Source organism: Cannabis sativa, chromosome 1 (genome assembly GCF_029168945.1).
Source record: "Cannabis sativa cultivar Pink pepper isolate KNU-18-1 chromosome 1, ASM2916894v1, whole genome shotgun sequence".
Taxonomy (NCBI): domain Eukaryota; kingdom Viridiplantae; phylum Streptophyta; class Magnoliopsida; order Rosales; family Cannabaceae; genus Cannabis; species Cannabis sativa.
In genome coordinates this window covers 74273866-74345954 of record NC_083601.1, presented here as the reverse complement: position 1 = coordinate 74345954, position 72089 = coordinate 74273866, and the positions used below count along the sequence as shown (strand labels likewise).

The following is a 72089-nucleotide window of genomic DNA, read 5'->3' as shown; positions in this document are numbered from 1 at the left end:
GACGACATCCTCGTGTACTCTCAATCAGAAGAGGAGCATGAGTTACATCTTCAGATGGTACTGCAACGACTTCGAGAACAGAAGCTCTACGCCAAGTTCAAGAAATGTGAGTTCTGGTTGTCCCAGGTGTCCTTCCTAGGGCACATTGTGAGTAAAGACGGGATCAAGGTGGATCCCGGGAAGATCGAATCCGTCAGGGATTGGCCGAGACCGAAGACAGTGACAGAGATCAGAAGCTTCTTGGGATTAGCTGGGTACTACCGTAGGTTCGTGGAAGGGTTCTCCAAAATTTCAATGCCCCTAACCGAGCTTACAAAGAAGAATCAGCGATTTATCTGGTCAGATAAATGCGAAGCTAGTTTTCAGGAGCTGAAACAGAGGTTGATTACTGCACCGGTACTAGCTTTGCCTTCGGATAAGGAGAAGTTCGTAGTCTACTGTGACGCATCCAAACAGGGTTTGGGGTGCGTATTAATGCAGGCCGATCGGGTTATCGCTTATGCCTCTCGTCAGTTAAAGGATTATGAACAGCGATACCCGACTCATGATTTAGAATTGGCCGCAGTGGTTTTTGCACTGAAGATTTGGCGGCATTACCTTTATGGGGAGAAGTGCGAGATCTATACCGACCATAAAAGTCTCAAGTATTTCTTTACTCAGAAAGATTTGAACATGAGACAAAGGCGTTGGTTGGAATTAGTGAAGGATTATGATTGCGAGATCCTCTATCATCCCGGAAAAGCCAATGTAGTGGCCGATGCCCTGAGCAGAAAGGGTCCCGGGCAAGTAGCTAGCATGGGTCAGATCTCACCCCAGCTAGCAGAGGACATGGTTAGATCCAGCATTGAGTTTGTGGTAGGTCAGCTTCACAACCTAACGCTGCAATCTGATTTGTTAGAAAGAATAAAGGTTGCTCAGACGACAGATCCGGAGTTAGTGAAGATCCGAGATGAGGTATTGGCTGGTCAAGCCAAAGACTTTTCAGTGTCAGATAGTGGGATGCTTTTGTATAAAGCCAGGGTTTGTGTCCCGAACAGTGTGGACTTGAGAAACGAGAGCTTTGAGGAGGCTCATTCTACTCCCTATTCTCTACATCCCGGCACCACCAAGATGTACCAAGATTTGGAACCGTACTTCTGGTGGAGCGGTATGAAGAAGAATTTGGTAGAATTCGTTTCGAGATGCCTCACATGTCAGCAGATCAAGGCTGAACATCAGAGACCAGCAGGGTTGTTGCAGCCTCTAACCCTACCAGAATGGAAATGGGAGGATATTACGATGGATTGTGTGGTCGGGTTACCTAGGACCACGAGTTTGCATGATTCCATCTGGGTAGTGGTGGACCGATTTACGAAATCTGCTCATTTTTCTGCCGGTTAGATCAACATTGCAGTGGATCAGTTGGCAGAGTTAGATGTCAGGGAGATAGTGAGACTTCACGGGGTACCGAAGTCTATAGTTTCGGACATGGATCCGAAATTCACCTCCAAATTTTGGCAGAGTTTGCAACGGGCAATGGGTACGAAGCTAAAATTCAGTACAGCATTTCATCCTCAGACAGATGGTCAGTCCGAAAGGACAATTCAGATATTGGAGGATATGCTGAGAGCCTGTGTTATGGACTTTGAGGGTTCATGGAGTAATTACCTACCGTTAATAGAATTTTCATACAACAACAGTTATCAGAGTACGATAGGGATGGCACCCTATGAATTGTTGTACGGTAGGAAATGTAGATCCCCTATCCACTGGGATGTGACAGGGGAGAGGAAATACCTAGGTCCAGAATCAGTTCAGCGGACCAACGAGGCGATAGAGAAGATAAAAGCTAGAATGCTTGCCTCACAGAGCCGACAGAAGTGTTACGCAGATCCGAAACGTAGGGATGTTGAGTTCCGAGTAGGGGACCATGTGTTTTTGCGGGTATCTCCGATGAAGGGGATTAAACGTTTCGGGAAAAGAGGCAAGTTATGCCCTAGATTTACAGGACCTTTCGAGATTCTCGAGAAGATAGGTCAAGTGGCATATCGGTTAGCATTGCCTCCAGCTTTATCAGCAGTGCTCAACGTATTTCATGTCTCAATGTTGAGAAAATACGTTTCAGACCCCTCTCATATACTCAGTTATGAGAGTCTTCAGCTTCAGTCAGATATGTCTTATGAGGAACAGCCAGTGCAGATCCGGGATAGAAAGGATAAAGTCCTTCGGAATAAGACCATAGCGTTGGTCAAGGTTCTCTGGAGAAACAGTAAGGTGGAAGAAGCCACAGGAGCTTCGAGTCGGTATATGCGAGCTCAATATCCAGAGTTATTCAGGTTAGATTTCGGGGACGAAATCCTTTTAAGGGGGGGAATAGTTGTAAAGCCCGCTTAGTTAATTTGGAAATTAGCAGTTGTTTATGTTTAATCATGGAATTATTTATAGCTATTTAAATAATTTATTACAGTTATTTATGGGATTCAGATATGCATGAGTATGTTATCAGTAGTTTTTATATTTCGCATTTCCGGTGTCCGGTATTTTGGAACTCGGCGTTTGGCTCAGTAGAAATCACAACTTAGTACGTTAGTATTTTGGGGACGGGTTTTAGATATTGGGAATGTCGGGATTGGCCGGGAATTTAGAATTTCCCAAAAATACCCCCTTTAGTTTGATTTTCATGATTTTATGGTGGGGGGGCAAAATGGTCTTTTTGCCCCATTAGTGTTTTGTATTATATGAGTTTATTAAATGAAATAAATGTTTAATTTATGCATGTTATTTGGCTGAAAGAAAATAATGTTAAAGATTCCTTTTTACTCATTTTCTCATTCAACTTAGAAAAATAGAAAATTTCAAAAAAAAGGCTCTCTTTTCCTCTCTTCCTCTCTCGGCTGTTAGGGTAATTCTAGGGCTGGAATTTCTGAATTTTCAAGCTATTTCTATTGCATTCTAAGTGTTCTTCATCCTAGGTAAAGTCTCTAAACTTTTCCTTTTGTAATTCTTGAAAATGTGTGAAAATGTGATGATGCATGTTGGATTTTTATGTGATTCTTGCTGCTGTGATTTGAGGTTAGTTGCAGAGGTTGAAGCTTGTTAGATTAGGGTGCTTTAATGTTGTTTTGATGCATGATTATTAGGTAGAGCAAGCCATAACTCTTTTTATGCAAATATGTGATTTTGAAGATGAATTGTGTAATCTGTTGCTGGGTTATTGTTAATGTTTTTGATTGTTTTCAGAGGCTTAGTTAAGCTTGTTTAAGTAAGTTTAGATGGATTTGATTGCATGCTAGCTAGGTTTGCTCAAGTTTGAGTTTAGAACTCAAAGCTTGAGCTCTAATGGTGATTTTTGAATTCGTGCAATGCAGGTGGTTTTGTTGCCTTAGAAATGTTCTAGGGGAGGTATAGAATGTGTCCGGAAGGTTTCATGTGATTTGGGGTTGAATTGTGCAAGTTATGAATTTTTGAGGTTGCTGCCTGCGAGGAACCGGAATTCGGCTGAGCATCCGGAATTCGGATGGGGGTCCCGATTTTCCGGTAACCGAATTCCGGTTGGGCAACCGGTCTTCCTGGGATGGGGGATTTTTCAGAACCCTAGTTTTCCTCGTTTTTGGGTTTTTAGGGGTATTGCCATGCTTTTTATCGATAGGGAAACTTTTAGTTTCGAGTTTTAGTCCCCGGGAAGTGATTTAGCGTGTCACTTATAGCGTTGTGATTTTTTTTGGTTTAGGAGCCAGTAATCCGCCGCTCAGCTTCGGCCCGAGTTGACCAAGCACACCCGAAATCGAATCCGTGTAAGATTAGTATAACGGTATGCATATGTAGATTACATGTTTAGCGAGCAAGTAGGAAGCCTATTAGATTACATTAGTTGTATGTTGGCTTCGAACCATCCAACCCCGTCACGTCGGTACATGTGCCGGAGTATGACCAAGAAATGAGTATGACCGGTTTGACCGATCAGCCGACACTTGGTTGGTGGTTCCGTGCTATTGACGTATCCCGTCGGTACAGCCGGAGTATGACCAGCAGCGGAGTATGACCGGTTCGACCGATCGGAGGATATAGTAACACGTCGGTACAGCCGGAGTATGACCAAGAATGGAGTATGACCGGCTCGACCGATCGGTTGTTACGTGTCAATAGTACCGTCCCTATGAACGTTCGTAACTCGGCACCATGTTGGACATGGCAGTAGTGGCTCAGTACCATGTTGGACATGGCAGTAGCGGGACTCAGTATCGTGTTGGACACGGCAGTTAGTATCATGTATGAGTATTATTATGCTTTTCTTACTGAGTCTGTCGACTCACAGTTTATGTTCATGTGTAGGTAAAGGCAGGGCAGTTGCTGATGGACCGTGAGCGAGCTTATGAGATTGTACATGTCGAGGCGGTTAGGCCTGGAGCGTACGATCCTCGGGACAGCACGGCTGAGATTTTTGTAACTGGTCGTTAGACGACTTTTATTTTTGTAACAATTAATCAGTTGAACCTTTTTGTAAATGATTTTTATAATCGGGATCCCGAGTCTTTTGTAATATTGTTTATAAGTTTAATTAAAAAGCAAAATTTTAATTAATCACGTTTTTCCATAAACCTCGTTGATTAGCAACGAGCTGCACAGTATGTTTAAAACTCACGTAATACGCCTATGGTAGTTAGGGTGTTACACACACTCAACCCAACTATTCACTTATAAAATAAGTGATAAGAGCTATGCTCAACCCAACTATTCACTTATAAAGTAAGTGATATGAGCTACGCTCAACCCAACTATTCACTTACAAAAGTAAGTAATAGGAGCTACGCTCAACCCAACTATTCACTTATAAAATAAGTGATAGGAGCTACGCTCAACCCAAATATTTACTTATAGAGTAAGTTATATGAGCCACGTTCAACCCAACTATTTACTTATAAAATAAATGATAGGAGCTACGCTAGTAAAAACACAATTAGTAACACATTTTTTTTAACTATAGAAAATTAAAAGACAACACTTTTAAAAGTGTTGCCTCCTAATGTGTTACTAAAAGTGTTAATATAAGACAACACTTATAAAAGTGTTACCATATATTGCTAATTAAAAAAAATACACAACAACATTTTTATTAAAGTGTTGCGAATTTAATTTTATTAATCAACCTTTAATATAACAATATTAATTAATTTTTTTGAAAAAAATATTAATTATATATTTTCTATAATTACAAATTTTTTCAAATAATTATTTATTATTTAAATATATCCATATCCATAATTATTTATTTTATAAATTATAAAAAATAAAATTTCATTCAATAAAATTCATGTTTAATTACAATAAAAAATTTCAGTACATAAAATTCATACATATAAATGTTCTTTTTATAAATATTGCATTAAATACATTGCTATATAATTAGTACAAACGCAAAAATATATGTTCCAAAAAGTTTAATTCTTCTTGAAAGTTAGAAGTTGTTCATCTTTATTTTTTGACAAATATACATATATGCACTTATCCATTTCATGAACACTGCAAAAAAGAAAAAAAAATAGCATTATTATATATTTAAGAGCAGTAGAAAGTGAGTAAAAAATTATATATAACATAAAATGTATGAGTCTGTTGGTTTACCTTAATCATTATCATTCTATATAAATATAATAATGGATGAGAGCTTATAAGTGAGAAATGAGCTAATGTTAGAGCTCGATCCATTCACTTTAAGAACATAGGACAAGAAGTATATCTGCAAGAGAGAAAAAACAAAAATAAAAATATGAGTTAATGGAATAACCCAAATGATATTTATCATATTACCCAACCCAATAATATTTTCACAGAATTAAAAATAATTATATATAAATATATATTATAATAATTGTTCAAACATATCCTTTAGAACCTAAAACGTAGGAATTTGAATTAACAATCGACTACTAGAATGATTTCCTACCTATATAATATAGGATAATTTTACAATGTACCCCCTTAAAAGAGATGTACTGATGCACCTTCTACTTATTTCGGCATCTAGAAAAAAATTTAGTCTATTTTTTTTTTCATATTCATGTACGTTATAGCTATTTAAGATATCCTACAAAATTTTGAGAAATTCGGAATAATTTACAATATAGAAAACAATGTTCAAACAGTCTATTTTACACGCGTATAAAATAAAATAGTCACGCGTGCAACACACTACTTGAACGTAATTTTCAACGTGTTAAACATTTTCAAATTTCTTAAAATTTTATAGGATGTCTTAAATAAGTATAATTTACATGACCATGAGAAAAAATTTGACTAAAAAATTATTTCGCATACTAAACCAGATAGAGATGTATCGGTGTATTCTTTTTAAAGGGGGTGCATTATAGAATTTCCCTATAATAAATATATAGTATAAGCATCATAGATTTTTTTGAGAGACTATGATAGTTTGATATCTCTTTGGTGGTTTTACGAGAATGGCAGTTTTTATTTTTTTTCCTCATTAATAGAAGCTATATGAATAGAAGATATATGAATAGAAGTTACAGAGTAGTTACAATCCACTAAATATTAATTTGATTCTAATTTGAATTACTTTTTTATTTTTTTGATTAATTGTAATTATATCTAGCAACACTTATTTAAAAGGTGTTTTTTTTTTATTTACATATAGGTATTAACAACACTTATTTAGAAGTGATGCTATTGCTTATTTTTTATTTACTTAAAAAAAAAAATTTAAAAATCTGAGAGTTATTAGCAACAATTATTTATCAAGTGTGTCAAAATATAAAAATAAATAAATTAACAACATTTTTTAATTGAGTGTTCTTGAATAAGTGTTGGTAATTGCAATTTTTGTAGTAGTGGCGCTCAACTCAAAATATTCGCTTATAAAGTAAGTGATATGAGTTACGCTTAACCCAACTATTCACTTACAAAGTAAGTAATAGGAGCTACGCTCAATCCAACTATTCACTTACAAAGTAAGTAATAGGAGCTACGCTCAACCCAACAAAGTAAGTAATAGGAGCTACGCTCAACCCAACTATTCACTTACAAAGTAAGTAATAAGAGCTACGCTCAATCCAACAAAGCAGGGCCGTCTCAAGGTATTGAGAGGCCTAGGGCGAAATTTAAAATGAGGCCTTTCTTTCATAAAAATTTAAAATAAATATTATTTAAATTTTGACACAATATCAATTTTCACTTTTTTTTATCACCATATAACAAAAAATTTCTCACCACGTAAACTAACTCTATAAAGTAATATTTAATTACTAAGAGCATGCATATCTATTAAAGTGTTATATATTTTAGTACTCTTGTTAAAAAAAATCAATAGTGTATAAAAAATTATGTCTATTTTTTTTTAAAATATATACATAACTCTAAAAATTTAAGAAGATACATAATAATTAATAAATATATTTTGATTTATAATTAACAGTATTATTTTTGATGAAAAAATGGTTAATATTAAACATGCAAAATACACTTTAATATAAATTTTTGACTAATATTTTATTATCATATATTTTTTTTATTTTAATAATTTGTACCTTGAAATACTGTATATATAGGCCACTAAGAAAATTAAATAAGTTTATGTACTATTCTTGACGAAAAAATAGTTAGTATTAAACATGGAAGATAAACTTTAATATAAATTTTCAATTAATATTTTATTATCATATTTTTTTTTTTTTTCATTTTAATAGTTTGTACCTTGAAATACTATAAGGCCACTAAGAAAATTAAATATATGTAAAACTATTTAAATTGTAAAATAACCACAAATGAAGGATTTTAAAGTAACATTTCACTAATTTTTTACATTAAATATGTGTAAAACCATTTAAATTGTAAAATAACCACAAAATAAGGGAGTGAAGGATCGAACCAACCACCACAACATTGATATTCTCAACAGCTTACCATTTGTGCTATAACACTATTATGCATTTTATTCAATCAAAAATATTTATATTTTATATATTTTAATTTGCGTATATTAATTTTAATTTTTCGGGGCCTCAAAAATTGTAGGGCCTGGGGCCTATGCCCCGGCTGCCCCACTCTCTGGCCGGCCCTGCAACAAAGTAAGTAATAAGAGCTATGCTCAACCCAACTATTCACTGACAAAATAAGTAATAGGAGCTACGCTCAACCCAAAAAAGTAAATAATAGGAGCTACACTCAACTCAACTATTCACTTACAAAGTAATTAATAGGAGCTACGCTCAACCCAACTATTCACTTATGAAATAAGTGATATGGGCTACGCTCAATCAAACTATTCACTTACAAAGTAAGTAATAGGAGTTACGCTCAACACAACTATTCACTTACAAAATAAGTAATAGGAGCTACGCTAAACCCAACAAGGTAAGTAATAGGAGCCACGCTCAACCCAACTATTCACTTACAAAGTAAGTAAGAAGAGCTACGCTCAATCCAACAAAGCAGGGCCGTCTCAAGGTATTGAGAGACGTAGGCTGAAATTTAAAATGAGGCCTTTCTTTCATAAAATTTAAAATAAATATTATTTAAATTATGACACAATATCAATTTTAACTTTTTTTTATCACCATATAACAAAATTTTTCTCACCACGTAAACTAACTCTATAAAGTAATATTTAATTACTAAGAGCATGCATATCTATTAAAGTGTTATATATTTTAGTACTCTTGTTAAAAAAAATCAATAGTGTATAAAAAATTATGTCTATTTTTTTTAAAAATATATACATAACTGTAAAAATTTAAGAAGATACATAATAATTAATAAATATATTTTGATTTATAATTAACAGTATTATTTTTGATGAAAAAATGGTTAATATTAAACATGCAAAATACACTTTAATATAAATTTTTGACTAATATTTTATTAATTTTTTATTATCATATATTTTTTTTATTTTAATAATTTGTACCTTGAAATACTGTATATATAGGTCACTAAGAAAATTAAATAAGTGTACGTACTATTCTTGACGAAAAAATAGTTAGTATTAAACATGAAAGATAAAGTTTAATATAAATTTTCAATTAATATTTTATTATCATATATATTTTTTTTTTTTCATTTTAATAGTTTGTACCTTGAAATGCTATAAGGCCACTAAGAAAATTAAATATATGTAAAACTATTTAAATTGTAAAATAACCACAAATGAAGGATTTTCAAGTAATATTCACTAATTTTTTACATTAAATATGTGTAAAACCATTTAAATTGTAAAATAACCACAAAATGAGGGAGTGAAGGATCGAACCAACCACCACAACATTGATATTCTCAGCCGCTTACCATTTGTGCTGTAACACTATTATGCATTTTATTCAATCAAATATTTATATATTATATATTTTAATTTACGTATATTAATTTTAATTTTTCGGGGCCTCAAAAATTGTAGGGCCTGGGCCTATGACCCGGCTGCCCCACTCTCTGGCCGGTCCTGCAACAAAGTAAGTAATAAGAGCTATGCTCAACCCAACTATTCACTTACAAAATAAGTAATAGGAGCTACGCTCAACCCAAAAAAGTAAATAATAGGAGCTACACTCAACTCAACTATTCACTTACAAAGTAATTAATAGGAGCTACGCTCAACCCAACTATTCACTTATGAAATAAGTGATATGAGCTACGCTCAATCAAACTATTCACTTACAAAGTAAGTAATAGGAGTTACGCTCAATCCAACTATTCACTTACAAAATAAGTAATAGGAGCTACGCTAAACCCAACAAAGTAAGTAATAGGAGCTACGCTCAACCCAACTATTCACTTATAAAGTAAGTAATAAGAGCTACGCTCAATCCAACAAAGCAGGGCCGTCTCAAGGTATTGAGAGGCCTAGGGCGAAATTTAAAATGAGGCCTTTCTTTCATAAAAATTTAAAATAAATATTATTTAAATTTTGACACAATATCAATTTTAACTTTTTCTTATCACCATATAACAAAATTTTTCTCACCACGTAAACTAACTCTATAAAGTAATATTTAATTACTAAGAGCATGCATATCTATTAAAGTGTTATGTATTTTAGTACTCTAGTTAAAAAAAATCAAGTGTATAAAAAATTATGTCTATTTTTTTTAAAAATATATACATAACTGTAAAAATTTAAGAAGATACATAATAATTAATAAATATATTTTGATTTATAATTAACAGTATTATTTTTGATGAAAAAATGGTTAATATTAAACATGCAAAATACACTTTAATATAAATTTTTGACTAATATTTAATTAATTTTTTATTATCATATTTTTTTTTATTATTTTAAAAAATTTTACCTTGAAATACTGTATATATAGGCCACTAAGAAAATTAAATAAGTGTATGTACTATTCTTGACGAAAAAATAGTTAGTATTAAACATGAAAGATAAACTTTAATATAAATTTTTAATTAATATTTTATTATCATATATATATATTTTTTTTCATTTTAATAGTTTGTACCTTGAAATACTATAAGGCCACTAAGAAAATTAAATATGTGTAAAATTATTTAAATTGTAAAATAACCACAAATGAAGGATTTTCAAGTAATATTTCACTAATTTTTTACATTAAATATGTGTAAAACCATTTAAATTGTAAAATAACCACAAAATGAGGGAGTGAAGGATCGAACCAACAACCACAACATTGATATTCTCAACCGCTTACCATTTGTGCTGTAACACTATTATGCATTTTATTCAATCAAATATTTATATATTATATATTTTAATTTACGTATATTAATTTTAATTTTTCGGGGCCTCAAAAATTGTAGGGCCTGGGGCCTATGCCCCGGCTACCCCACTCTCTGGCCGGCCCTGCAACAAAGTAAGTAATAAGAGCTATGCTCAACCCAACTATTCACTTACAAAATAAGTAATAGGAGCTACGCTCAACCCAAAAAAGTAAATAATAGGAGCTACACTCAACTCAACTATTCACTTACAAAGTAATTAATAGGAGCTACGCTCAACCCAACTATTCACTTATGAAATAAGTGATATGAGCTACGCTCAATCAAACTATTCACTTACAAAGTAAGTAATAGGAGTTACGCTCAATCCAACTATTCACTTACAAAATAAGTAATAGGAGCTACGCTAAACCCAACAAAGTAAGTAATAGGAGCTACGCTCAACCCAACTATTCACTTACAAAGTAAGTAATAAGAGCTACGCTCAATCCAACAAAGCAGGGCCGTCTCAAGGTATTGAGAGGCCTAGGGCGAAATTTAAAATGAGGCCTTTCTTTCATAAAAATTTAAAATAAATATTATTTAAATTTTGACACAATATCAATTTTCACTTTTTTTTATCACCATATAACAAAAAATTTCTCACCACGTAAACTAACTCTATAAAGTAATATTTAATTACTAAGAGCATGCATATCTATTAAAGTGTTATATATTTTAGTACTCTTGTTAAAAAAAATCAATAGTGTATAAAAAATTATGTCTATTTTTTTTTAAAATATATACATAACTCTAAAAATTTAAGAAGATACATAATAATTAATAAATATATTTTGATTTATAATTAACAGTATTATTTTTGATGAAAAAATGGTTAATATTAAACATGCAAAATACACTTTAATATAAATTTTTGACTAATATTTAATTAATTTTTTATTATCATATTTTTTTTTATTATTTTAAAAAATTTTACCTTGAAATACTGTATATATAGGCCACTAAGAAAATTAAATAAGTGTATGTACTATTCTTGACGAAAAAATAGTTAGTATTAAACATGAAAGATAAACTTTAATTTAAATTTTTAATTAATATTTTATTATCATATATATATATTTTTTTTCATTTTAATAGTTTGTACCTTGAAATACTATAAGGCCACTAAGAAAATTAAATATGTGTAAAATTATTTAAATTGTAAAATAACCACAAATGAAGGATTTTCAAGTAATATTTCACTAATTTTTTACATTAAATATGTGTAAAACCATTTAAATTGTAAAATAACCACAAAATGAGGGAGTGAAGGATCGAACCAACAACCACAACATTGATATTCTCAACCGCTTACCATTTGTGCTGTAACACTATTATGCATTTTATTCAATCAAATATTTATATATTATATATTTTAATTTACGTATATTAATTATAATTTTTCGGGGCCTCAAAAATTGTAGGGCCTGGGGCCTATGCCCCGGCTACCCCACTCTCTGGCCGGCCCTGCAACAAAGTAAGTAATAAGAGCTATGCTCAACCCAACTATTCACTTACAAAATAAGTAATAGGAGCTACGCTCAACCCAAAAAAGTAAATAATAGGAGCTACACTCAACTCAACTATTCACTTACAAAGTAATTAATAGGAGCTACGCTCAACCCAACTATTCACTTATGAAATAAGTGATATGAGCTATGCTCAATCAAACTATTCACTTACAAAGTAAGTAATAGGAGTTACGCTCAACCCAACTATTCACTTACAAAATAAGTAATAGGAGCTACGCTAAACCCAACAAAGTAAGTAATTGTTGGAAATTATTTTACCAGGATCTTAGATCTACTCACAAGTATGTTTATTAACGTTCTAAATAAGAACTTTCTAAAACGATGAAATAAACACATATAAAGTTTAAGAAACCTTACATTGGGTGCAGCGGAATAATATGACTCCTTCCGTTCAGATATCTATCCCTTGATTCCTTTCTGTAGCAGAGCATTATCAATATCTGAACCTGGATCTCTTTCTCTGAATCCTTGATGCTGAATCTCCTTTGCTGATGATCTTTCTTCACGATCTTTCTCACTATGATTGAGGTATCACTTGATGTGTGTGGGCACTACTCTAATCACTAAGGATTTCGAAATTCAAAGGAAGAAGAAGAAGAAGTGGCAGCTAAAGATAGGGAGAGAGAAGGCTCAGTTTTTCTTATTCAGAAAGTGTCAGGAAAAAATCTTGTTTTTCTGAAGCCTTCACTATCTATTTATAGCATTCCACTAGGGTTAGATTTGAATTATATGGCATTAAAATAATGAAAAAATCAACTTAAAATACTACAATAGGTGGTCGGCCATACACTAATGGATTGGGCCTTGCTTTTTGCAATTTTGCAATTTTAACACCTTTTGTATCTGATTTTCTCAAAAATGCCAATTTCCTAATTCAACCATTTAAATGCCAATTCTAACTATTTAATAACTATAAATAATTATTAAATAATATTGTCATTTATCATATTTATTAATTGAACCATACAAAGTATCATAATTAACAAATATGCCCCTATAAACTCTTTCTTTACAATTTCGCCCTTACTTAGTGAAAATTTCACAAATAGACATAGTCTAATTTGTGAATTATAATTGATTAATCAAAATCAATTACATGAGTCTTACAAGCAATATTATCTCAACTAGTGGGGGGACCATGGGTCTATATAACCGAGCTTCCAATAAGTAGATCAAGAATTTAGCACTAAAATTCACTAACTTATTAATTCTTCGTTGAATCCACGCATAGAACTTAGAATTGCACTCTCAGTATATAGAATGCTCTATATGTTCCACCATATAGACACATCATTAGTTATCCATTGTTATAATCCTAATGTGATCAATTATCCTCTATATGAATGATCTACACAGTAATGGGATTAAATTACCGTAACACCCTACTATGTATTTTATCCTTAAAACACTTGACCCCGTATAAATGATATTTCAGCTTATGTGAAATGAGATCTCCACCATTTATTTTCGTTTGGTCAAGCTCGAAGGTGATCATCCTTTGCTTACTATTCGCCAGATAGAAGCTATAGATTCCATGTTTATGCTAGCGCTCCCACTCAATTGCACTACCGTGTTCCCAAAATGTACGTATGACCCTGACCTAAAAGTAGGCTTAACTAACAAATCAAAGAACACGAATAGCCTTTCAAGATTGAGCCTAATCATAACAGGATTAAGATCATTTGATCTAGGATCAACTTGGCGATATTGACTTGAATAAATTCTACGGTAAGTTTAATTAAATCTAAGTCAAAGTTCAATATCGGTCCCTTCCGATGCATACTCCATGCATCCAACCTGAGCTTTACTTTAACCAATGCTCTGGAAAGAACATAGCACTTCTCCAAATGCAAGTAAACTCTGTTGTAGATTATCATATCAGTAAAACCCTGTGTCTGATAAATCTAGGAAACTTTATTCACATACTCATGTTTACTTTCCAATGTGTTGACGACACAATAAACAGGATCAAGTATGTGAAAAGGGTTTCAGATGAATCTATACATTATGTTCATATAATCATGAAACAAATCATGTGAACCATGCAACATTAAATGTTATTTCTGATCTATATTAATAAGTAAATCTGATTATATTGAAATAAGTTTTATTTAGGGCATAAAACCCAACAAACTCCCACTTGCACTAATATAAAACAAAAAGTGCGTTTCAAATAATCTCAACACCTTGATATACAAATCAAGTGTAGTAGTAGTAAACTCCTCGTAATAGGATCTGAAAGGTTGAATTAACCACAACCTTTTGTCCACCATTACTCTTCCTTTAATCACAAAATCATTGATAATGTGAAATTCCTCTCTATATGTCTACTCTCTTGGGATACTGGATTCTATATCTTTGGCAACTACTTTTGGTTAATCAGGAAATTAACACTAGTAGTTTAAGGCAATTTGGAATGATGCCAAAAATGTATAGAACTTTCCTTAGACTGAATAAGTACCTTTCCTGCAGCTTTAACATTCAGTCTCTCTCTGGTAGACCTAGAGACTTCAGATAGGTTTTTACACTTCTCCAAAATCACTATTCCACCCCCAGAGTAACCACCATCTTATCAGAAAGATTTTCTAGCACAAAGGCAAATTTCGAAATCTGATATGGTGTAGTCTAAGAGTTTTAAACACACCCTTATAGACTAACATATAGTTCCTCTTCTTAATCTTAAAATTACCTTGATTGTCTTCCAATGTTCTTCTCCTAGATTAATCTGATACCTACTCATTACTCCCACTCGACAGCAGGTGTCTGGTCTAAGGCATACAAAAGCATATCTAAGACCTCTCACTGTTGATGTAAAAAATTCTTTCATGGCTTTATCTTTTCTGGAATAGTTAAGACTTTTCCTTAGATAAATAAAATCTATACCTAAGAAGTTGTGAAGCTTCTATAGATTGCCATTAGAAAGAAAATGCTTCAGCATCTTACTAAAGTAAGTTGCTTGCATTAGAGTAAGTAATTACCAGGTATACCACAAGCCATAGGTTTAGATAAACTCAAACCTATAATACTAGGAACAGGAAGTTTTGTTAAGTCCATTGAATAGACTTATTAACTAAAATTTCCTTTTATGTCCTTGTAATAGAAAACTTTAGGTTATTCCACGTGAATGGATTAAACAATAGTTCTATTGGCTTTCTTCTTAGTTTCTTATCTTGACAATCCATTACTTGTTTAAACTCACAATGGATTTTAATCACTAGTGTCTCCCAAGTCATAAGAAGGTGAGTTCCTAGAAACTCTCCCACTACGACAAGGTACCGTCAATTATGTCTAAGAAAACTAAATGGTATTGGTCTCTTCGGTTGTGACAAGACAACAGAGGCAGTGGGATCATCATATGTTATATAGGATGATAGAACACTTTTGGAATCAAGAATTAAATATCTCCTTTATTTGCTACTTGTTTTTCAGACTAAGTCATTTTCTTAGAAAAGTAGTATTTGTTTGAACAAACACTTTCTTATCTATTGACAATGGGATGGTCCATCCCTAATCACTTAGAATAGCTAACAAACCATGGTTAACAGTTCTAGCTTTTCTTAAGATTTTGATTAGGTCATCCATGAATCTAGTAATGATTTACATTAAGTATACAACCATTACATCATTCTGAAATTGTATTACCATAGAAGGAATTAGGCAACGACTAGTAACTAATCATCAACATGCAACTCGAAATTTCTGGGGAGGTAAGTTTGGATATAATTCAAAAATCAATTTAATGATCTTTGAACTGCATATCTACTAACTATTTCTCCACCCCTATCAGTTCGCAAGATCTTTAACCACTTACCTTAATGGTATTAACCATTGCTAGAAATTAATGAAATTTTTTTAAACATTTCAAATTTCTTTGCTAAAATGTATAATCTAGAGTTATCGTTTTAAGAATACAACGAAAAACTCATATCCACCCCTGAATGTACATCCATCTCCGAATGAGATGAACTACTTTCAGTGGATATAGGCATATTAACTCTTTGCAGAGATTGATCTTGTCAAATCCACTATGAACAAGATACAAATGCCATAGATTAAAAAAAAAATGTGGTAGTGTCTTTTGATGACTTAGGTTTAGTTACATCAAAGAGTTCTTAGAATGCTGCAAGTGGATCCTGGTCACAGAATACCTAACTCATATTCCATACAGTTTTAATCCATTAATAGAAGATAGATATTAAACACTTGAGAAAGTGAAACTGTATTGTATTCTGGAATTAGAAATATAAGAAAATTTCTATTTGGAATCTAAAATTAAAGTCAAAGACTTAAATTTATACCAAATATAATGAGTAATTCTATCTTGGACCACCACTACTATTTAAACTCTAAGTCAGATTTGCCCATACAAGTAGGAGATTTCTAAGATTGAGGATTTATATCAATTGGGAATAGAATTTCGGGATTATAATCATATGCGTCATTTAATTTCTTAAGAGAAAATATAATGACATGAAATGATTTATAGACCATTCATCCAATGATATATTATGGAGCTAATTCGAAATGAATAAGCTAAGAGGAATTAGGATAATTTCGTTTATAAATAAGAATCCAACGATGCTTCGATTAGCGAAAGACAAAGTAATCTTATTTATGTAATCTTCTTGTTTCATATTGTAAAAATACTAGTCTAAGGTGTCATCAATTGATGAACAGCTAGATGTTGCATATACAATATTTATCTTTCGAGATCTTACACTATTATGAATGTCTAATGGTGAAAATCCACTAGGGATTTATCTCATTAGATAAACAAGCCAAGTTAGACCAACAATGAAGATTCGAAATTAAACTACAACTTAATAACAGAAAATAACATGGTTCAATATAAATTCATACACAATTCAAAAATTATAAGCATATAGCAAGTAGGAATGACAAGTGAAAATACTAAAACTTATAATCCTAAATAATTTCCAAGGTTTTCAACAAACTGATATCAGTGTCCCGTTTAGGCGAGAGTCAAAGCTACCATTCATTGAATAGAGTTGTCAGCTCGTCTAAAATGTTAAACATTCTAGCAACCTTTTATTCGATCAAGATTAAAATTCAGCGTTGTCCCGTTTAGGCGAGAGTCAAGGCAATCTATCTTATGAGTTTCCACCATTGTTTCATAATTTGCAAGTCAAGTATGGTCGCCACCATTAGGGTGATCCATACCATACAAAACACTTACAAACTACTTATCATGCGAGGTTAAACGGTGCGAAATTGCTAATGAACGTTCCTCCATTAGGGAGGATTACTCACTAAAACAAACGCGGTGTAAAACCCACAATGGAGATCGAATATCTTAATAATAAAGCTCATTATTTAAAAAGAGTTGTATTTTCTTTGATTCTCTTTATTTATTCTATTTATTTTAAATATATATTTCTTTAATTAAAATTTCCAATTTAGAATGAAAAATTCTAAATATAAATTTTAATTTAATATTTATAAATTTTACTTAGATGGATATGAAATAACATGAATTATTTCCATCTTAGTAATAATTTCCAATAAATATTTAGAAAAATATTCAATTTAAGTTGTTACAAAATTAATTTAAATTAATTTACAACTCAAATTTAATTTTCTATAAATATATATTGCATTTCGAAAAATTAAAGTATATAAGAATACAATTTTCGAAAAATGCATATTAAAATAAAAAATAAATCCTGGAAAAATTATTCTAATTTAATGTTGGCCCAAAATTAATTAATAAAATTAATTTACAACAAAAAATATAATTTTCCTATTTAATTAAATATATAAGAAAATTTTCAAATATTTAAGTATGATGATGAAAATCAACTTAAATATTAATTTTCTATTTAATTAAATACACTAGAAAAATACTTCAAGCAAAAATATCATCTATCTAGATTTTCCTTTGACTAATTAATTCAATTTCTAATAATATACTTTAATTCAATTTATTTTAAATTAATCAATAAATGAAAAAATCATTGATTTAAGTTGATCCAAGAATTAATTAAAATAAATAATTAATTTACAACTTAATCAATTTTTAAAAAATACAAAATTCCAGCATTTAAGAAATGCAATTTCGAAATTTGATTAATAAAATAAAGAAAAAAATATATTTTGAAAATTATTTAAATTTAGTTGAAAAAATAAATTTCAACTAAAAATAATTTTCTATTTAATTAAGTGTCATGAAAAAGAAATATTTAAGTATCATGATGAAAATCAACTTAGATATTTAATTTTTCAAATTAATTAAATGTATTAAATTCAAGAAATAAATAATTAAGTGTAGAGAAGGCTTAATTATTAATCTCTAGTTTAATACTAGGAAAAAATATACTTAAAATAAATTGTACCAAAATTAATTATATAAATAATTAATTTCACAATGCATAGTATTTTCCTATTTAATATTAGAAATAATAAGTAGTCTAGAAATAACTATCTAGAAAATATCTTATTTGACTAAGTATCTTTTCCACAAAATTTGAAAAAATATCTAATTTAAGTTGTATTAGAAAAAAAAATCTAGAACTTAAATATTTTTCAAATTTAAATTTAATTAAATATCAAAAATTAAGTTGTAACCACTTAATTTGAAAATATTCCATTTTAAGTTAATATAGATATTAACTTAAAAAATATCTAAAGAATCTTAATAACCAATGCCTAAAAAATATCAAAAATTAAGTTGTAACCACTTAATTTGAAAATATTCCATTTTAAGTTAATATAGATATTAACTTAAAAAATATCTAAAGAATCTTAATAACCAATGCCTAAAATTCCTCAACTTAATTTTGAAATTTGAAATTCAAAAGATATTCAGTTTTAAGTTGGTTAGTTGTAGATAACTAAATATCAACTTAAATAAGAATATTTAATGAAAAATTTAAATTAAGTTCCAGAAAGAATCTAGATGGTTATAATTCTATATTTAATTATATACAAGAAAATACATATAGTTTAGCTTAGAATAAAGAATTCTTTAAACTATAATTTTCTTAAATTAATTTCAAAATAAATGAAATTAATTATGTTGCTAATCAATTTTATTAGGTTAAACTAGTGTAATTAACCTAGTACAGTTATTCAAATCAGGCAAATGGGCCTTCACAATTAGGGTGGTTCATGTGAGGGAGTGCTGGGTTCAGTATGTCGTACCCACTTCTATGGCTCCCAACTCTCACACAAGGCCCAAAAGAGAGGAATTTAACCTTAATAAGAACAACTGTTATTAATTAAATAGGCCCAAAAACTAAATGAGCCTAAATAAATTCTATCAAGAACTATGATAATTTATTTTAGCAACAACAACCTATATGCATGTATAATAAAATTAAACACATAGGCTCACACAGGCACACTTTGGATGGGTCCTATCATGTTGCTAGGTCATACACAGATGAAAGAAGATTGTAAATATACCTGTTACAAATTATTATCTTGACCAAGGGAGCCATTAGATCATTAGATCTGGCAAAAAGTAACCATGGCTATTTGCAATCAAGTAATAATTGGTTTTGAAAACTTACATACAAGTTAAAACACATACTCCTGCAACAAGGTTAGTTGGATAGTTGGATGTAGGATTTATTTAATTTTAAATTAAATATTTAATTTCAAAAAAAAATTAATTAAATAATAAAAAAAAATTCGAAAAATTTAAAAAAAAAAATTGAAAAATTCGAAATTTCTTTTTTTTTTTTAAAAAAAAAAAATTAAATTTAAAATTAAACCTACAATTTTTGAAAAATTAGGTTTCAACCAACCTAAATATCATTTCAAAAATTTGCTAACTACTTTTAAATTTTAAATGTTATTTTATAAATAAAAATTAAATAAAAAATTAGAAAAAATAAATAAATATCTTTTTCAAATTTTAAATGTAATTTCAATAAATAAAATAACAAAATTTAAAAAATTAGCAAAATATCTTATATCATTTAAAAATTACATGATTATAAATATCTTATTTTTAAATTTAAAATAAGATAAAATATAATCAAATTTTAAAATAAAATAGATTTTTAAGCAAGAAGATAGATACTAATTCTATTCAAATTCAAATTACACTAATATCTTGAATTAAATTTAAAAAATATTAAATTAATTCAAAATGATAATTAGAATTGAATTAGGAATAGTAATAGTATAAATACAAAACTATACAAAAAATTGGAAGTTAATTCCATGAAAAAGCATTAAAAATCGAAGAAAAACGAAAAAATTGTGAACTGTACGGACAGATTTGCGATCGCAGGAAAATATCCGCACAGCCCCGATTTTTTCAAATCTTCAAAAAATCATAACTAATTCAAATAAAATCCAAATTAAGTTCTGTAAAAGGCTAACTTGCTTAATTTTTTCCATACTATCCAATAAAAATAATTCCAGAGATAAAATCGCAATTATTTTCACGAAAATTTTACGAAAATCAATCAATCATCAAATAACACTCAATACAACATGATACCATCCAAAGAACATACAAACAATCGTTTTAAAGTCCAAATTTCTTGCAAGTAAATCAATTACCATGGCTCTGAGGCCAGTTGTTGGAAATTATTTTACCAGGATCTTAGATCTACTCACAAGTATGTTTATTAACATCCTAAATAAGAAGTTTATAAAACGATGAAATAAACACATATAAAGTTTAAGAAACCTTACATTGGGTGCAGCGGAATAATATGACTCCTTCTGTTCAGATATCTAGCCCTTGATTCCTTTCTGTAGCAGAGCATTATCAATATCTGAACCTGGATCTCTTTCTCCGAATCCTTTATGCTGAATCTCCTTTGCTGATGATCTTTCTTCACGATCTTCCTCACTATGATTGAGGTATCACTTGATGTGTGTGGGCACTACTCTAATCACTAAGGATTTCGAAATTCAAAGGAACAAAAAGAAGAAGTGGCAGCTAAAGATAGGGAGAGAGAAGGCTCAGTTTTTCTTATTCAGAAAGTGTCAGGAAAAAATCTTGTTTTTCTGAAGCCTTCACTATCTATTTATAGCATTCCACTAGGGTTAGATTTGAATTATATGGCATTAAAATAATGAAAAAATCAACTTAAAATACTACAATAGGTGGCCGGCCATACACTAATGGATTGGGCCTTGCTTTTTGCAATTTTGCAATTTTAACACCTTTTGTATCTGATTTTCTCAAAAATGCCAATTTCCTAATTCAACCATTTAAATGCCAATTCTAACTATTTAATAACTATAAATAATTATTAAATAATATTGTCATTTATCATATTTATTAATTGAACCATACAAAGTATCATAATTAACAAATATGCCCCTATAAACTCTTTCTTTACAATTTCGCCCTTACTTAGTGAAAATTTCACAAATAGACATAGTCTAATTTGTGAATTATAATTGATTAATCAAAATCAATTACATGAGTCTTACAAGCAATATTATCTCAACTAGTGGGGGGACCATGGGTCTCTATAACCGAGCTTCCAATAAGTAGATCAAGAATTTAGCACTAAAATTCACTAACTTATTAATTCTTCGTTGAATCCACGCATAGAACTTAGAATTGCACTCTCAGTATATAGAATGCTCTATATGTTCCACCATATAGACACATCATTATTTATCCATTGTTATAATCCTAATGTGATCAATTATCCTCTATATGAATGGTCTACACAGTAATGGGATTAAATTACCGTAACACCCTACTATGTATTTTATCCTTAAAACACTTGACCCCGTATAAATGATATTTCAGCTTATGTGAAATGAGATCTCCACCATTTATTTTCGTTTGGTCAAGCTCGAAGGTGATCATCCTTTGCTTACTATTCGCCAGATAGAAGCTATAGATTCCATGTTTATGTTAGCGCTCCCACTCAATTGCACTACCGTGTTCCCAAAATGTACGTATGACCCTGACCTAAAAGTAGGCTTCACTAACAAATCAAAGAACACGAATAGCCTTTCAAGATTGAGCCTAATCATAACAGGATTAAGATCATTTGATCTAGGATCAACTTGGCGATATTGACTTGAATAGATTCTACGGTAAGTTTAATTAAATCTAAGTCAAAGTTCAATATCGGTCCCTTCCGATGCATACTCCATGCATCCAACCTGAGCTTTACTTTAACCAATGCTCTGGAAAGAACATAGCACTTCTCCAAATGCAAGTAAACTCTGTTGTAGATTATCATATCAGTAAAACCCTGTGTCTGATAAATCTAGGAAACTTTATTCACATAGTCATGTTTACTTTCCAATGTGTTGACGACACAATAAACAGGATCAAGTATGTGAAAAGGGTTTCAGATGAATCTATACATTATGTACATATAATCATGAAACAAATCATGTGAACCATGCAACATTAAATGTTATTTCTGATCTATATTAATAAGTAAATCTGATTATATTAAAATGAGTTTTATTTAGGGCATAAAACCTAACAGTAATAGGAGCTACGCTCAACCCAACTATTCACTTACAAAGTAAGTAATAGGAGCTACGCTCAACCCAACTATTCACTTATGAAATAAGTGATATGAGCCACGCTCAATCCAACGATTCACTTACAAAGTAAGTAATAGGATTACGTTCAATCGTAACTAAATATAAAATTAACTCAACAATGTTACAGTCAGCCAAACTCGATGTACTCAGTCAAGCCGTTCCAAAGTCTAAGTTTTAGTGACACTCACTAAGACTTGGACTAGGGGATATAGTACATGGATCAATGCTAAATTTACATCAACCGAATAACATAAAACATCAACAAAATGCAAAATGAAGAATATTAATACCAAATTAAGATAATAAGTCATACCACCGCAAAGGCAACGTTCATACATCAAAGCGTCATAAAATTCAAAAGGGAAATTGCTAAGAGGATGTCCGCACATCAAAAGGATCGTTAAGCATACATACTCAATACCACTATGGCGATGTTCATGCTTTAAACAAAAAAGACTTAAGAGTTTAAATCAATTGTCACTTGTAAACCAAAGGGATAAACTTAAAAAGACGCACTATGGAGCAATGGTACCATATTTAGCAATGGAGAACATCACATCGTCAATGCCACACCCGCCAGAAATAGAAGTATGAGCATCGACACCCATACCAGGGACAGAGGTATGAGCATCGACGCTCACACCAGACATAGAGATATGAGCGTCAACATCCATCTCATTCTCTTGCTCAAGAGCTAAATATTCTTCATGAAGTGCAATAGCACCATCGACATCCCATCCACGATGGAGCCCTTTCTTATACTGTATCATCAACTCCCCCTTGTCTTGATGGCAGTCTTGAGCGAAATATCATCAACCTCCTGGTACAATGCGACATAATTAGCCTCCTACTCCTTGAGTCTGGCATGCACACGCTCCAACTCAGTGTTCAACGAGGAATAATCCAGTTTGAGCTTGTCATATGATGATTTGGTAGTCTCTCCTTCCAGTTTCAAGTTCTCCACTTCCTTGCTAAGTCTAGACTGCTCCTTGTTCAAAGCCTGTTCTTATGATTAAGAGAAATTGTTGTAGAGGACTGCTTGAATAGCCTACAAAAGAAAAGTCGAATTATCATGAGTAACACGCAAAAATAACTACATATGTGTAAATACAAATTCTTTCCAAACTTACTTGGTAAATCGTAGAAACACCATAATTCACTCGCCCCCCAACTCTGATGCCCCTCAAACGCTCTTCATCTCTCGAATGGAGAAGAGCCTTAACATGACCTTTGATAGAAGCAGGGTCAGAGTAAGCTAAAATATTAGAAGAGATGGACAGGTTGATCATACTCTCCTCAATAGACAACACGTTGTCACCCCTCAGTGGAGAAGCCACAACCACACCATCAGTTAGCAACAGAGAGCCACCAGCTTCATGTTCCTTAGCAGGAACTCGAGATTTTGCAACATGACTTGTGGTCTTCTTAGATCTCTTTCCAAGTAAATTAGCCTTACCCCTAGCAACAGCATCATCTGCTCCACAAACCTCGAAAGTCATCCTCTTATAGTAACGGTCTACAAGAAAATGTTATTCTTCCGTTAAATGACGAATCAAAGAGAATAGACCACTAACCTTCTCTAAGGCTCGGGTCAACAAAAGGATGGGGGCGCGCTTGACAACGTTGAGTGAAAAAATACTACCTTCTTGACGTTGCGCACCTCTCCATAACTTTCCAACACAAGATTTATTCAAAATAAGAAGCTTTTTATGGGCACTATGATCGAAAGGAATAGAGAGCAAGTCGTTAACTTGAGCTTCAGACCAACACCCCCTGCGAGGACATCGAGTAAGCCCCTTACCTACAATGACAAAGAGAAATAGTTAGTATTCATAGACAAATCAAGTATCAAATAAAAAGCAACAAAGAAATCAACACTCCTCACTCACTTAAGGTTCTCCATGAAGTAGGAACCACATAATCACTCATTCCAAACAGGTCACCTTTGACAAAACAATATTTCTTCCTCCAACCCCTCTTGTTGCTAGCAACCAACTCTGTTACCCAAGCTTTTTTGTTTGCTCTAAGAATGAATCGATATCGACCTTTATCTGTATCGTGTTGTTTAAGATAATAACTTGACTTGAAATCTACAAAGTCAACGCGACCAGGGGCTATGGTCGAAACAAGGGCTTTATGTAGTCGCGACCAGGGGTGAAACGCGAGATTTTTGACCAATTTCAAAATTTTGCCATTCAGAGGTAGCAACCCTAATTCCTATATAAGTGTAAAGACCGCTTAGTTAATTTGGAAATTAGCAGTTAATTATGATTAATTATGAAAATTATTTATAGCTATTTAAATAATTTATTATACTGTTATTTATTGAATTCAGAGATGCATTTTATGTCATGTAGTAGTTTGCATAATTTTTCTTTTCGGTGCCCGGTATTTTGGAATCCGGTGTTTGGCTCAGTAGAAATCACAACTTAGTATGTTAGTAGTTTGGGACGGGTTATTTGACATTGGGAATGTCGGGAATGGCCGGGAATTTAGAATTTCCCAAAAAGACCCCTTTAGTGTGATTTATGTGATTTTGGTGTGGAGGGGAAAAATGGTCTTTTTGCCCCAATGATATTTTGTCTTTAGTGATTTTATTAATTGAAAATAAATGTTTATTTCATTGTTTTTTTTTTGGCTGAAATGAGTGATATATGCTATGTGGCTTTTATTTATTTTTTCAAAAATCAACACTTAGAAAAAAATTTCCAAAAACCACTCTCTCTTTTCCTCTCTCTCTCGGCTGGGTGTGTGTGTGCAAGGAGCTGGATTCTTTCTTTGAATTTCAAGCAATTTCTCTTCCAATCTAAGCATTCTTCAAGCTAGGTTAGCTCCTCTTCCTTGTTTCTTTAAAAATTGTTGAATTTTGATGAATTAAGTGTTATGCATGCATGATTATTTGGTTGTGGTTGCTGCTGTGTTTTGTGGTTAGATTATGTTAAATTAAGGTTGTTGGAGTTGTTTTTGAAGCATGATTCTTAGGTTGAGCAAGCTATGGTTTTTCTATGCAAAATATATGATTTTTGAAAGAAACATCTTGAATCTGGTGCTGTGTTGTTGTTGATGTTTTTAATTGTTTTCAGAGGCTATATTATGCTTGTTTAAGTAGATTCAAGCTGGTTTGATTGCATGTTAGCTAGGTTTGCTCAAGTTTGAGTTTAGAACTCAAAGCTTGAGCTTTAATGGTGATTTGTGATTATGTGCAATCTGGGTAGTTTTGTTGCCTTAGAAATGTTCTAGGGGTTATATGGAGTAGGTCTGGAAGGTTTGAATTGATTTGGAGTTGATTTGAGCAAGTTATGAAAATTCGAGTTTGCTGCCTGCGAGGAACCGGAATTCCGGTTGTGCATCCGGAATTCTGGATGGGGTTCTGAATTTTCCCAGAACTGCATTCGGTTGGGCAACCGGGCTATTGGGGAAAATTCGGGGACCCTAGTTTTCCTCGTTTTTATGTTTTAAGGGGTATTGCCATGCTTTTTATCGATAGGGAAACTTTTAGTTCCTAGTTTAAGTCCCACGGGAAGTGATTTAGCGTGTCAACTTATAGTGTTGTGATTTTTATGGTTTAGGAGCACATGTAATCCGCGCGATTAAAGTTCCAGTCAGGTTGACCGGCACACCTGAATTCGGAATCCAGGTAAGATTAGTATAACAGTATGCATATGTAGATTACATGTTTAGCGTGCATGTAGGAAGCCTGTTAGATTACATTAGTTATGTATGTTGGCTTCGAACCATCCAACCATGTCACGTCGGTACGACAGCCGGAGTATGACCAAGAATGAGTATGACCGGGTTCGACCGATCAGCCGACACTTGGTTGGTGGTTCCGTACTATTGACGTATCCCGTCGGTACGAGTGGAGTATGACCGACGGCGAAGTATGACCGGTTCGACCGATCAGGTGGATATAGTAACACGTCGGTACAGGCTGGAGTATGACCAGCAGTCGGAGTATGACCGGTTCGACTGATCAGGCTGTTACGTGTCAATAGTACCGTCCCTATGAACGTTCAGAACTCAGTACCGTGTTGGACACGGCAGTAGTGGGACTCTGTATCGTGTTGGACACGGCAGTTAGGGTTATGATCCGGGGTATGGGCGTCTGATCATGACCGGGATTTATGTATGAGTATTATTATGCTTTTCTTACTGAGTCTGTCGACTCATAGTTCTACGTTTATGTGTAGGTAAAGGCAAGGCTAGAGCTGATGGACCGTTAGCGAGCTTATGAAGGTTGTACATGTCGGGGCGGTTAGGCCTGAAGCGTACGATCCTCGGGACAGCAAGGCTATTTTTGTAACTAGTCGCTAGGCGACAATTATTTTGTATGAACAGTAAACTTTTGTAAATGATTTTGTAATCGGGATCCTGAGTCTTTTGTAATATTATTTTATAAGTTTAATTAAAAAGCAAAATTTTTAATTAATCACGTTTTCCATAAACCTCGTTGATTAGCAACGAGCTGCACAGCATGTTTAAAAATCACGTAATACGCCTATGTTAGTTAGGGTGTTACAATTTGGTATCAGAGCCGCCAGGTTGTCTTCCGAAGATCGTCACGACATGTACAATCATCATCAGCAGTTAGCTCGTTTCACGGTTCAGTAAGCCTTTATTGCTTTAGTAGTTTATTTATTTATTTATGAAAAAAGAAAAGCCTGTTAGGATGCATGTTAGTAGCCTGATAGTAGAATAGGCGCATGTTTCGTTTTTAATTTCCAAATTAAGCGGCAAAGTGAATGGAACCCTTGTATGAACGGTTCCGAAAGCAAGCACCTCCGGTCTTTCTGGGAGGTCTAGATGTGATGAAGGCCGAACAGTGGCTAACGGTGATCACCAAAATCTTGAATTTTATGGGTGTCACTGGGAATGACAGAGTGGTGTGTGCCACTTTCCATCTTCAAGAAGACGCTCTTGTCTGGTGGGACATGGTGTCTCAGATTCATGACATCACCACCATGACCTGGGAAAGGATCCAGGAACTCTTCAACGCCAAGTATTATAACGAGGCGGTTAGAAGCGCCAAGAGGAAAGAGTTTGCCCACCTGACCCAGCGTGCGAATACGAGCGTGACTAAGTATACTACTCAGTTCGATCGGTTGGCGAGGTTAGCCTCGGGAATAGTTTCAACTGACTTCAACAAGAAAGATAAGTACCTGGACAGGTTAAATGTGAAGATTAAGCATGACTTGATGATCACTACTGACGATAAGATCACCTATACTGAAATGGTGGAGAAAGCATTGTGAGCTGAGGGCGCAGTTAGATGTATGTTGGAATCAATTAGGACTCCAGTATGTGGCGGGGCTCCTACCCCTCCTACGTCAGGTTTCAGCAGGGGAGGTAGTGGTTCGACCATGGACTAGAGGAGGAAATCATCCACTGCATCCGGTGGCTCGCGGCAGAACAAGAGGTTCCGAGGGAACTAGAATCAAGACGGTCGTGAGGGTAGTGTCGAGATCCGTTATTCCTACTGGAGTGTCTCATTAGCAAGAGGCATCCTCCGGGTGAGTGTTTAGGTCAAGGATGTTCTTGTGTGGCTGCCAGAATCTCTAATAAATTGGATAGACCGTATGATAGATATGAATCAGGGTTTGGAACCCTATTACCTGGCGGAGAGTTGGTTATCTCCAACAGGTGGATTAGGTCTATGCCGATCAGGATAGATGGTAGGGAGTTAAGTGCTGATTTAATAGAGATGAGTTTAGTAGAGTTCGATATTATTTTAGGAATGGATTTCCTATCTAAATATTCGGCGAGCATTGATTGTAAAAGAAAGATGGTGATCTTCCAACCGGAAAGTGAAGAACCATTTGTGTTTGTTGGTTCAGTTCAGGGATCTCGGATCCCGGTGATCTCGGCCATGTCAGCTAGAGATTTATTGCATGGCGGTTGTTTAGGGTTTCTGGCCGTGGTGGTGGACACCACTCGGCCAGATACCATTCGGCCAGAGGACATCAAGGTGGTTCAGGAATTTTTGGATGTTTTTCCCGAAGAACTTCCAGGGTTACCACCTCAACGGGAGATTGACTTTGTGATAGACTTGGCACCAGGGGTGGAACTAGTTTCCAAAGCCCCATATAGAATGGCTCCAGCTGAACTTAAGGAGTTAAAGATTCAGCTTCAAGGGTTGCTTGACATAGGGTTTATTCGGCCCAGTGTGTCACCCTGGGGAGCCCCGGTTTTATTCGTCAAGAAAAAGGATGGATCTATGAGGATGTGCATCGACTACAGAGAATTGAACAAGCTGACGGTGAAGAATAAATATCCATTACTTAGGATCGATGATTTGTTCGATCAGCTTCAGGGGAAGACGGTCTTTTCTAAGATTGATCTCCGTTCGGGTTATCATCAGTTGAGAATCCGAGAGGAGGACATTCCGAAGACGGCTTTCCGCACTAGGTATGGACATTGCGAATTTCTGGTTATGTCATTCGGACTAACCAATGCTCCTGCAGCATTCATGGACTTGATGAATAGAGTATTCAAGGATTTCCTCGATATCTGTGTGATTGTGTTTATCGACGACATCCTCGTGTACTCTCAATCAGAAGAGGAGCATGAATTACATCTTCAGATGGTACTGCAACGGCTTCGGGAACACAAGCTTTATGCCAAGTTCAAGAAATGTGAATTCTGGCTATCTCAGGTGTCCTTCCTAGGGCACATTGTGAGCAAAGATGGGATCAAGGTAGATCCCGGGAAGATCGAATCCGTCAGGGATTGGCCGAGACCGAAGACAGTGACAGAGATCAGAAGCTTCTTGGGTTTAGCTGGGTACTACCGTAGGTTCGTGGAAGGGTTCTCAAAAATTTCTATGCCCCTAACCGAGCTTACAAAGAAGAATCAGCGATTTATTTGGTCAGACAAGTGCGAAGCTAGTTTTCAGGAGCTAAAGCAGAGGTTGATTACCGCTCCAGTGCTAGCTTTACCTTCAGACAAGAAGAAGTTCGTACTTTATTGTGACGCATCCAAACAGGGTTTGGGGTGTGTATTGATGCAGGCCGATCGGGTTATCGCTTATGCCTCTCGTCAGTTAAAGGATTACGAACAGCGATACCCGACTCATGATCTAGAGTTGGCCGCAGTGGTTTTTCACATTGAAGATTTGGCGGCATTACCTTTATGGAGAAAGGTGTGAAATCTATACCGACCATAAAAGTCTCAAGTATTTCTTTACTCAGAAAGATTTGAACATGAGACAGAGACGTTGGTTGGAATTAGTGAAAGATTACGACTGTGAGATCCTTTATCACCCTAGGAAGGCCAATGTAGTGGCCAATGCCCTGAGCAGAAAGGGTCCCGGGCAAGTAGCTAGTATGGTTCAGATCTCACCTCAGCTAGCAGAGGATATGGTTAGATCAAGCGTTGAGTTTGTGGTAGGTCAGCTTCACAACTTAACGCTGCAATCTGACCTGTTGGAAAGAATAAAAGTCGCTCAGATGACAGATCCGGAGTTAGTGAAGATTCGAGATGAGGTGTTGGCTGGTCAAGCCAAGGACTTTTCAGTGTCAGATAGTGGGATGCTTTTGTATAAAGCCAGGGTATGTGTTCCGAATAGTGTGGAACTTAGGAATGAGATCTTTGAGGAGGCTCATTCTACCCCGTATTCTCTGCATCCCGGCACCACTAAGATGTACCAAGATTTGAAACCGTACTTCTGGTGGAGCGGTATGAAGAAGAATTTGGTAGAATTCGTATCGAGATGCCTCACTTGTCAGCAGATTAAGGCTGAACATCAAAGACCAGCAGGGTTGTTGCAGCCTCTAACCCTACCAGAATGGAAGTGGGAAGATATCACGATGGATTTTGTGGTCGGGTTACCTAGGACCACGGGTTTGTTTGATTCCATCTGGGTAGTGGTGGATCGATTTACGAAATCTGCTCATTTTTCTGCCGGTTAGAACGACATTTTCAGTGGATCAGTTGGCAGAGTTGTATGTCAGAGAGATAGTAAGACTTCACGGGGTACCGAAGTCTATAGTTTCGAATAGGGATCCGAAGTTCACCTCCAAATTTTGGCAAAGTTTGCAGCGAGCAATGGGTACAAAGCTGAAATTTAGTACAACATTCCATCCTCAGACAGATGGTCAGTCCGAAAGGACAATTCAGATATTGGAGGGCATGTTGCGAGCCTGTGTCATGGATTTTGAAGGCTCATGGAATAAGTATCTACCGTTGGTAGAATTTTCTTACAACAACAGTTATCAGAATACGATAGGGATGGCTCCCTATGAACCGTTATACGATAGAAAGTGTAGATCTCCCATTCACTGGGATGAGACAGGGGAGAGGAAATACCTTGGTCCAGAATCAGTGCAGCGGACCAATGAGGCAATAGAGAAGATAAAAGCTAGAATGCTTGCCTCACGGAGGCGGACGTAAGAGTTACGCAGATCCGAAACGCAGAGATGTTGAGTTCCAAGTAGGGGACCATGTGTTTTTACGGGTATCTCCGATGAAGGGGATCAAACGTTTCGGGAAAAGAGGGAAGTTATGCCCTAGATTTACAGGACCTTTCGAGATTCTCGAGAAGATAGGTCAAGTGGCATATCGGTTAGCATTGCCTCCAGCTTTATCAGCAGTTCACAACGTATTCCATGTCTCGATGTTGAGAAAATACGTTTCAGACCCCTCTCATATACTCAGTTATGAGAGCCTAGAACTGCAGCCAGACATGACTTATGAAGAACAGCCAGTGCAGATCTTGGATAGAAAGGATAAAGTCCTTCGGAATAAGACCATAGCTTTGGTCAAGGTTCTCAGGAGAAACAGCAAGGTGGAGGAAGCCACCTGGGAGCTAGAGTCAGATATGAGAGCTCAATATCCAGAGTTATTCAGGTTAGATTTCGGGAACGAAATCCTTTTAAGGGGGGAATAGTTGTAAAGACCGCTTAGTTAATTTGGAAATTAGCAGTTAATTATGATTAATTATGAAAATTATTTATAGCTATTTAAATAATTTATTATACTTTTATTTATTGAATTCAGAGATGCATTTTTATGTCATGTAGTAGTTTGCATAATTTTTCTTCTCCTAAGTGTCTCGTATTTTGGAACCCTGTTTGGCTCAGTAGAAATCACAACTTAGTATGTTAGTAGTTTGGGACGGGTTATTTGGCATTGGGAATGTCGGGAATGGCCGGGAATTTAGAATTTCCCAAAAATACCCCTTTAGTGTGATTTATGTGATTTTGGTGTGGAGGGGCAAAATGGTCTTTTTGCCCCAATGATATTTTGTTTTTAGTGATTTTATTAATTGAAAATAAATGTTTATTTTATTGTTTTTTTGGCTGAAATGAGTGATATATGCTATGTGGCTTTTATTTCTTTTTTCAAAAATCAACACTTAGAAAAAAATTTCCAAAAACCACTCTCTCTTTTCCTCTCTCTCTCGGCTGGGTGTGTGTGTGCAAGGAGCTGGATTCTTTCTTTGAATTTCAAGCAATTTCTCTTCCAATCTAAGCATTCTTCAAGCTAGGTTAGCTCCTCTTCCTTGTTTCTTTAAAAATTGTTGAATTTTGATGAATTAAGTGTTATGCATGCATGATTATTTGGTTGTGGTTGCTGCTGTGTTTTGTGGTTAGATTCTGTTAAATTAAGGTTGTTGGAGTTGTTTTTGAAGCATGATTCTTAGGTTGAGCAAGCTATGGTTTTTCTATGCAAAATATATGATTTTTGAAAGAAACGTCTTGAATCTGTTGCTGTGTTGTTGTTGATGTTTTTAATTGTTTTCAGAGGCTATATTATGCTTGTTTAAGTAGATTCAAGCTGGTTTGATTGCATGTTAGCTAGGTTTGCTCAAGTTTGAGTTTAGAACTCAAAGCTTGAGCTTTAATGGTGATTTGTGATTATGTGCAATCTGGGTAGTTTTGCTGCCTTAGAAATGTTCTAGGGGTTATATGGAGTAGGTCTGGAAGGTTTGAATTGATTTGGAGTTGATTTGAGCAAGTTATGAAAATTTGAGTTTGCTGCCTGCGAGGAACCAGAATTCTGGTTGTGCATCCAAAATTCCGGATGGGGTTCTGAATTTTCCCAGAACCGGAATTCCAGCTGGGCAACCGGTCTACCGGTTGGGGAAAATTCAGGGACCCTAGTTTTCCTCGTTTTTATGTTTTAAGGGGTATTGCCATGCTTTTTATCGATAGGGAAACTTTTAGTTCCTAGTTTAAGTCCCCGGGAAGTGATTTAGCGTGTCACTTATAGTGTTGTGATTTTTATGGTTTAGGAGCCTGTAATCCGCCGCGCAGTTAAAGTTCCAGTCAGGTTGACCGGCACACCTGAATTCGGAATCCAGGTAAGATTAGTATAACAGTATGCATATGTAGATTACATGTTTAGCGTGCATGTAGGAAGCCTGTTAGATTACATTAGTTATGGATGTTGGCTTCGAACCATCCAACCATGTCACATCGGTACAGGCTGGAGTATGACCAGCAGCCGGAGTATGACTGGTTTGACCGATCAGGCTGACACTTGGTTGGTGGTTCCGTACTATTGACGTATCCCGTCTGCAGTACAGCCGGAGTATGACCAAGAAATTTAGTATGACCGGTTCGACCGATCAGGTGGATATAGTAACACGTCGGTACAGGCTGGAGTATGACTAGCAGCCGGAGTATGACCGGTTTGACCGATCAGGCTATTACGTGTCAATAGTACCGTCCCTATGAACGTTCAGAACTCAGTACCGTGTTGGACACGGCAGTAGTGGGACTCTGTATCGTGTTGGACACGGCAGTTAGGGTTATGATCCGGGGTATGGGCGTCTGATCATGACCGGGATTTATGTATGAGTATTATTATGCTTTTCTTACTGAGTCTGTCGACTCATAGTTCTACGTTTATGTGTAGGTAAAGGCAAGGCTAGAGCTGATGGACCGTGAGCGAGCTTATGAAGGTTGTACATGTCGGGGCGGTTAGGCCTGGAGCGTACGATCCTCGGGACAGCAAGGCTATTTTTGTAACTATTCGCTAGGCGACAATTATTTTGTATGAACAGTAAACTTTTGTAAATGATTTTGTAATCGGGATCCCGAGTCTTTTATAATATTATTTTATAAGTTTAATTAAAAAGCAAAAATTTTAATTAATCACGTTTTCCATAAACCTCGTTGATTAGCAACGAGCTGCACAACATGTTTAAAAATCACGTAATACGCCTATGTTAGTTAGGGTGTTACAATAAGGGACTCGACTTTTATGACAAAAATTATCAGAAATCAGCCCCGAAAAGTGAATGAAGGAGGAGAGGAAGCTATTGTGACGATCGGGAGCGCAATCACCAACTAGTTCTTTCTTAACTCTTGAATTTCTCTATGTTAATTTCTATTCTAGATTTAATTATGGATGTTAGTATGGTTTTTATGAACTAAATTCCCAATTGGGAAAGACGATGAATGTTGATTAAAGTTTTTGCTTAGTTAATGATAATTGCCATTCTTTTTATCTTGTTTGTGAAATTATCTATATTTGTGTGTAATTCTATGTTTAAGATTGATCACCTTCTACATGTTCTATGATCTCAATTCAAAATCTGAAAAGTGAGAATTGAGAATGCTAAACTTGGATAATCTAGGTTTTATGTGAAACAAAAGTATTTGCGTAACCTGTGTGTCATTTATATTATTGCTTAAAGTGTTGGATTATATTTTACCAGGATCTTAGATCTACTCACAAGTATGTTGTTTAAACACCCTAAATATGAACTTTCTAAAACGATAAATTAAACACATATAAAGTTAAGAAAACCTTACATTGATGCAGCGGAATTAATGTCTCCTTCCACTCAGATCTCTAACCCTTGTATCCTTTCTGTAGCAGAGTATAATCAAGATCTGAGCCCGAATGTCCTTCTACTTCAAGTTTGATCCTTCACAGTCTTCCAATCTATGATTGAGTTACTGCTTGCTGTGTGTGGGCACTCACTCTTTCACTAGGGTCACGAAATTGATGAAGGGAAAAGAGAGAGATGATTTCGGCCAGGTATAGAAAGTGGAGAAGAATCAGTTTTTCTGAAGAGAGAAATTTCTGTCAGAAAGTTGATCTGAAAACTTGTTGATTTGACTGAGCCATCACTTTCTATTTATAGGCAACTACTAGGTTTAGGTTAGGAATTATTTGGCATTAAAATAATGAAAATATTAATTTGAAAACCCACAATAAGTGGCCAGCCATGGTGTAGTATTGGGCCTCACTTGATTTTGCAGTTTTACCAAATTTATCTCTATTTTCTCAAAAACGCCAATTTTCCAATTCTAACCTTTTAAATGCCAAAACTAATTATTTAATAACTAAAATAGATTATTAAATAATATTGTCATTTAATTTAATTATTAATTAGACATATAAAGTCCATTAATAAATAAATAAACCTACAAACTCTTTTCTTTACAATTTCACCCCTGCTCAGTGAAAATTCATAAAATTAGACATAGTCTAACTTTAGAATTATAATTGATCAATCACGAATCAATTAATGAGTCTTACAAGCAGAATGTTCTCAACCAGAATGGGGACCATGGATCTATATGCTGAGCTTCCAATAAGTGAACCAAATTTACCAAGTAAATTCCTACTTATTAATTCTTCGTTGAATCCACTTTTAGAACTTAGAATTGCACTCTCAGACTTATATAGAGCATATTGTATGTTCCACGATATCAATATACTATCTCATTTAACCATTGTTATAATCTTATTGTGATTTAAAGATCCTCTATATAGATGATCTACATCGAGATGGGATTTCTTTACCGTTCTCACCCCTCAATGTATTTTTCCCCTTAAAACACTTAGCTACCTGTAAATGGTGTTTAGTGATCTAATAATTAGTCAGTTAAACAAGAGCTCATCCATTTACTTCTATTTGCTAAGCTCGAAGGGAATCATCACTTGACTTCTATACACCAGTAGAAGCTATAGATTCCATATTTATGTTCAGCACTCCCACTCAATCATACTATCATGTTCCCAAAATATACGTATCACCCTGACCCAAAAGTAGACTTAACTAATAAATCAAAGAACATGAATAGCACTCCTGAATTGAGCCTAAGCATATCAGGATTTAGATTCTTTTAATCTTAAGATCAACTACTGATATTGACTTGGAAAGATATGTATAACGGTAAGTTTGTAATATCTTAACTTAGTTGCAATATCGGTCCAGTCCAATGTATACTCCATACATTCAAAACTAGTATACTTTACTAATGTCCTGGAAAGAACATAACACTTACTCCAAGTGTAAGTATACATCATCGCTGATTATCACATTAGTGTAAACCCAATAACACTGATGAAACAGGGACCAAGTCTTTTGATTCATATGATCACAATCACATTCCACTGTGTTGGCGATACTGTAATTGTGAATAAACATATGATTTGGATTTAACTGATTTTGTGTGTATGAATGTAATAAACATATTAAACCATTAGCATGTAGAATTCATGCAAACATCAATCACTTAAAATTTCTTATGTTGATAACTAATCAGATTGTAAAGAGTTTTATTTAGGGCATAAAACCCAACAAACTCCCACTTGCACTAATATAAAACAAACTGTGCAAGTAGGTCAATTACGATGTCTTGATCTTCAGATCAAGTGTAGTATATTCGAATCCACCCAAACTTCTGGAAACTAGTTCATAAAAACTCTTATGAAACATCCTTTACTATATGCTTTACTTATCAAGGGATACTGAAATCTTTACTGTTTTAAAAGTACATTTGAATTAACAGAAGACGTATCTCTCATATTTTAAAATATGTAATTGAGATAATACAGTGTAGACTTATCTTCAGTGATATAAATTTCTTGGATTTCGAATACACAAAGTTATAATTCTTCTCTGGTAGAGCTTGAATTATTATACAATAATTTCTCCACCCCCAAAGTAAGCACCATCTGAAGAATTTCGAAATTAGATGGTGAGATACAAGGACAACTGATACACAGTTCCTTAATATCTAACATATAGATCACTTTCATAAATCCTTCTTGAATATCTTCTAATGTTCCCTATTTGATTACATCTCAGATAGCTCCCACTCAATAGCAGATGTCTGGTTAAATAATACTTTTAACCTCTGATTGTTTAGAGAGTTACCTAGTTGTGACTTTTGTATTAGTCTGAAACTTTAAGTTAAGACTAAGTCATCAACATAGCAGACTAGTATTTTGAAGTGAAAAATACATGCCAGAGATAAAGTAATCAAAATTAAGATACCATCAAATTTTATGAGGATTGAGAATTCTTGGTTCAAGTCATTCGAATGGACTGAACTAGAGTTCTTTATCTTATTCTCATAATTCTGATAAGCTATTCCTATCCATGTGAATGGTTAGATTCGCTTTTCAGTAGTGTTCTTAAGTACCTATCACAAGTATCAACCTAATAAAGATGGGTATAGAACTTTAAAATTCTCCCACTCAATTAAGGTAGTGTGAAACTTTAACAAAGAACTTTCAAAGGTATCAAACTTTTACTTACAACAATAAAATCGAAATGGAACATACAATCAAGATCAAGAATTTATATTGACAATAGCTGACCCATTATATTACTTCCATGTTTAAAGAAGATATGTGTTACATAGGGAATTGTGGAATAGACTCCACCCCTAAGAATATACATATAGGGTACTATGGATAACCTCCACCCCTAAGTATATAGCGATTATGATCCACCCCTAAAGGTTGTAAAGATCATGATTCTCTAAGTGTGATAGAGTTTATGTGGAGTTGAATACTATCCAGAGTTCATTAGATATAAAAGATCGTTGAACTGCATAGTTTTCTTAACTTTTCTCCACCCCTATCAGATCAAAAGATCCTTTTATTAAACAAATTCTTAATAATTGTATGAGAATTAACAATTATTAATAAACATAGAAATAGTTTCTATTGTTTATTTAATATAACTCTATGAAGAGTTGTAAATATTATAGAATTTGCATCAATAATAAAAACACTTACACATACAAACATACAAATATAATGTGGTAATAATTGATGAAGATAAAATTAAATGAAGCTCAATCTCATAAATTGCAATAGTGAATTTCGAAAATAATAAACTTTATTAATAAAAAAAATGTATTACAACAATATGAGAGAAACAGGGATAAATATCCCTAACTAAAATTTGAAATCCAAATTGTCTTTAAACTAAAACAATTAATTCAAAATAAATTGAAGAGCTTCATCTTCATCTGGACGATTTCACCCTTGGTCCAGCTTGCTGATCCAACTCATCTGAGTTCAAGTAGCTTGGCCTATAAGAAGAAGAAAACAAATAAACAAAGTTAGTCCAGAATCATAAATCCAATTGGATAACAATTCACTAAACTCTTAAAGTTTATAAATGGAAATACCTTGTTTCTTTGCAAGAAGTTTAGGACACTGGGATTTCCAATGACCTTTTTCATTGCAGTAGAAACACTTTCCTTTAAGTGTAGCATCACCAGAAGGAACAGCCTTTTTATTCTTTATGGCTTTAGTTCGCTTCTTGGTGTTGTTCCACTTCCTCTTCGATTTGGGCTTTGAAGCAGAGGCAACATTTGCTTCAGGTTTTATCGTCCCATTACCATTCCCAGGATTGTGAGGTTTACTCCCTTTCTTCTTGGGTCCTCCAATCAAATTTTCATAAGTTTGAAGGTCATTGACTAATTCATGAAAGTCAATTTCCTTCTTATTCATGACATAATTTGATGTGTATGGTAGAAATGCTGGAGTCAGGCTATTCAAGATAAGACTTACTTGAGTAGCACTGTCCATTTCAGCACCATGATCCTGGGCTTCTTGGAAATAACTTGACATGAGGAGAACATGGTCACGCACGTTTTGATGAGGTTCCATCCGTGCATTAATGTACTTCTTATTCGCGTCAAAGCGTGACTGAAGTGATGCCTTACTGAATAGCTCATTTAACTTCGTCATAACTTCAAGAAATTTTCTCGGTTTTAGAAAACCGAGTTTTGAGGGTGTCAACCATGCTAGAAAGCATAAAGTATAGAGCTTTGTCATTTGCTTTCTGCCAACACTCATACTTTTCTTTCACAGCTTTGGATGCATTCCCCAGGCACTTCAGGTGACGGCTCAGTTAAAACAAACAAGGCACTTTCTCCTATGAGAGCAATATTAATGTTCTCATTCCATTTATTGAAGTTAGATCCATTCAGCTTATTTTCAGTCAACGGTGACAACATGGGATTCATTTTGACAAAACAGGATACTACAAAATAATAGAAATCAACAAATAGAAATAAATAATGGTTTAACACAAAATCAATTCAGAAATTATAAGCACATAGCAAGTAGGAATGATATGAGAAAATACTTAAAAAATTCAATCCTAAATAATTTCCAAGGTTTTTCAACAAACTGATATCAGTGTCCCGTTTAGGCGAGAGTCAAAGCTACCATCTATTGAATAGAGTTGTCAGCTCATCTAAAATGTTAAACATTCTAGCAACCTTTTATTCGATCAAGATTGGAATCCAGCGTTGTCCCGTTTAGGCGAGAGTCAAGGCTATTCTATCTCATGAGCTTCTACCATTGTTTCGCAATTTGCAAGTCAAATATGGTCGCCACCATTAGGGTGATCTATACCATATAAAACACTTACAAACCACTTATCATGCGAGATTAAACAGTGCGAAATTGCTAATGAACGTTCCTCCATTAGGGAGGATTACTCACTAAAACAAACGCGGTGTAAAACCCACAATGGAGATCGAATATCTTAATAATAATAAAGCTCATTCTTTAATATGTATTTCTTTATTATTCTAATAAATAAATTCTCATTAAATTCGAAATTAAGAATTGAAATTCAAAAAATAAGAATTTAATATAATATTTATAAAATTATACTTAGATGGTGATTGAAATAAAATTAATTATTTCCATCTTAGTAATAATCTTAAATATAAATATTAAGAAAATTAATTTAAGTTGAATTAAATTAAATAATTAGAACTTAAAAATTTCCTTTGAGAATATATTTATTGAGTTCGAAAATTTAAAGTATATAAAAGAAATATACTATTTTCAAAAATAATAAAATTAGAAAAGAAATACTTCAAGCAAAAATATCACCTATCTAGATTTTCTTTTGACTAGTTAATTCAATTTCTAATAATATATATATATATATATTTTGAATTAATTTATTTTAAATTAATCAATTAAATGAAAAAATTATTGATTGTAGTTGGTCCAAAAATTAATTAAAATAAATAATTAATTTACAACTCAATCTATTTTTCAAAAAAAAAATAAAAAATATTGCATAATTAAAATGTAAATTTCGAAATTGATTAATAAAATAAAGAAAAATATATATTTTGAAAATTATTTAAATTTAAGTTGAAAAATTAAATTTCAACCTAAAAATAATTTTCTATTTAATTAAGTGTCATGAAAAATCAATAAATATTTAAGTATCATGATGAAAATCAACTTAGATATTTAGATTCTTCAAGTTAATTAAATGTATTAAATTCAAGAAATAATAATTAAGTGTAGAGAAAGCTTAATTGTTTATTTGTAGTTTAATACTAGGAAAAATATACTTAATAAAATTGTACCAAAATTAATTATTTAAATAATTAATTTCACAAAGTATATTATTTTTCCTATTTAAATATTAGAAATAATAAGTAGTCTAGAAATTATTATCTAGAAAATATCTTATTTGACTAAGTATCTTTTCAAAAATTTGAAAAATATCTAATTTAAGTTATATAGAAAAAATCGAAAACTTAAATAATTTCAAATTTAGATTTAATTAAATATCAAAAATTAAGTTGTAACCACTTAATTTGAAGATATCTTTTTAAGTTAATATTTGAAAAGATATTAACCTAAAAAAAATATCTAAAATATTCCATTTTAAGTTAATATTTGAAAAGATATTAACTTAAAAAAATAACTAATGTCTAGAATTCCTCAACTTGATTTAAAATTTAAATCAAATATTCAAATTTAAGTTAGATAAGAAAAATCAGTTGATACAACTAATTTATAACTTAAATATGAATATTTAATTAAACAAGCTCCAGAAAGAATCTAGTTAGTTAAAATTCTATATTTAATTAAATACAAGAAAAATACAAATAGTTTGTCTAGAAATAATATCTAAAACTAAAAGTGTTTTTCTTAAAATTAACTTTAAAATATTAAAATGAAAAATAAATTTTCATATATTTTAAAAGTTAATTATGTTGCTAATTCAATTTTATTAGGTCAAACTAATATAATTAACCTAGTACAGTTATTTAAATCAGGCAAATGGGCCTTCACAATTGGGGTAGTTCATGTGAGGGGGTACTGGGTTCAGTATGTCGTACCCACTTCTATGGCTCCCAACTCTCACACAAGGCCCAAAAGAGAGGAATTTAACCTTAAAATAAATAACTGTTATTAATTGAATAGGTCCAATAACTAAATGGACCTAAATAAAATCTATCATGGTGTGACATTTTATTTAGCAACAACCTATATGTATATATATTAAAACAAAATAAACATATAGGCTCACACAGACACACTTTGGATGGATCCTATCATGTTGCTAGGTCATACACAGATGAAAGAAGATTGTAAAATTTACCTGTTACAAATTATTAACTTGACCAAGGGAGCCATCAGACCATTAGATCTGGCAAAAAGTAACCGTGGCTATTTGCAATCAAGTAATAATAGGTTTTAAAAAACTTACACACAAGTTAAAACCACATACTCCTGCAACAAGGTTAGCTGGATAGTTGGAAGTAGGATTAATTTAATTTTAAATAAATATTTTCGAAAAAATAAATAATTAAAAAAAAAATTAATTTAAAAATAATTAAATTTTCGAAAATAAAAAATAAAATAAAATAATATTTATGTTCGAAATTTTGAAAAAAAAAATTATTAATTTAAATTTCGAAATTATTAAAAAAATTTAAAATTAAACCTACAATTTTGAAAAATTAGGTTTCAACCAACCTAAATATCATTTCAAAATTTGCTAACTACTTTTAAAATTTAAATGTTATTTTATAAATAAAAATTAGAAAAGATAAGATAAATATCTTTTTCAGATTTTAAATTTAATTTAAATAAATAAAATAACAAAATTTAAAAGTTAGCAAAATATCTTACATCTATTTAAAATTACATGATTATAATTATCTTATTTTAAATTTAAATAAGGTCAAAATATCTAAAAAAGATTTAATTTAAAAAATATATATAAAATCTGACCTTAAATTTAAAAATAAGATAAGATATAATCAAATTTAAAAATAAGATAGATTTTAAGCAAGAAGATAGATACTAATTCTATTCAAATTCAAATTACACTAATATCTTGAATTAAATTTAAAAAATATTAAATTAATTCAAAATGATAATTAGAATTGAATTAGGAATAGTAATAGTATATATACAAAATTATACAAAAAAATCGGAAGTTAATTCCATGAAAAAGCATGAAAAATCGAAGAAAAACGAAAAAATTGTGAGCTGTACGGACAGTTTTCGCGATCGCAGGAAAATTTCAGCACAGCTCCTTTTTTTCGAATCTTCAAAAAATCATAACTAATTCAAATAAAATCGAAATTGGGTTCTGTAAAAGGCTAACTTGCTTAATTTTTTCCATACTATCCAATAAAAATAATTCCAGAAACAGAATCGTAATTATTTTTCACAAAAATTTACAAACATCAATCAATCATCAAATAAAACTCAATACAACATGATACCATCCAAAAACAAACAAACAATCGTTTTAAAGTCCAAATTTCTTGTAAGTAAATCAATTACCATGGCTCTGAGGCCAGTTGTTGGATTATATTTTACCAGGATCTTAGATCTACTCACAAGTATGTTGTTTAAACACCCTAAATATGAACTTTCTAAAACGATAAATTAAACACATATAAAGTTAAGAAAACCTTACATTGATGCAACGGAATTAATGTCTCCTTCCACTCAGATCTCTAACCCTTGTATCCTTTCTGTAGCAGAGTATAATCAAGATCTGAGCCCGAATGTCCTTCTACTTCAAGTTTGATCCTTCACAGTCTTCCAATCTATGATTGAGTTACTGCTTGCTGTGTGTGGGCACTCACTCTTTCACTAGGGTCACGAAATTGATGAAGGGAAAAGAGAGGGATGATTTCGGCCAGGTATAGAAAGTGGGGAAGGCTCAGTTTTTCTAAAGAGAGAAATTTCTGTCAGAAAGTTGATCTGAAAACTTGTTGATTTGATTGAGCCATCACTTTCTATTTATAGGCAACTACTAGGTTTAGGTTAGGAATTATTTGGCATTAAAATAATGAAAATATTAATTTGAAAACCCACATTAAGTGGCCGGCCATGGTGTAGTATTGGGCCTCACTTGATTTTGCAGTTTTACCAAATTTTATCTCTATTTTCTCAAAAACGCCAATTTTACAATTCTAACCTTTTAAATGCCAAAACTAATTATTTAATAACTAAAATAGATTATTAAATAATATTGTCATTTAATTTAATTATTAATTAGACATATAAAGTCCATTAATAAATAAATAAACCTAGAAACTCTTTTCTTTACAATTTCACCCCTGCTCAGTGAAAATTCATAAAATTAGACATAGTCTAACTTTAGAATTATAATTGATCAATCACGAATTAATTAATGAGTCTTACAAGCAGAATGTTCACAACTAGAATGGGGACCATGGATCTATATGCTGAGCTTCCAATAAGTGAACCAAATTTACCAAGTAAATTCCTACTTATTAATTCTTCGTTGAATCCACTCTTAGAACTTAGAATTGCACTCTCAGACTTATATAGAGCATATTGTATGTTCCACGATATCAATATACTATCTCATTTAACCATTGTTATAATATTATTGTGATTTAAAGATCCTCTATATAGATGATCTACATCGAGATGGGATTTCTTTACCGTTCTCACCCCTCAATGTATTTTGCCCCTTAAAACACTTAGCTACCTGTAAATGGTGTTTAGTGATCTAATAATTAGTCAGTTAAACAAGAGCTCATCCATTTACTTCTATTTGCTAAGCTCGAAGGGAATCATCACTTGACTTCTATACACCAGTAGAAGCTATAGATTTCATATTTATGTTCAGCACTCCCACTCAATCATACTATCATGTTCCCAAAATATACGTATCACCCTGACCCAAAAGTAGGCTTACGTAATAAATCAAAGAACATGAATAGCACTCCTGAGTTGAGCCTAAGCATATCAGGATTTAGATTCTTTTAATCTTAAGATCAACTACTGATATTGACTTGGAAAGATATGTATAACGGTAAGTTTGTAATATCTTAACTTAGTTGCAATATCGGTCCAGTCCAATGTATACTCCATACATTCGAAACTAGTATACTTTACTAATGTCCTGGAAAGAACATAACACTTACTCCAAGTGTAAGTATACATCATCGCTGATTATCACATTAGTGTAAAGCCAATAACACTGATGAAACAGGGACCAAGTCTTTTGATTCATATGATCACAATCACATTCCACTGTGTTGACGATACTGTTATTGTGAATAAACATATGATCTGGATTTAACTGATTTTGTGTGTATGAATGTAATAAACATATTAAACATATTAAACCATTAGCATGTAGAATTCATGCAAACATCAATCACTTCAAATTTTTTATGTTGATAACTAATCAGATTGTAAAGAGTTTTATTTAGGGCATAAAACCCAACATAAAGCTCATTACTTGTTTTTCTAATTTAGAGATTAATTAGAGAACATGTGATTTAGGACCTAAAAGATCTGAAAAGAATTAGGTTAAATTGTGTAATCTGTCATTCACATCAAGAAAAAAGATAGCAATTAAGCATTAACAATTGAGTAAATAAATCAAGAGAATTCTCTTCCCTATTTTTATCATCTTGATTAATTCTTTCGCTATTACTTTTAGATTCTTGATACTCTTGTTTTGTGTTTTAATCATAAAAATTATTGGTTTGCCAAATAGAATCATAAATTTAATCTAGTGGTATTCAGTCCAATTCCCTGTGGTTCGACCTCACCTGTGTGAGTTTACTACTTGATTACGTGCACTTGCGTATTGTTTATATTTTTCGTAACACTATGAAAACTCAAAATATATATGCTATGATATCCAACGATCATACTATGCAACATACAAAAATATTACATCCATGCGACACATCATGCTTGTATTAAAATTCTAATGGACGTACTATGCATCAAGCTCATACGAAATCCTACGGTCATACCACACCCACTATGCTTATCAAAATATTCTTGTTACTTTTACACAAAAACTAGGGAACTAAGCCGCGCTTCGCGCGGTGTTACCCAACTTTTATAAATTATATAAATATATATTATACTTATTGAGTTATATAATCTAAAATATAACATTTAGATGTGTGTATTATAAACAAAGTAATAATATTAAAATTAAAAACATGACCATGAATAGCACTTTTATTATTTTATTTTATTTTAGTTATATATTTTATTTTATTTTATTTATATATTGATTTTTTATCCGTATTTTTATACATATATATTGTATTAGATTGTGCGGATTGTGAGAGTCACTAATCCGCGCTTCGCGCGGTTTTTTCACAATAATTATAATCTTTGTACTGAATGAGCGATGTAATATAAAATATAGTATTGCATTGTAAGTTTAATAAGAGATGAATTTTTTAAATGATGTATTGCAATAGCAAAGTTCAAATTTATTGAATAAGTGAACATATTATAGTCTGAAACATAATTTACAATTATTGGAACATATCTAAATTTTGACTCTTTTCTCCTTTTATTTTCAACACTTATTTATTTATAAAATTACACAACAAATTAATAATTGGAAATTCAAATAAAATTTGATAAACACGTTCGAACTAATTACTTGCATCTGTTGGGTTTTATGCCCTAAATAAAAGTCTTTACAATCTGATTAGTTATCAATAAAAGAAATTAGAAGTGATTGATGTTTGCATGAATTTTACATGCTAATGGTTTAATATGTTTAATATGTTTATGACATTCATACACACAAAATCAGTTAAATCCAGATCATATGTTTATTCACAATTACAGTATCGTCAACACAGTGGAATGTGATTGTGATCATATGAATCAAAAGTTTTGGTCCCTGTTTCATCAGTGTTATTGGATTTACACTAATGTGATAATCAGCGATGATGTGTACTTACACTTGGAGTAAGTGTTATGTTCTTTCTAGGACATCAGTAAAGTATACTAGTTTCGAATGTATGGAGTATACATTGGACTGGACCGATATTGCAACTAAGTTAAGATATTACAAACTTACCGTTATACATATCTTTCCAAGTCAATATCAGTAGTTGATCTTAAGATTAAAAAGAATCTAAATCCTGATATGCTTAGGCTCAACTCAGGAGTGCTATTCATGTTCTTAGATTTATTAGTTAAGCCTACTTTCGGGTCAGGGTGATACGTATATTTTGGGAACATGATAGTATGATTGAGTGGGAGTGCTGAACATAAATATGGAATCTATAGCTTCTACTGGTGTATAGAAGTCAAGTGATAATTCCCTTCGAGCTTAGCAAATAGAAGTAAATGGATGAGCTCTTGTTTAACTGACTAATTATTAGATCATTAAACACCATTTACAGGTAGCTAAGTGTTATAAGGGGCAAAATACATTGAGGGGTGAGAACGGTAAAGAAATCCCATCTCGATGTAAATCATCTATATAGAGGATCTTTAAATCACAATAAGATTATAACAATGGTTAAATGAGATAGTATATTGGTATCGTGAAACATATAATATGCTCTATATAAGTCTGAGAGTGCAATTCTAAGTTCTAAGAGTGGTAACAACGAAGAATTAATAAGTAGGAATTTACTTGGTAAATTTGGTTCACTTATTGGAAGCTCAGCATATAGATCCATGGTCCCCATTCTAGTTGAGAACATTCTGCTTGTAAGACTCATTAATTGATTCGTGATTGATCAATTATAATTCTAAAGTTAGACTATCTCTAATTTTATGAATTTTCACTAATCAGGGGTGAAATTGTAAGGAAAAGAGTTTTCTAGGTTTATTTATTTATTAATAGACTTTATATGTCTAATTAATAATTAAATTAAATGACAATATTATTTAATAATGTATTTTAGTTATTAAATAATTAGTTTTGGCATTTAAAAGGTTAGAATTGGAAAATTGGCGTTTTTGAGAAAATAGAGATAAAATTTGATAAAATTGCAAAATTAAGTGAGGCCCATTACAACACCTAGGCCGGCCACTTAATTAGCTTTTTCAAATTAATATTTTCATTATTTTAATGCCAAATAATTCTAAACCTAGACCTAGTAGTTGCCTATAAATAGAAAGTGATGGCTCAGTCAAATCACAAGTTTTCAGATCAGCTTTCTGACAGAAATTTCTCTCTTCAGAAAACTGAGCCTTCCTCACTCTCTACCTTGGCCGAAATACCTCTCTCTCTTTTCCCTTCATCTTTTTCGTGACCCTAGTGAAAGAGTAAGTGCCCACACACAGCAAGCAGTAACTCAATCATAGATTGGAAGACTGTGAAGGATCAAAGCTTGAAGAAGAAGGAGATTCGGGCTCAGATCTTGATTATACTCTGCTACAGAAAGGAATCAAGGGTTAGAGATCTGAGTGGAAGGAGACATTAATTCCGCTGCATCAATGTAAGGTTTTCTTAACTTTATATGTGTTTATTTTATCGTTTTAGAAAGTTCATATTTAGGATGTTAATAAACATACTTGTGAGTAGATCTAAGATCCTGGTAAAATAATTCCTAACAGCACCATCACCAACTTCATCATCAACAATTGGATTTGTTTTTGTTTTCGTACTTTGAACCGACACAACGACATGATAGTGTTGTAGATAATCTTCCAAATCATGACAATCCCATAAAATGATGTCTTTTTTTTTTAAAAAAAAAAAAGAAAAAGAAAGAGAAAAAATTACAAGATTATATGCACACTAATCCCCTTATTTTAATCATGTAATATTGATAGTAAAATAATAAAATTACCCTATTTTAAAAATGGCTTTATTAGTTCCTTTCATTATTATTATATATTTTTTAAATACCTCTCGCTGTATTTTTCCTTAAAATATAGTTATTAATTAATTAATTAGATTATTTATATTACATATAACGTAAATTTATAGGCTTATTTTTATCAAAATTTAGACTTTGCATACATATATAAATTACCTTTCTTACAAAATCAAGCTCATTATTTATAATATAAAAAATTTATTGAATAACTTATATAATAATATACACGTGTAATTTTATTGAGTGCTACTGTTTTATATATATATAAATCCTACTTATATTCTTTTTAGACATATATAAATAGTTTCTAATTATAATACAAAATTAATATCGCGTTAATTTTTAAATATCATTTTGTATTGCCTTTTTATATATTTTTTTATGTGTATATAAAAGTGATAATAAATTTTATATTTATTTATTCAATATTATCGTTATCTATATTATATTCTAAAATTAAATTATTACTCCATACAAATATAATTACTAACTCTCTTTCTTTAAAAAAAAAAACATACAAAAAACTTAACTCTTTATTATATTTAAAAACAAATAAAACATATATATTTTCATGCACCTCGACCTATATGTAATACAAAAATATTGTGTCAAATGTAAACCAGAATTAACTATATTAAGCTATAAAGTTTTAGGACTGAATTTAACCTTACGTTAAGTGAAAAAAAAATAAAAAAAACTATTAAATTTACCAAGAAGGCTCAGTTAAGAAGAGAATCATCATGTTACTAAAGTTCTTCCACTCATAATAATTTTCAAATGGTTACACCAAGAAAATTAGAGAAAGAAAAAAAAATAAAAAAAAACCAAAATTATGAAAAAACAGTTTATGTTCAACAAAATCATAAAAAATAAAAACATAATTAATAATTAAAAAAAATGGGATATACCTTAGCTAGCTCTTGACTCTTAAAGCTTTCAAATTGGATGTGTAATTTGAATTATGGATCAAAGGTCCATGCATCTTCTTATATAAGCAATGTTTTTGATCTTTGATATACATCTCATTAATATCCTCTTCCTCATCTCTTTTAAATTATTTTTTAGTTTTATGTCTCATTACATTAATTAGAGAGGTGGAAGGTTGTGAATAATAGTGTTTATAAATTACTCTTTAATAATAAAATAGATAATTGGCAAATTTGTATTGAAAGACAATAAAATTGAAACTGGAAAAATGAATGAAGACACATTATCATGTTTAGACTTTTTCTTTAGTTATACAGTATAATTAAATGTACATTAATCTCTTAGATTAAAACTGAAAATATTAATGTATGTACATAGATTATCAAATAGAAAAAGTAATTAAACAAATTAAATAAATAACAAAAATTAATAAAACAAAGAATAGCAAAAAGATATATAATGATAAAAATATGATTAAATTATAAAAAAAATAAACAAAAATGTGAAAAAATTAAAAAAAATCAAAGAATGAGAAATAAAATTTAATTAGGATGATTATATGGATACTACTAATTAATTATATGATATAGTAATTATTAGTAATTATTTATTAAAGGAGAAAAATAAGGGAATGAGAGAAAAACATAAATATAAATAGATAAATAACAACAACAATAATAATTTATAAAAATAATAATAATAATGATAGAATAGAAGTTATGAGAATGAATATGCACATAATAATAATAATGGAATAGAAGTTATAAGATTTAATAGATACCCATAAATAAAAATAGATAAATCTTAGAAAAACCATAAAATAAAAAAATGACAATACTAAAAATGATAGAATGCCATATCACATACCCCAACAATACAATTATATAGATTATATATATAATATATGTAAATAGATTGAAGAGGTTTTGTTTATTTATTTTAAAGAACGAAAAAAATAGATATACAATTTCATTGCTCTTAAGAGTAATTATAAATTTATAAAATTGTTATGAAATATTATTAATATTTTTTTGAGGATGCCACAGAAACTATATGGTGATTTCTTTTTTTTTTTAAGGTATTATCACTATTTTATTATGAATATATGATATTTTTTGTGTTTAATAAATAAAAATTAAATATATTTATTTTTTTATAAGAAATGCCAATAGTTTTAAAATGCTATAAATTAATGTGCATATAAATAAATAATTTTTTACTATTACATATTTAATGCATTGATATGCTTTTATTTGATTTTTATTGGTAAAATGTGTTAAGCTCATAAAAAATAGAAAAAATAGAATAAAAAATGTAAAGGATGCCACCTAAACTATTTGGTACTTTCCTTTATATTGATATACTGATTCTATGGTCATACTATACAAGTCATGGATAAGTTCAAAACACAAAAATTCTACTGTGTTACAAATTCGAATTAAAGCATACAAACACTACACATCTAAAATTATGAATAATACATTGTTCTATGCAGGGCCGTCTCTAGCCGTTTAGAGGCCTTGGGCGAGCTTCAAAATAAAGGCCTTTTTTTACAATAATTATTTACTAAAAAAAATCTCAAATTAAATAGTAAAATAACAAATTTTACAAATCAAAAAAATAATAAACTTATAAAAAATTTATTTTTCTAGCTTTTTGAGATGCGAAATTATTTATTAAATCGTTATAGTCAAGTTTATCTAATAATTTTTTTTTTCAATAGACAACATTGCTAATCCATTTAATCTTTCTTGGGACATCGAAGATCTTAAATAAGTTTTTATTAATTTTAATTTTGAAAAACTTCTTTCGCATGCAACTGAAACTGGAATTATTAACAATATTCTATAAGAAATATAAGCATTTGGAAATAAATCAATTTTTTTTATATATAATTAAGTACTTCTAATGGACTACATTGATCTTTTTGATAAATTTCTCTTAAAACTTTTAATTCTGAAAATAAATCTATTCCATCTATATCAGAATTCCCATTATAACTTAGAAAATTTTCAAGATTAAAACAACATTGTTTAATAGTATCTTCATCCATTGACTTTAATCTAATAAAATCAAATAAGAATCCAAAAATGTTTTCTAAAACTTCAAATTGCTCAAATCTTATTTTAAGTGAAGAAATTATTTGATCAACCAAATAAATAAAATACTCAATCCTAAATAATTCTTCAAGAGATTTTATTTTATCATCACTAACATCTTCATCAAATTGTTTCTTTCTACGAATCACACGTTTTTCACGAAATGTTGGTTCTATTTTCAATTCATTTGCAAGTTTTTTAGCTGAAGCCATGGCAGATATAAATCCATTTTCCCTATATTTTTTAAAAAGAAAAATAAGACCCTTAAGAAGATCTATGGCAACATTAATTGTTGATTCTTCACTTTGAAAGTTCTTACTAAGAGAGTTTACTGCAAACAAGATATCATACCAAATAGTCATACCTAATAAAAATTCAAAATCTTCTAGTTCATAAGTTACTAGACTGTTAGCTTCACTCTTTATTTTAGGATCTTCACTTGTGTCTGCTAGTTCTAACAAAGCATCTCTAATATTTGGAGTTTGATGTATAATAGCTTTTACACTTTCAATATGACTTTCCCAACGAGTTTGTGATAATGATTTCACTGTTAAGTTAGATATATTATTTTTTAAAATTATCCATCGCTTTGGTGATGAAGAAAATAATGAATATATTCGTTGTAGAACCCCAAAAAATGATATGGCTCTAACACAAGAAGTGGCAGCATCACAAATTACTAAATTAAGACTATGACATGCACATGGTGTAAAAAGTGCCCTAGGATTTCTATCTAATAACCCTTTTTGCACACCTTGGTGTTTCCCTTTCATGTTAGATCCATTATTATAACTTTGTCCTCTTACATCATTTATATCAAGTTCTAACTTCTTAAATTTTCTTATGAGTTCATCAAAGAGACATTTTCCTGAAGTATCTACCACATTTAAAAATCCTAAAAAGTATTATTCAATTTCAATAGGACAAGAAGAAATATTTACACACCTTAAGATCATGGACATTTGCTCTTGGTGGCTTAAATCGGAGTACAATCTAATATAATTGCATAGTATTTTGCTTCTTTAATATTTGTTAAAATTAAACTTTTTATCTTGTGAGCCAACACTTGTATTAACTCATTTTGAATATTATGTCCTAAATAATGTTTATGAATTTTACCATTTTGAATACGACGAATATGCTCTTTCATTATTGGATCAAATTCAGTGATCATCTCAATAAAACTTAAAAAGTTTCCATTATTTTCTTGATAGATCTTTTCATGACTCCCATGAAATGCCAAATTATTTTTAGCTAAACATTTTATAAGAGAAATTATCCTTTTTAAAATATTTCTCCAATGTTCTTTCTCTTTATTAATTCTTTCTTGAGCATGTTTATCAATTGTTTTATTCATTAATAATCTCGATTCTAAATCAAACCAAGTACTCATGTTGATTATATGTTCGTTACTTGTTTCATGACTTTTTAACCTATCACCAAGATGTTTCCAATCTTTAGTTCCTTCGTTGCTCAATTGGTTCATCGTACTAGAATTAACACTAAATAATTTGCAACAAAAACAATATACTTTATTCAAACACTTTGAATACACTAACCACTTTCTATCATGTTGTTCTCCATTTGATAAATTTCTAGTGTAGTGATAAGTAGAAAAACGTCTACCATCATCTTTTGGAAACTCTATATCACTCAATCTAATTGGACCTTTTTCTACTAATAAGTCTATTAGTTTATTATCAAGATTTTTCCATCTTCCCGGATCATCAAGATAATCTAAATTGTTGTTACAATTTCTAGTTTCCATATCATCCTCCTTATTTTCTCGACATTCTTCATCAACTATCATATTATCACATATTTTATGATGGCAATTTTCTAAACCTTTTTCTACCATAATTTCATAATCACCTAAATTATTTAAATTTAATTGGTCATTAATTTCTTTATTTGTGTTATTTTCATCTCTTTTGCTAGTGGTAACAAATTTATCTAAAGCTCCTTGTTGAGTTTTTATCAAATTTTCTATTTTTCTTTTTTTCTTAAGTTTTTCATAACCTGATAGATATTTCTTACTAGACATGCTTCCTTTTTAATTTAGGAACACTAAACAAAATAATAATAATAATAATAATAATAATAATAATAATAATAATAATAAAGAAAAAAAGAATGAAAGAAAGATATAAGCTAAAAAACTGCAAGCCAAAACAGGTACTTCAATATGAATATTTTCTTTGAAATTTTCTTTTTTTGGAAGAGATGCTATCCAAAAAGAATAATTATTATAAATTAAAGTAAGATGAAAAATATGTAATAATGTTAATAATACATATAAAAACAAAAGTTAGAATATATACCTTTGTGTTTCTTTTGTCTCTTTCAATGCAAAATCAAATATCAATATAGTCTATAAGTTTGTAATAATGATGGAATTGAATGAGAGCTCTTAAATAATAGTAATTGCTAAAGGAGAATGAAAATGAGTAAGAAAATGGAAGAAGAATAAATGAAGTTAGTGAAAAATAAAAGAGAAGGATATATATATACATTTATCTAAACAATATATCCAACGGCTAATTAATAAAAAATAAATAAATTTTGAATATTATTTGTGTAGTCTAATCAAATTTCATTTTCCCACAAAATAGGTACTATTTAAGTAATAAAAGATAATAAAAAAATAAAATAATAATAATTGGAGGTTACTTGTAGTAGTGGCTCAGCGCGTGTGTACTATCTCATTATTATGATTTGATTTTTCTTTTTAGTTTGAAAGAGCAAAGTAAATATATATTTATATAATATGAGCATATAAGTAAAAAAAAAAAGGCCTTGGGCAGTTGCCCATCTTGCCCATAGCTTGGGCCGGCACTGGTTCTATGAATACCAAAAATATCAAGAACACCAAGAACACAATGGTGGATGAAAGATTATAAACACTTACCAACAAGAGAGACCTTTTAGCTCTTCACCACTTAAAGCTCTCCTCCACACCACTTGAAAATGAGAAGAAGACAAGTGACAAATAAAAAAAAGATGGGCCTACTTATGTATTTATATAGTACAATAATGCCATGGAAGAAGGAAAATCTAAATTACAAAAACACAATAAATATCTCACAGCCAACCCATCATATTGCTTGTGCCAATATATCACTAATGATGCTAACTAAATTATAAACAGAAGCCAAAATACAAAGGTACATGATATACATGCTTTTGGTGCTACCCACACAAATAAATAGTCAACTCAAAGCTACATGAAATATATGAGGTATATATACTATTAACAAATCAAACAAGCATTATGTCTTCACAAGAAGAAAAAATTCCATAAACTACATCACTCCCACGTGACATCCATCCCAAAACACCAACCAATTCTACTAGTATTTGGTAATGAGGTGATTTGACACAATGCATTAACTTGTAGTATACTCTAAGTGCCCATCTCATACATGCTTCCTTCCATTCAAACATAAAGGGACACTCATCCCAACTAAACACATGTATATGATTCCCAAAAAATGACAAGAGAAAGGTCTATGAATAGGAAAAAAGTCTATGATGAGAGATTACTGTTTGACACACATATATATATAGGGATATGATTTTGTCCCGTTATTGTACTTTCACGGATTGTAATCTGTGGTGTACGGCAACCGTCAGATGAGGGAGTTATTTGATCCGACTACCGAGATTGATCTAGGGGTAATTAGGGTTAAAAAGTAGAAACGTACCCTGAGACTCATTTAATGTACCATGAGATCCATTTAATGTACCACGAAATACATTCCGTGAAAGTACATCACGGGACAAAATCATATCCCTATATATATATATATGTGAAATACCTCTTTGACTACAATACACTACGACCAACTTTCTATAATCAATCTGTTATATTATTCATTCACATCAAGTTTAAAACATGAAGTGATAGCACATACTCATTTCATTTATATAAACTCTACTATGTGTTGTACTTTTTACTTCTCACACTACACACTAGAAAAAGACAATAATATTTTATCTATCTTATGTCATGAGAAGTGGCCATAGATCACAAAAGTTTGTGTCTGTAAGTCAGTTTATACAAAAAAGATATTTTGTGGAAACTACCATGGTCATCCAATAAGTCTACATACATATAAATATTATATAATATTTTCATAGTCAGCCTCTCTTGAAGCAGATAAATCACTGCCAGTTAAATAGTTATAGCTATTGCTAGTACATGGACATACACACAATAAACATTAAATCATACTGTCCATATGAAACTATGCCCATGTACATAGCTCAATCTTCCTTTGTGGCATATATATACATAGAAATTGATACTTTAAATATATATATATTGGTAGACCAAAAGCCAGCTAAGCTTTACATACTTAATCCGCTACAAAATGAGACCCACACCAACGGTCAAGCTTCAATAAAGTTAATCATAAGAACGCTTGATTATACTCCTTATAAATACTTATATCACTTGTCCACTCATATACCTAGCTTGCACTTAACTTGTATCAGCCATACACAAGACATCAAAGAGGAGTTTTTAATGTTTTGCTCATTGAAAAACTATACTCATTCACTTATCTCCATTCATTCCCTTGCTCGAATTGTCTCCAACTCTAAGTAGCTACAATTTTACATTGAACAAGATGACGCACTAACAAATTGAAGACAAACAATACACTTGTCTTGAAAATCAATGATGTAACAAACCCTCATCAAAACAAAATTACTTATAGATATATTCACTCTAACTACTTATGTCGACCCAATCATTCTTGGTCTAAAATTACGCTACAGGCACTCTGAGTCAATCATGCACACCTACGAGTAATGCTCTTTAATTTGAGTATAACTCAACTTAAAGAGCAAGGGACAAACTGTAGTGGCCGAAAATTGCTCTAAGCCCAACGAAAGGGCCTAATGATCGAAGTACTTACAAAGCCCACTTATAAGTTAGAAACGAGGAACCCGTAAGCCCAATGGCTCACATGGGCCACACCCAATCCATGTCGTTTGGCTCATACCCATATTCGAATGTCCAACCAACAATAAAGCTTGATCTTGAAGTGTAATGTTAGGGTTGACACGTGGAGGAAGAAGAATGTTAAGTTTCCCAACTAACCCACGAAAATAGCGATCTTTCCTAGCATAGCGGAGCGAGAATATCAACCCTCTAAGTGATATGCTGATGTGGGGACGCTCATCCAGGAACGAACCAAAAAGATGACGTTCATCCCTAGAGAAGTGGAGGAAGACCGTTTCTCTAGGGATGGACCACGTTTCAAGAGGTAGCTATTTTCCTAATATAATAAATAGGCCCACACTGGGACATTAAGGAAAAAAGGAGGAGGGGATACGAATATTTACTCTCTTTCTATAGTTTTACGACTAAACTTATCATTTCTCTACGATCTAACGTACTCTTTCTCATTCCGGTGAGCAAGGTTTGACCGCCGATCATCGCATAACTATAGACACAGGAAGTATTTATTTACATTTCTTTTTTTTTTCTACTTCGCACTATAAATTTACTGACTTGACCGTCGGAGTGCCTTTGGCCGGAACCACCCCGGTGTCCCAAGGTTTCATGGTCATCCTTTGTCTTTGTTCCGCAGGTTGTCGGTGCCCACAAACGCTCATTCCCACCATGGTAACACAAATCCCAACACCGACGCTCACCTTGTCACTTGTGACCAAGGTAGCATGTGTGGCGAGATGCCAACACCAAGCCAACGTGCGAACACTTCTATCATGCCCCACTGGATACTGTCCGAATAGTCTCCCTCCTTGCCCAAGGACTCCCATACGTCCACGGACCAACCCTCAAGGCACCATGCCTCCACGCATGTTGGCAGGCCCTCAAGACAAGACACCAAACTAGTTGCATACATTAGACCTCTGTCTCTTTCCAACATGGTGCATTCTTCCCATGCGTGCATGCAAGCTAGCCCATGAATGACTACCAGTGTCATCTTGTGTTGAGGCTCGTGGCCAAGGCGCGCCACAACGTCTCTTAGAGGATCTAGGCCACGTCCCGTGCAAGCGGCATACCGGCAAGCCAAGGAAAACGTACCAATGAACCTCTGGCGGCATTCTTCGATGCACTATCGGGTCGGCCCGATAATGTCCATGAGTACTCCAACTCATGGAGACATATGAGTCCCCTCGTGGTCCTCATATGCCCGCCCTACTAGTCCCACTGACTAGTAGTAGCTCACTCAGCACCAAGGTGCAAGGGGTGGTGGAGAGCTGTGTTGGGAATTATTTTACCAGGATCTTAGATCTACTCACAAGTATGTTTATTAACATCCTAAATATGAACTTTCTAAAACGATAAATTAAACACATATAAAGTTAAGAAAACCTTACATTGATGCAGCGGAATTAATGTCTCATGTCCTTCTGTAGCAGAGTATAATCAAGATCTGAGCCCGAATGTCCTTCTTCTTCAAGTTTTGATCCTTCACAGTCTTCCAATCTATGATTGAGTTATTGCTTGCTGTGTGTGGGCACTTACTCTTTCACTAGGGTCACGAAAAAGATGAAGGGAAAAGAGAGAGAGGTATTCCGGCCAAGGTAGAGAGTGAGGAAGGCTCAGTTTTCTGAAGAGAGAAATTTCTGTCAGAAAGCTAATGAAAGCATTTTTTGTGACTGAGCCATCACTTTCTATTTATAGGCAACTACTAGGTTTAGGTTAGGATTTATTTGGCATTAAAATAATGAAAATATTAATTTGAAAAATCTATTTAAGTGGCCGGCCATATGGTGTTATTGGGCCTCACTTAATTTTTCAATTTTATCAAATTTTATCTCTATTTTCTCAAAAACGCCAATTTTCCAATTTTAACCTTTTAAATTCCAAAACTAATTATTTAATAACTAAAATAGATTATTAAATAATATTGTCATTTAATTTAATTATTAATTAGACATATAAAGTCCATTAATAAATAAATAAACCTAGAAAACTCTTTTCCTTACAATTTCGCCCCTGCATAGTGAAAATTCATAAAATTAGACATAGTCTAACTTTAGAATTATAATTGATCAATCACGAATCAATTAATGTGTCTTACAAGCAGAATGTTCTCAACTAGAATGGGGACCATGGATCTATATGCTGAGCTTCCAATAAGTGAACCAAATTTACCAAGTAAATTCCTACTTATTAATTCTTCGTTGAATCCACTCTTAGAACTGAGAATTGCACTCTCAGACTTATATAGAGCATATTGTATGTTTCACGATACCAATATACTATCTCATTTAACCATTGTTATAATCTTATTGTGATTTAAAAATCCTCTATATAGATGATTTACATCGAGATGGGATTTCTTTACCGTTCTCACCCCTCAATGTATTTTGCCCCTTAAAACACTTAGCTACCTGTAAATGGTGTTTAGTGATCTAATAATTAGTCAGTTAAACAAGAGCTCATCCATTTACTTCTATTTGCTAAGCTCGAAGGGAATCATCACTTCACTTCTATACACCAGTAGAAGCTATAGATTCCATATTTATGTTCAGCACTCCCACTCAATCATACTATCATGTTCCCAAAATATACGTATCACCCTGACCCAAAAGTAGGCTTAACTAATAAATCAAAGAACATGAATAGCACTCCTGAGTTGAGCCTAAGCATATCAGGATTTAGATTCTTTTAATCTTAAGATCAACTACTGATATTGACTTGGAAAGATATGTATAACGGTAAGTTTGTAATATCTTAACTTAGTTGCAATATCGGTCCAGTCCAATGTATACTCCATACATTCGAAACTAGTATACTTTACTAATGTCCTGGAAAGAACATAACACTTACTCCAAGTGTAAGTATACATCATCGCTGATTATCACATTAGTGTAAATCCAATAACACTGATGAAACAGGGACCATAACTTTTGATTCATATGATCACAATCACATTCCACTGTGTTGACGATACTGTAATTGTGAATAAACATATGATCTGGATTTAACTGATTTTGTGTGTATGAATGTAATAAACATATTAAACCATTAGCATGTAAAATTCATGCAAACATCAATCACTTCAAATTTCTTATATTGATAACTAATCAGATTGTAAAGAGTTTTATTTAGGGCATAAAACCTAACAAACTCCCACTTGCACTAATATAAAACAAACTGTGCAAATAGGTCAATCTGATGTCTTGATCTTCAGATTAAGTGTAGTATATTTGAATCCACCCAAACTTCTGGAAACTAGTTCATAAATACTCTTATGAAACATCCTTTACTATATGCTTTACTGATCAAGGGATACTGAAATCTTTACTGTTTTAAATGTACATCTGAATTAACAGAAGACATATCTCTCATATTATAAAATATATAATTGAGATAATACAGTGTAGACTTTTCTTCAGTGATATAACTTTCTGGTATTTTCGAATAGACCAAGTTATAGTTCTTCTCTGGTAGAGCTTGAATTGTTATACAATAATTCCTCCACCCCCAAAGTAAGCACCGTCTTATAGAATTTCGAAATTAGATGGTGAGATACAAAGACAACTGATACACAGTTCCTTAATATCTGACATATAGATCACTTTCATAAATCCTTCTTGAATATCTTCTAATGTTCCCTATTTGATTACATCTCAGATAGCTCCCACTCAATAGCAGATGTTTGGTTAAACAATACTTTTAACCTCTGATTGTTTAGAGAGTTACCAAGTTGTGACTTTTGTATTAGTCTGAAACTTTAAGTTTAAGACTAAGTCATCAACATAGCAGACTAGTATTTGAAGTCAAAAATACATGCCAGAGATAAAGTAATCAAAATTAAGATACCATCAAATTTTATGAGGATTAAGAATTCTTGGTTCAAGTCATTCGAATGGACTGAACTAGAGTTCTTTATCTTATTCCCATAATTCTGATAAGCTATACCTATCCATGTGAATGGTTAGATTTGCTTTTCAGTGGTGTTCTTAAGTATCTATCACAAGTATCAACCTAATGAAGATGGGTATAGAACTTTAAAATTCTCCCACTCAATTAAGGTAGTGTGAAACTTTAACAAAGAACTTTCAAAGGTATCAAACTTTTACTTACAATAGTAAAAAAAAACAAAATGGAACATACAATCAACATCAAGAATTTATATTGACAATAGCTGACTCATTATATTACTTCTATGTTTAAACAAGATATGTGTTTCATAGGGAATTGTGGAATAGACTCCACCCCTAAGAATATACATATAGGGTACTATGGATAACCTCCACCCCTAAGTATATAGAGATCATGATCCACCCCTAAAGGTTGTAAAGATCATGATTCTCTTAGTGTGATAGAGTTTATGTGGAGTTGAATACTATCCAGAGTTCATTAGATAGAAAAGATCGTTGAACTGCATAGTTTTCTTAACTTTTCTCCACCCCTATCAGATCATAAGATCCTTTTATTAAACAAATTCTTAATAATTGTATGAGAATTAACAATTATTCATAAACATAGAAATAATTTCTAGTGTTTATATAATATAACTCTATGAAGAGTTGTAAATATTATAGAATTTGCATCAATAATAAAAACACTTACACATACAAATATACAAATATAATGTGGTAATAATTGATGAAGATAAAATAAATGAAGCTCAATCTCATAATTTGCAATGGTGATTTTCGAAAAAAAATAAAACTTTATTAATAAAAAAAATGTATTGCAACAATATGAGAGAAACAGGGATAAATATCCCTAACTAAAATTTGAAATCCAAATTGTCTTTAAACTAAAACAATTAATTCAAAAAAAAAATTGAAGAGCTTCATCTGCATCTGGACGATTTCACCCTTGGTCCAGCTTTCTGATCCAACTCAATTGAGTTCAAGTAGCTTGGCCTATCAGAAGAAGAAAATAAACAAAGTTTAGTCCAGAATCATAAATCCAATTGGATAATAATTCACTAAAACTCTTAAAGTTTATAAATGGAAACACCTTGTTTCTTTGCAAGAAGTTTAGGACATTGGGGTTTCCAATGACCTTTCTCATTGCAGTAGAAACACTTTCCTTTAAGTGTAGCATCACCAGAAGGAACATCCTTTTTATTGGCTTTTGTTCGCTTCTTGGTGTTCTTCCACTTCCTCTTCGATTTGGGCTTTGAAGCAAAGGCAACATTTGCTTCAGGTTTCATCGTCCCATTACCATTCCCAGGATTGTGAGGTTTACTCCCTTTCTTCTTGGGTCCTCCAATCAAATTTTCATAAGTTTGAAGGTCATTGACTAATTCATGAAAGTCAATTTCCTTCTTATTCATGACATAATTTGATGTATATGGTAGAAATGCTGGAGTCAGGCTATTCAAGATAAGACTTACTTGAGTAGCACTGTCCATTTCAGCACTATGATCCTGGGCTTCTTGGAAATAACTGGACATGAGGAGAACATGGTCACGCACGTTTTGATGAGGTTCCATCCGTGCGTTAATGTACTTCTTAGTCGCGTCAAAGTGTGACTGAAGCGATGCCTTACCGAATAGCTCATTTAACTTCGTCATAACTTCAGCAGCCTTCTCAGTTTTAGAAAACCGAGTTTTGAGGGTGTCAACCATGCTAGAAAGCATAAAGTATAGAGCTTTGTCATTTGCTTTCTGCCAACGCTCATACTTTTCTTTCACAGCTTTGGATGCATTGTCCCCAGGCACTTCAGGTGACGGCTCAGTTAAAACAAACAAGGCACTTTCTCCTATGAGAGCAATATTAATGTTCTCATTCCATTTATTAAAGTTAGATCCATTCAGCTTGTTTTCAGTCAACAGTGATAACATGGGATTCATTTTGACAAAACAGGATACTACAAAATAATAGAAATCAACAAATAGAAATTAAATAATGGTTTTAACACACAAAAACAATTCAGAAATTATAAGCACATAGCAAGTAGGAATGATATGAGAAAATACTTAAAAAATTCAATCCTAAATAATTTCCAAGGTTTTCAACAAACTGATATCAGTGTCCCGTTTAGGCGAGAGTCAAAGCTACCATCCATTGAATAGAGTTGTCAGCTCATCTAAAATGTTAAACATTCTAGCAACCTTTTATTCGATCAAGATCAGAATCCAGCGTTGTCCCGTTTAGGCGAGAGTCAAGGTTATTCTATCTCATGAGCTTCTACCATTGTTTCGCAATTTGCAAGTCAAATATGGTCGCCACCATTAGGGTGATCTATACCATATAAAACACTTGCAAACAACTTATCATGCGAGATTAAACGGTGCGAAATTGCTAATGAACGTTCCTCCATTAGGGAGGATTACTCACTAAAACAAACGCGGTGTAAAACCCACAATGGAGATCGAATATCTTAATAATAATAAAGCTCATTGTTTAAAATGTATTTTCTTTATTATTCTAATAAATAAATCTCATTAAATTCTATTTAAGAATTAAAATTCAAAAATAAGAATTTAATATAATATTTTTAAAATTATACTTAGATGGTGATTGAAATAAAATTAATTATTTCCATCTTAGTAATAATCTTAAATATAAATATTAAAGAAATTAATTTAAGTTGAATTAAATAAATAATTAGCAACTTAAAAATTTCCTTTGAGAATATATTTATTGGGTTCGAAAATTTAAAGTATATAAAAATACAATTTTCGAAAATAATAAAATAGAAAAGAAATTCTTCAAGCAAAAATATCACCTATCTAGATATTCTTTTGACTAGTTAATTCAATTTCTAATAATATATATATATATATATATTTTAAATTCATTTATTTTAAATTAATCAATTAGATGAAAAAATCATTGACTTGAGTTGGTCCAAGAATTAATTAAAATAAATAATTAATTTACAACTCAATCTATTTTTCAAAATAAAAATTCGAAAATATTGCATAATTAAAATGCAAATTTCGAAATTGATTAATAAAATAAAGAAAAATATATATTTTGAAAATTATTTAAATTTAAGTTGAAAAATTAAATTTCAACCTAAAAATAATTTTCTATTTAATTAAGTGTCATGAAAAAATCAATAAATATTTAAGTATCATGATGAAAATCAACTTAGATATTTAGATTTTTCAACTTAATTAAATGTATTAAATTCAAGAAATAATAATTAAGTGTAGAGAAGGCTTAATTATTTATTTCTAGTTTAATACTAGGAAAAATATACTTAATAAAATTGTACCAAAATTAATTATTTAAATAATTAATTTCACAAAGTATAATATCCCTATTTAAATATTAGAAATAATAAGTAGTCTAGAAATTACTATCTAGAAAATATCTTATTTGACTAAGTATCTTTTTCAAAAATTTGAAAAATATCTTAATTTAAGTTATATTAAAAAAATCTAAAACTTAAATAATTTCAAATCTAGATTTAATTAAATATCACAAATTAAGTTGTAACCACTTAATTTGAAGATATCTTTTTAAAGTTAATATTTGAAAAGATATTAACCAAAAAATATCTAAAATATTCCATTTTAAGTTAATATTTGAAAAGATATTAACTTAAAAAATATCTTAAGAATCTTTAATAACTAATGCCTAGGATTCCTCAACTTGATTTAAAATTTAAATCAAATATTCAAATTTAAGTTAGTTAAGAAAAATCAGTTGATACAACTAATTTATAACTTAAATAGGAATATTTAATTAAATAAGTTCCAGAAAGAATCTTAGTTAGTTAAAATTCTATATTTAATTAAATACAAGAAAAATACAAATAGTTTGTCTAGAAATAATATCTAAACTAAAAGTGTTTTTCTTAAAATTAACTTTAAAATATTAAAATGAAAATAAATTTCATATATTTTAAAAGTTAATTATGTTGCTAATTCAATTTTATTAGGTCAAACTAATATAATTAACATAGTACAATTATTCAAATCAGGCAAATGGGCCTTCACAATTGGGGTAGTTCATGTGAGGGGGTGCTGGGTTCAGTATGTCGTACCCACTTCTATGGCTCCCAACTCTCACACAAGGCCCAAAAGAGAGGAATTTAACCTTAAAATGAATAACTGTTATTAATTGAATAGGTCCAAAAACTAAATGGACCTAAATAAAATCTATCATGGTGTGACATTTTATTTAGCAACAACCTATATGCATCTATATAATAAAATAAACATATAGGCTCACACAGGCACACTTTGGTTGGATCCTATCATGTTGCTAGGTCATACACAGATGAAAGAATATTGTAAAATTTACCTGTTACAAATTATTAACTTGACCAAGGGAGCCATCAGATCATTAGATCTGGCAAAAGGTAACCATGGCTATTTGCAATCAAGTAATAATAGGTTTTAAAAAACTTACACACAAGTTTAAACCACATACTCCTGCAACAAGGTTAGCTGGATAGTTGGAAGTAGGATTTATTTAATTTTAAATAAATATTTTCGAAAAATAAATAATTAAAAAATATTTAATTAATTTCGAAAATAAAGTTAAAAAAAATATTTAATTTCGAAAAAAAAAATTTAAAATTTCGAATTTTTTTTTTAAAAAAAATATTTAAAATTAAACCTACTATTTTAAAAAATTAGGTTTCAACCAACCTAAATATCATTTCAAAATTTGCTAACTACTTTTAAAAAATTAAATGTTATTTTAAAAATAAAAATTAAATAAAAAATTAGAAAAGATAAATAAAATATCTTTTCAGATTTTAAATTTAATTTAAATAAATAAAATAACAAAATTTAAAAGTTAGCAAAATATCTTACATCTATTTAAAATTACATGATTATAAATATCTTATTTAAATAAGGTCAAAATATCTAAAAAGATTTAATTTAAAAAAAAAATCTTAAAAGATAAGATATAATTAAAAATATCTTAAAATATCTTAAAAGATAAGATATTTTAAAAATATCTTAAAAGATTTTATAAATATCTTATAAAATCTGACCTTAAATCAAAAAAAAATAAGATATAATCAAATTTAAAAAATAAGATAGATATTTAAGCAAGAAGATAAATACTAATTCTATTCGAATTCAAATTACACTAATATCTTGAATTAAAATTAAAAAAATATTAAATTAATTCAAAATGATAATTAGAATTGAATTAGGAATAGTAATGGTATATATACAAAACCATACAAAAAATCGGAAGTTAATTCCATGAAAAAGTATGAAAAATCGAAGAAAAAAGAAAAAAATTCGAAACTGTACGGACAGTTCTGCGATCGCAGGAAAATATCAGCACAGCCCCGATTTTGTCAAATCTTCAAAAAATCATAACTAATTCAAATAAAATCCAAATTAAGTTCTGTAAAAGGCTAACTTGCTTAATTTTTTCCATACTATCCAATAAAAATAATTCCAGAAACGAAATCACAATTATTTTTCACGAAAATTTCACAAACATCAATCAATCATCAAATAACACTCAATACAACATGATACCATCCAAAGAACATACAAAAAATCGTTTTAAAGTCCAAATTACATGTAAGTAAATCAATTACCATGGCTCTGAGGCCAGTTGTTGGAAATTATTTTACCAGGATCTTAGATCTACTCACAAGTATGTTTATTAACATCCTAAATATGAACTTTCTAAAACGATAAATTAAACACATATAAAGTTAAGAAAACCTTACATTGATGCAGCGGAATTAATGTCTCCTTCCACTCAGATCTCTAACCCTTGATTCCTTTCTGTAGCAGAGTATAATCAAGATCTGAGCCCGAATGTCCTTCTTCTTCAAGTTTTGACCCTTCACAGTCTTCCAATCTATGATTGAGTTACTGCTTGCTGTGTGTGGGCACTTACTCTTTCACTAGGGTCACGAAAAAGATGAAGGGAAAAGAGAGAGAGGTATTTCGGCCAAGGTAGAGAGTGAGGAAGGCTCAGTTTTCTGAAGAGAGAAATTTCTATCAGAAAGCTAATGAAAGCATTTTTTGTGACTGAGCCATCACTTTCTATTTATAGGCAACTACTAGGTTTAGGTTAGGATTTATTTGGCATTAAAATAATGAAAATATTAATTTGAAAAATCTATTTAAGTGGCCGGCCATATGGTGTTATTGGGCCTCACTTAATTTTGCAATTTTATCAAATTTTATCTCTATTTTCTCAAAAACGCCAATTTTCTAATTCTAACCTTTTAAATGCCAAAACTAATTATTTAATAACTAAAATAGATTATTAAATAATATTGTCATTTAATTTAATTATTAATTAGACATATAAAGTCCATTAATAAATAAATAAACCTAGAAAACTCTTTTCCTTACAATTTCGCCCCTACATAGTGAAAATTCATAAAATTAGACATAGTCTAACTTTAGAATTATAATTGATCAATCACGAATCAATTAATGAGTCTTACAAGCAGAATGTTCTCAACTAGAATGGGGACCATGGATCTATATGCTGAGCTTCCAATAAGTGAACCAAATTTACCAAGTAAATTCCTACTTATTAATTCTTCGTTGAATCCACTCTTAGAACTTAAAATTGCACTCTCAGACTTATATAGAGCATATTGTATGTTCCACAATATCAATATACTATCTCATTTAACTATTGTTATAATATTATTGTGATTTAAAGATCCTCTATATAGATGATCTACATCGAGATGGGATTTCTTTACCGTTCTCACCCCTCAATGTATTTTGCCCCTTAAAACACTTAGGTACCTGTAAATGGTGTTTAGTGATCTAATAATTAGTCAATTAAACAAGAGCTCATCCATTTACTTCTATTTGCTAAGCTTGAAGGGAATCATCACTTAACTTCTATACACCAGTAGAAGCTATAGATTCCATATTTATGTTCAGCACTCCCACTCAATCATACTATCATATTCCCAAAATATACGTATCACCCTGACCCAAAAGTAGGCTTAACTAATAAATCAAAGAACATGAATAGCACTCCTGAGTTGAGCCTAAGCATATCAGGATTTAGATTCTTTTAATCTTAAGATCAACTACTGATATTGACTTGGAAAGATTTGCATAACGGTAAGTTTGTAATATCTTAACTTAGTTGCAATATCGGTCCAGTCCAATGTATACTCCATACATTCGAAACTAGTATACTTTACTAATGTCCTGGAAAGAACATAACACTTACTCCAAGTGTAAGTATACATCATCGCTGATTATCACATTAGTGTAAATCCAATAACACTGATGAAATAGGGACCATAACTTTTGATTCATATGATCACAATCACATTCCACTGTGTTGACGATACTGTAATTGTGAATAAACATATGATCTGGATTTAACTGATTTTGTGTGTATGAATGTAATAAACATATTAAACCATTAGCATGTAAAATTCATGCAAACATCAATCACTTCAAATTTCTTATATTGATAACTAATCAGATTGTAAAGAGTTTTATTTAGGGCATAAAACCTAACAAGCTGACACCAGGGTACCCCCTTAAAGAGCATTCTGAGCTTTTAGCCTTCTACCAGGAACATAGATGATTTTCGTTCTGTAGACATATGGCAAGAACCATATACCAAATCACCTAGTTTCACGAAACTGATTGCACCATTCTATTTGTAGACCCAAATAAATGGCAAATACCAAGTCCGGTACCGTTCCGGACAATATTGAAGATATTTACGAAAATGCCACTGCATACAAACTAAGCATCAGCATGCCACAAGCATGCACCACAACATGCGCCACCACTTGACCACCACTTGGCCAACTTGTGGGCATCACTTAGCTTGTAACGTGCCATCTTAGGACGCACGTTACACTAATCATAGATACGAAATCTATAACTTCTATCTGGACATAGAAGTGAAACGATGATTTCCTTCGAGCTTGGCTAAATAAAGATAAATGATAGAGCGCTCATTTTAGTGATTATATTAGTTCACTGAAATATCATTTATAGGTGGCTAAGTGTTTTATGGATAAAATACATTGAAAGGGTGTAACAGTAATTTTATCCCTATGCAATGTAAATCATCTATAGAGGATCATTGATTATTGAGATTATAACAATGGATAATTAATAGCGTATCTATATCGTGGAACATATAGAGCGTTCTATATAACTGAGAGTGCAATTCCATGTTCTATAGTGGTTCAACGAGGAATTAATAAGTTAGAAAATTTACTTGGTAAATTCTAGATCTGCTTATTGGGAGCTCAGTTATATAGGCCCATGGTCCCCATACTAGTTGAGACAAACTGCTTGTAAGACTCAGTTAATTGATTTTAGTTAATCAATTTTAATTCTAAAATTAGGCTATGTCTAGTTTATGAATTTTCACTATCTTATGGCTTGATTGTGAAGAAATAGGATTTTAGGGTTAATTTATTAATTAAGAGACTTTGTGGAGTCTAATTAATAAATATTATAAATGATAATTTATTTGATAATTATTTTAATTATTAAAAAAATATTTTTGGCATTTATAGGGTTGAAATTGCAAGAAGTTGTATTTGTAAAAATAGATAAATGATTGAGAAAAATGGAAAAAATCTAACTAGTGTTGGGCCCACTAATGGCCGGCCACTAGGTGGTATTTTTGGTCCATTTTTATCATTTTATTCCAAATAATTCAACCCTAACCCTAAGAGAAGTGGTATAAAAGGAAAAGAAAGTCTCATTATCCAACTAATGCTTCAAAGGCAAGAAAACCTAGCTTTCTTTCTCTCTACGTTTTTGAGACTTCTTCTTATTCTTTTCTTCTCTATATTTCGAATTCTATAGTGTTCTTCACAAAATAAAATTTAGCCATTAGTGATTGAGTGCATGCCCACACATAACAAGTTAGTCCTCAATCATAGTATGTAAGACTGTGAAGAATCCAAACAATAAGGAGGAGAATCGGGCTCAGATCTTAGTGATACTCTGCTACAGGAAGGATACAAGGGTTAGAGATCTGAGCAGAAGGAGTCATTCAATTCCGCTGCAATCATTGTAAGGTTTCTCATACCTTTTATGTGTTTATTTTCATTGTTTTAGAAATTCATATTTAGATTGTTAAAAACATACTTATTAGTAAATCTAGATCCTGGTAAAAGATATTCTAACAAACAATACATCCTGAATTCAAATAAATCTCCATAAAATAATAAATCATAATTAATATTCTAGTTTTATAATTAAACCCTAATTATGTGCTAATTCCAAATTAAAACTAAGTGGTCTCTACATCGTCAGTTAACTAAAAATCCAATCAACACTTATTCAAATATTAGCTATCAAAATAAGCTAGATACCTATAATTAAGGAGCATTAAAAATATTCTATTGCTAATTAATTTGTTAATTTCACTTCAAGATAATAAAATTTTTGAGTCGTAAATAATTATTATTAGATCATTTTATTTGTAACTTTTCATTATTATTCCTTAAAGAAAACATGATAACTGAAGTTTGTTCTGTACACAAATTTATTTGATATATTTTTTCTTTATAAATAATAACTATTACCTAGTGCATAATAATAGGCGAAATCTATTTAACACCCTACTATTAAGTTTTATAAATATTGTATTTAAAGCTCTAATAATAGTAGTAAATTTCATTTAAAAAAATGCTACGAAATAATGTAGACACTTTTAATAATATGGAATGACATAACATTAGATTTAACGCTATATATGATCTATGATAAAATTTTATGAATAAAAACCCTAGCTAATTAATTAACTATTCAGACTTTTCTCCATCCATCGTAATAGGGCCTTTTCTAAATTGATCCCTTCTTCTCATATACAAATCTCTTACGATGAAATAGATATATATATATATATATAATAATTAAGAGATATTTAGTTTAGGTTGAATAAATCGTGCACAGTTGCTTTCAATATGAGACTCGTATTTGAGAGACCAATTCAGGTGTAAAAGAATACGATTCTCTTTTCTATACCTGACACACTATAAGGAGTTCATTCCTTAATTAATTTTAATGTTGTGATCGTGTTTATGTGTTGAAATTAATTTAGTTTTTCCTATTAGTCTTGTCTTTTGACATGATTTTTTAGTCTTTTCCTTTTAGTTTTTCTTATTAGTCTTGTCTTTTAACATGGTTTTTTAGTCTTTTCCTTTTAGTTTTTTCTGGTTTGAGTCTTGTCTTTTGGCATGGGTTGTGTAACTCGGAATCATCATGGTGCTATGGTAGAAGCATTCAAGAAGGGAAAGATTGGATGTATTAAACTTGAAATTGCTGAGATAATAGGCATTAAAGAAGCATTGAGTTGAATTGCAACTCCTTCGTGGGATAGAGTCATGTTGGAAACAGATAGCTTGGTGTGTGTCCAAGCGATTCAGAGCGGTATTTTTATGCCTTCACAATTTGGTCTTATTGTTCAAGATGTTCGAAATTTGCTTTTTGCTTTATCTTTTGTTGATTTGTGTTTTGTAAAATAATCTGTAAATAAGTTGGCTCATTGCTTGGCAAGAGACTCTTGTTTCTCTACAGGTCGTGTGCTTCAGTTGGAGGATTGGAAGATTGTTCCTCCGAAGTGCGTTCTATTGTTTTGAACGAATTTATTAAGTACTAGATCTTATGATTTTTATTCAAAAAAAAAATTATGAATGTTATTGATAATTTTTTTGTGTTAATATTTTAGTCACAAAAAAAATTACATGTCATTAAAATGTTGTACTTAAATATAAGTTGTTAATTTAATTTTAGTTACAGGAAGTACTGTGGCTAAAAATACATTTAATGGCAAATTCAATTTATGATTTTAGTAACTAATATTTTTAGCTATAGGCTTTTTAATAATAAGATAAGAATGATTATTTATGTTTACTGACAATTTTTTTAGTCATAAATTTCATTATGATTAAAAGTAAAATATGTAATATTGTTTGTATCTACATAGCAAGGAAAAGGGATGACAAGTTATTCAAACGAAAAAAAAAAATGACAATGATCTTATTAACTCTAACTAAATATAATAATAACTTTATCTATCCTTTCAAAATAGTAATATATAATTTTATGAAAACTAAAGCATATGTAGTAGTAGGGCTGGCACAAGTATTATGAGAATCTTGTGCAAATTTTAAGATTGGGTCCTTTTAAAAAAAATCGTGTACATTAAGATTGCAATTCCATCACTAATTTTTTTTTTTTAAGATTGGCTCTTAAACATTTAATTATAAATTTTCTATTTATGTATGTATAATAGGGAAGAAATAAGGTGAGATGCAAAATAGTCCTAAATTTGAAAACTACGTTAATAAATGTCCCTTTTATAAAAAAAAAAAAATTAAGAAAATAGCCAAATTTAATAAATTAGCTAATAAAAATACATTTACTACACATTATTTTTTTACAAAAAAAAATATAATAATTAAATTAAGTTATATATGTTTTTTAGTATTGCATATTATTATATTATAGTAAAAATGAATAAATATACATATAATAGTATTTGATATATTGTATCACTGAAAATTAATATACCATAGTAATAAAATTATACACCACAAAAAAATTATAACAATACTAAATTAATACTCAAAATATATACATCTTGCTAACAAAATTATATATACCACTATTAAAATATGTATACATGTTAAAAAAAATTAAATATAATAAAATAAAAATGAAATATTATTATAAATAAATGATATTTTTAGACAACAAATGTAACACCCTAACTAACTTAGGCGTATTACGTGATTTTTAAACGTACTGTGCAGCTCGTTGCTAATCAACGAGGTTTATGGAAAAACGTGATTAATTAAAATTTTGCTTTTTCATTAATCTTATAAACCATTTTGCAAAAAGTCTCGGGATCCCGATTTATAAAAATATTTACAAACGTTTTCACTGTTCAACTTTTACATCAAAATAAAGTCGTCTAACGACAATTACAAAATCTCAGCCGTGCTGTCCCGAGGATCGTACGCTCCAGGCCTAACCGCCCCGACATGTACAATCCCATAAGCTCGCTCACGGTCCATCAGCAACTGCCTTGCCTTTACCTACACATGCAACGTAAACTGTGAGTCGACAGACTCAGCAAGAAAAGCATAATAATATCATACATAAAACTGACTGCCGTGTCCAACACGATACTGAGTCCCGCTACTGCCATGTCCAACATGGTACTGAGCACTACTGCCATGTCCAACATGGTACTGAGTTTTGAACGTTCAGGGGACGGTACTATTGACAAGTATCCTCCTGATCGGTCGAACCGGTCATACT

General features: G+C 31.5%; 1 protein-coding gene and 1 long non-coding RNA gene across 2 annotated transcripts; both read right to left on the bottom strand.

Annotated features, from left to right (window-relative positions):
• Positions 1-23037: 23037 nt before the first annotated feature.
• LOC133029891 (uncharacterized) lies at positions 23038-24019 on the bottom strand. Its single transcript, XR_009683857.1, has 2 exons — positions 23894-24019; positions 23038-23811 (listed from the first exon to the last, which is right to left on the bottom strand). It is a non-coding gene; the product is annotated as an uncharacterized LOC133029891 (long non-coding RNA).
• A 206-nt stretch (positions 24020-24225) lies between these two features.
• LOC115717702 (uncharacterized) lies at positions 24226-53029 on the bottom strand. The gene is made up of 6 exons (XM_061112133.1): positions 51907-53029; positions 51671-51793; positions 51268-51463; positions 51033-51150; positions 24653-24980; positions 24226-24564 (listed from the first exon to the last, which is right to left on the bottom strand). The coding sequence occupies exons 1-6, from the start codon at positions 52958-52960 to the stop codon at positions 24293-24295; spliced, it is 2091 nt and encodes a 696-aa protein (XP_060968116.1). The 5' UTR covers positions 52961-53029; the 3' UTR covers positions 24226-24292.
• Between the last annotated feature and the right edge of the window lie 19060 nt (positions 53030-72089).

What these genes read in the sequence shown, in the direction of transcription:
- LOC115717702 (XM_061112133.1), bottom strand. Translation starts at nt 52,960, where the DNA reads ATGTCTAGTAAGAAATATCTATCAGGTTATGAAAAACTTAAGAAAAAA. An exon ending in CTATGCAATTATATTAGATT is followed by an intron (nt 51,794 to 51,906) that starts GTACTCCGATTT and finishes TAAATGTGGTAG; the next exon opens with ATACTTCAGGAAAATGTCTC. An exon ending in TACTTCATGGAGAACCTTAA is followed by an intron (nt 24,565 to 24,652) that starts GTGAGTGAGGAG and finishes TTGTCATTGTAG; the next exon opens with GTAAGGGGCTTACTCGATGT.